General features: G+C 52.1%; 2 protein-coding genes across 3 annotated transcripts in view; both read right to left on the bottom strand.

Annotated features, from left to right (window-relative positions):
- Positions 1 to 5,632: 5,632 nt before the first annotated feature.
- Myom3 (myomesin 3) lies at positions 5,633 to 52,485 on the bottom strand. The gene is made up of 36 exons (XM_041652714.1): positions 52,325 to 52,485; positions 51,391 to 51,471; positions 50,041 to 50,200; positions 49,241 to 49,398; positions 44,398 to 44,493; positions 43,573 to 43,661; positions 41,397 to 41,441; positions 40,959 to 41,099; positions 38,413 to 38,574; positions 37,644 to 37,785; positions 36,726 to 36,925; positions 35,428 to 35,481; positions 34,914 to 35,041; positions 31,566 to 31,749; positions 31,076 to 31,250; positions 29,311 to 29,432; positions 28,746 to 28,933; positions 28,364 to 28,490; positions 26,798 to 26,976; positions 23,957 to 24,071; positions 22,086 to 22,242; positions 21,553 to 21,662; positions 21,092 to 21,136; positions 20,173 to 20,309; positions 17,404 to 17,548; positions 17,145 to 17,204; positions 16,573 to 16,640; positions 15,188 to 15,298; positions 12,369 to 12,456; positions 11,872 to 11,910; positions 11,503 to 11,611; positions 10,238 to 10,401; positions 9,589 to 9,625; positions 9,405 to 9,427; positions 7,794 to 7,849; positions 5,633 to 6,216 (listed from the first exon to the last, which is right to left on the bottom strand). The coding sequence occupies exons 1-36, from the start codon at positions 52,483 to 52,485 to the stop codon at positions 5,953 to 5,955; spliced, it is 4,320 nt and encodes a 1,439-aa protein (XP_041508648.1). The 3' UTR covers positions 5,633 to 5,952.
- Positions 52,486 to 60,739: 8,254 nt separating this feature from the next.
- The window catches only part of Il22ra1 (interleukin 22 receptor subunit alpha 1), a 22,797-nt gene continuing 13,790 nt past the window's right edge, over positions 60,740 to 69,746 (bottom strand). For both annotated transcript variants that reach the window (XM_041652930.1, XM_041652929.1), the window contains 2 exons: positions 65,925 to 66,046; positions 60,740 to 63,923 (listed from right to left, as the gene is read on the bottom strand). In XM_041652930.1, coding sequence (XP_041508864.1) covers positions 62,979 to 63,923; positions 65,925 to 66,046 — 1,067 coding nt within the window. In that variant the 3' untranslated portion in view covers positions 60,740 to 62,978. The remainder of the gene's footprint in view (positions 63,924 to 65,924; positions 66,047 to 69,746) is intronic.

Below are 69,746 nucleotides of genomic sequence, written 5' to 3' on the forward strand. Positions count from 1 at the left end.
AAAACCTGGAAGACTCATTTCCTCATTAACAATCCTTATTGGAAATGAAAGGGCTTTCGAGTTTCTTCTGTGGATCAGCTAGCACAGGGCAGACAGGTCCTCGGAACAGGTCCACTCAGAGATGGTGGATTTCTGGGAGGCCGGGGGAGGTGGGGTGCATTCCTCACAGGGCATGTAATTTGTTTTGCCCTCACCCAAGTCTTCCTTTGCTGAAATGTCTCCAGCTTCTGCAGTTACGTTTTCTCAAATGCTGAAAACCGAATAGCTGGCTTCTCTTCATTAGAGACATCTGAGGAATGTTGCTTCAGAAACTGTGTGTGTGTGTGTGTGTGTGTGTGTGTGTGTGTGTGTGTGTGTGTGTAAATGTCACTTAAAGTTATTTAGAATTTCTAAAAATTAATTAATGGGGAGGGGTAGTTACGTATTGAAAGCATCCGCCTGGAGCCTCAGCGGAGCCCTAGCGGTTATTATCACCCAGGCTTGTGGCTTCTGGTCAGGCTCCTGTACCTGGTGCTCTTCCTGGCAGGCGCTTTGGGTCAAGAATTGCTTATTCTCCCGGGGCTGGAGAGATGGCTCAGTGGTTAAGAGCATTGCCTGCTCTTCCAAAGGTCCTGAGTTCAATTCCCAGCAACCACATGGTGGCTCACAACCATCTGTAATGGGGTCTGGTGCCCTCTTCTGGCCTGCAGACATACACACAGACAGAATATTGTATACATAATAAATAAATATTAAAAAAAAAAGAATTGCTTATTCTGTGACCGGTGGCATAGCGAGGGTGGGGAAAGAGTGGCCAGAGGCATGTTAATGAGGGGACACTGTGCTTCCTCCAACCTGCACATCTGGTCTGGGCTTATATGTTGGGAGGTTCCATGTCAGGGTATTCTGGAGAATTCTTTGCTTGGGTGCTGCTAATGGGTTCTAGTAGGGTCAGAGTCAAGGTTCTTTGTGTACAGTGTTCCTCACAGGGCATCGGGAGTCAGGCTGGGTGAGCTGAGCTGTTTCCCAAGAGGAGTCAGACAAAGAGCAGTAGGAGGGGCTGATGGGAATCCTAGCGGAGGAGCAAGGTGCTCAGAGGAGCAGGAGTCAGGGGGTCTTGGGGCCGGGGGATCTTGGGGCAGGTTGGGAAAAGGGAGTGCAGGGAAGGTCGGACTTCCAGGCTGCTAGATATGAACGAGATGAAGCTGAGCGGTCTGGCTTCACGGGAACATAGCACACAAGGACCACTTAGCCCAGGCTCAAGGAATATAGAGGCTGGAGATGGAAAAGACCCACATGGAGGTTGTTGGTTGCTGTCTCTCCCCTCACCAGGGTCCTGACCCTGTGGAACTGGTAATGACCCTTAGGACTAAGTGCAAGAGGTCAGAGCGACAGTGGGAGGTCCTGGGGGCCTTGCGATGGCTAGTGTTCATTCTCAGCTTGATGAGCTCTAAAATGACCTGGAAGTTGGGCCTCCAAGAATGTCTGTAAGGGATTATCTGAGCTGGGAAGGCCCGCCCACTGTGGGTGGCACCATTTCCCTAGGCAGGAGATGCAGAGCTATGTAAAAATGGGTCCTGCTGAGCCCTGACATACACGCACATTCATTCATTCATCACTCACACGTGCACACATTCATTCATTCATCGCTCACGCACACATTCATTCATTCATTGCTCACACGTGCACACGTTCATTCATTCATAGCTCACGCACACATTCATTCATTCATTGCTCACACGTGCACACATTCATTCATTCATCGCTCACGCACACATTCATTCATTCATCGCCCACACACGCACACTTTCATTCATTGTGCTCTGCTCCTGACCACAGATGAAAAGTGACCAAGTTCATGCAGCCTTTCCTTCCCTGCCCTGATGGACTAGTCCCCCGAGATGTGAGCTGGCGCTAGATATGAATGAGATGAAGCTGGGCAGTGGAATTGCTTCTGTCAGGATATTGTATTACAACAACCAGAAAAGAGCCTCGGACAGCTCCCCACCTCCACGGGAGGCCGCACCCAGAGAACTGCCTGCATCCCTCAGAGCTGGGGCCTCTGCTTTGCGGTCTGATCTATAAGGTTAAAAGTTGTCACCCCCATTCTAACAAGTACCAAACCACTCTTCTTAGACCCAGCTGTCCGAGAAGTTGAGGTCACAAGGCATATTGCCGTTCCTAATGGCGGAGAGACAGACAGGTGAACACGGGGACCTCACAGGGGCATGGGAACCAGTGCTGGGGTCCAGACACAAGTTTCAGCTGATGGCTCACTGGAGACTCCGTCTGAGGGAGGATTTGAGGGGATCCAGCCCTCTGGGAGTTCCCTCACTTTGGTGAGTTTTACCTGTAGGATCCAGACCATGTCCTTACAGTGAAGAGCTGACAAAAATCCCCTCTGACGTCCAACAGGAGAAGGACAAATCAACCAGTTTTTAATATGCCAGACCATTCTAGTCCCACTAGAACTTGACCTTAGGACCATCATTTTACCAGGTCCTGATCAACCAAGGGAAGGGAAAACACCTAGTGCCAGCTGTGGAGTTTTCCTGTCCCACCTTGGGGAGGAAAGAAAAGCCTGAGGGCTGGGTGTGGAGTCCAGGGACCGGGCACAAGTTCACCCAAGCCTGAGATTCAGGATCTGGGAGGTGGTTCAGCTGGTAGAGGGCTTATCCAGTGTGCACAAGGTCCTGGGGTTCAATCCACAGCACTCCATAAATTGGGTATGCTTGTAATCCCAGTGGAGTTCAAGGTCATCCTTGACTTCACAGCCAGCTCAAGGCCAACCTGGGCTACAGAAGACTGCCCTTCCCCCCAACCTGGAGTGTAGTGCTGGCACTACAGGAAGGCTCGACGGCTCGCGAGTCCAGCAAGGGGCTGGAGATTGAAACACATACACACACAGAGACACGGGTCATCCTTGAAACAAGAATGCCAAGAATGCCCCCTTGAATCAAGAATGCCAACTTCATGGTGTGCCAGGGCAACTTATATAGGATCTCCTTGACTAATGGCCACGCCCTAACTCTCAGCTGCAAGCTCACCAGAAACCACTCCCTTGCCATCAGGAACTCCTGGGGGGTCTCGTGCTTAGAGCAGCTGCAAACACAGGAAAACAAGTTGTTTGCTCAGAGCAGCTGTAAGCATAGGAAAATAAGTTGTTTACAGGAAATTCAGGATGGGGCCCCACAGTCCCCAACACTGGAGACCCAGTCACACACCAGACAATACTTTTTTCTCCTCTCACACTTCACACCTCCCCTCGGCATTAAAAGCCATTGCTTTCCCCTTTTACTTATGTCCGTTTATTATTTATATAATCAATTTAATAATTAAAATTAGATTTAAATAATAATTAAAAGCCTGTGCCTTTCCCTTTGCTGTAAAAATGTGGTGTTTAATCTTTTATGACAGCTATTTCTACTTGGTTATTTTTATCTGGTCTGTCTTTCCACAGGAAAATACAAGGGCAGGCTAGAAGGCAGACCACACAGATATCAGAGCCAGGCTCAGGAATGCTCAGGGTACTGGAATTATCAGTTCAGGGGTTAAAAAACCTCACCTATGATTAATGTGCTACAGAGGCTCTAAAGATGCAACAGGCGTCAGTTTCTGTTCCCAAAAGGGCTCGACACCTAAATAAAACGCTCCCACTTTCCCCAAGACAGGCTTTTCTGTTCGAGCTTCCTAGGGTGCAATATAAACTTTGCCAATAGGGGGCGCTCATACCATGCTCCTTTATGGTTAATAGGTTTTTCTTTTTCTTTTCTTCTCTTTCCTTCCCTCCTTCTTTCTTTCCTTCCTTCCTTCCTTCCTTCTTTCCTTCCTTCCCTCTCTCCCTCTCTCCCTCCCTTTCTTCCTCCCTCCCTCCCTCCCTCCTTTCCTCCTTCCTTCCTTTCTTTTCTTTTTTTTTTTTTTTTTTTGATACAGTGTTTTTCTGTAGCTTTGGAGCCTGTTCTGGAACTCTCTCTGTAGACCAGGCTGGCCTCAAACTCCTACCTCCACCTCTGAGGTTCTGGGACTACAGGCATGTGTCACCTTACCTGACAGTCTTGTTTTATAGATAGGAAACCGAGGCTCAGAAAAAGGAAGAGAACTTGTAAGACCCATGGCTAGTGGACAGAAAGTCTCTGAAGCCCAGAGGTGTTTGTGGGTGAGAAGGAGCAGGAGATAAAGGCCTCTGCCCTGCAGCCCAATGACCTGGGTCTGGTTTCTGGAACTCACACGATAGAAGGAGAGAACCAGCCCCCATAAGTCATCCCCTGGCCTTTACACGTGTGCCGTGGTGTGCACATGTGCACACACACACACACACAAATTAAACATTAGTAATAGAAGAAAGACCTGCATGAATTCCCAAACTTTTAAGACCTCCCACCCCATGCCCACCTCTCCTCAGCAGAGATCTCATTAATCACCACACAGCCCAGAACATGAGTCTCTGGGGGCTGCAGGTACCCACACATCCTGCTGGGTGACCAGCTGCTGGGCAGAGGACTGGTTCATTTTGTTCCTCAGTTACAAGGTCCTTTCAGAAACCACAGGCAGGCACTGCCTCTTGATGTTGAAAATAGAGTTTTTTAAAATTTTTTTATTTCCTCCTTTATAATTTCCAAAGTTATCCAAGACTGGGCAACAAACATCTATAATTTTATAAACCTTCCCACATCTCGTTTTTAGTAGGGGAAACTAGAAGGCAGAGAATGTCCAGCTATGTACTGAGATCCACTGAGTAAAGCCAGCCAAAGTGTCTGTCACGGGCCGTTACAGGCTCCATGTGGGAAGAAGGCCCGAAGGTCATCACCGGCGATCATTATCGGGGTGCCTGGCCTCCCAGGTCACCTAGGCTGGGACAGACTCTCTTCTATGCTCATCTTTGCTTCTTCCACATCTGCTCCTGAAATGTCCTTCTCCCATCTCCACACCCAAACTGGATTCACCTTTCAGGACCCAACACTGTCCCACCCAGTCTGGAAGGGTGCTATAAAGCCCTGCATCTCCCAGCTGGATTGGCCATTGCCCACTTCCTTTGATCAATGAAGATTCCTTACGTGGATGCATTTAGTCATCTGTTATTATCTCTTGCCTCGCCTCGGAGTCACCTGTACCCAAGTCTGTTTCTGGGTGGGGCCTGAGTGATGTTTACCTTTGTAGCTCCAGGGCCATCCTCAACTTTGAGTATACTTCCAGTGTGTGGGGATACACAGAACTTTGACAGTCCTGTCCTAAAGATATATTCCGTGCCATGGGAGCGGAAGTGTTCCCCACCACGTGTGGTCTCAACCTACTCAATGCCAGCCAATACTTCCAGTTGTGACAACCAAACTCTGTGAGCTTTGTCAACTGTCCCCTGCAGAGTAGAGGTGCCTCCTGCCTGCTGTGACCCACTGATACAGATTGATAAGGGATTTTCATAAAGCCCTTCTGATGGTTGAGAAAGGCAAGGCTTGTCAAGAGCTTTGTGGAAACTGAGTCCTATACCTCCAGCTTCGGATTCCTTCTTTTCTTCTTCTTCCTCTTCCTCTTCCTCTTCCTCTTCCTCCTCCTCCTCCTCCTCCTCCTCCTCTTCTTCTTCTTCTTCTTCTTCTTCTTCTTCTCTCTCTCTCTCTCCCTCTCTCTTGAGACAGTGTTCCTCTGTGTAGCTCTGGCTGTCCTGGAACTTGCTTTGTAGACCAGGCTAGCCTCAAACTCACAGAGATCTGCCTAACTCTGCCTCCCGAGTGCTGGGATTAAAGGCATGTGCCACCACTGCCTGACTCAGCTTCTGATTTCTAAGGCCAGTGCCTACCCCGCATCCTGGAGTCCTCTGAGGACCCCAACAAAAGCTTTGCTCCTCTTCTTTTGGATCCAGCTCTGTTATGTCCTTGTCCCTTCCCCTGTCCCATCCCATAGCCTGTGCTAAGTTATGACCCACTGGCTGGCTTGCTGGTCCATGGCAGGTGGATCTCAGACTGGGCCTGGTTACTCCCATTACATCTTCTTCAGCTCCTTGGGCTCTTCCCCGTGTTTGAACACGCTGATGGTGACCTGGCCTGTTTCTGAGCCATACTTGTTCTTGACAAAGATTCCATAGCGCCCGCTGTCTTCACTGGTGACCTTTTCAATGGTGATAGTGACCTCAGTGCCCTTCACCTCCATGTGGTACCGGTCAAGGAAGGAGACAGGCTGGTCATTCTTTAGCCAAGAGATTTCAGGGGATGGGTCTCCTGAGATGACGCAGGTCAGGCACAGGGTCTGTTTTGATTGACAGGAAGAGAGCAATTTTACTTCCCTGTAACTTGAACTCAGCATTCACCTTTACCCAGCACACAGAGAGCTACCAGTACAGGCAGCTGCAATGAGCAAAGGTTATGCGTGCGTGCCTGCGTGTGTGCACAAGTGTGTTTGCCTGCGTGTTCTAAAAACAAGGTCTCAGTATCCTAGACAGGCCCTGAACTTGCTAGGGAGCTGAGTTTGACCTCGAACTTCTCTCTTCCTGACTCTACATCCTAAGTGCTGAGATACAGGCATGCATGTTTATGTAGTGCTGGAGGTGGAAACCAGGGCTTTGTGCATGGTAGGCAAACACTACCAATGGAGCTACACTCCCAGCTCTTCCGTGTGCTCTGTTGTAACCCATAAAGGGAGACATGTTCTATTCCAACCCCACTTTCTCCAAGCCTCAATCTTCTATAGGGAAAATTCTTAGGTAGACTCTTAGACAGTTCTCTAGCAGTGACCAACCCGGAATGGCCTGCACTCTGCAGTTTTGCTTTTGGTAAGATACATGTCATTGTGACATTACCTCGCAAGTAAGAGTATATTGGTTTTTGTTTGTTTGTTTGTTGTTTTTTTGAGACAGGCTTTCTCTGTAGCTTTGGAGCCTTTTCTGAAACTAGCTCTTATAGACCCGACTGGCCTCAAACTCACAAAGATCCACCTGCCTCTGCCTCCCAAGTGCTGGGATTAAAGGTGTGCGCCGCCACCTGACAGATGATAGTGCCTTTAAAATTTGTGTATGAATGTTTGCATGTATGTATGTCTGTATGCACAGCACATATGTGCAGAGCCTCAGGAGTCAGAAGAGGGCATTGGATCCCCTCAAACTGGAATTACAGATGCTTGTGAGCCACCATGTGGGTGCTGGGGATTGAATTTAGTTCCTCTGGAAGGGCAGCCAGAGCTCTTAGCTGCTGAGCCATCTCTCATCCCTGAAGATGGTATTGCTTTAACACAAAGCTTTGTGAATTGAGTTTGGAAGTTCTTGAGTGAGGTCTAAGGCAGAATACTACAACATAATAATGAAACTTGCAGGCTCTGGAACCGGGCTGCTGGGGTATGAACCTCAGCTCTATCCCTCAGGCTGTGTGACCTTCATCAGTCCCTTATCCACGCTAGGTCTCAGTTTCCCTGGCTGTCAAGAGCGACCAGAATCAATACTCCTTTTTTCAGTGGTTGCCTCGGAGGCAAACTCAGCGGAGATATGTACTAACATATAGTAGTAGCCAGCAGAAAGCAAACACAAGACTTGAAAACACTATGGCTTTCGGGGGTTACTTAGTTGAACTCTTGTGGAAGCCAGAATCATAGGCTCCCGTCAAGACTATGTAAAGATGGGGCAAGGCGGGTGGAGCACAGGGAGCTGACATCAGGCTCCAATACACATATGCTCATGGAGCCACTTGACCAGCTGTGGCAGGCCCAACCTTTCTGGTCAGCCTGTCACCTTTGGCTCTCGAATCCACAGCACTCCACTCTACTGTGTCCCAGGAGGGATGCTCAAGGGAATATAGGCAAGGGCCTGGCTGGCTGTGGGTTGGGAGGAACGATACCTTATCTTCCATGATGGTGGCCACATCTGGCAGGCCCCTCACCACCTTGGCCCGATCTGGAATGGAAAGAGCTGAGTAGTAAATCTGGTAGCTTCTATCCTGCCCAGCAGCTCCCCGCAGAGTGGAGGGCTAGTATCAGGGTGAGTTCCTCCCAGTTCCTTCCTCAACATCCCATCCTGTGCTCCTTGTCCTCACAGGTAGGAGATACGCTATATGAGCGGCTTCTACCATGAGGTCGAGGTCACTACGATTAGTGGTACCCAGGCGTGACAGTGACTTGCCTCTGTCCTCAAGAGAAAGAGGGTGAATGGGATTGCTCTTGGCTGGAACTAACAGAATCTACCCAACAAACTTTGTCTCTGACCACGGGGAAGAGTGTGTGTGTGGGAGACCAAAAGGGGGCCAGGGAAAGCAGCAGCTTTTTGGGTGCCCTGACTCTGGTCCAAGGAGGGGCCTAGTGGTCACAGGAAGACAGTGTGGCTATAAATTACTAAGTAGAGAGTCAAATGTATCCCTTAGACTGCACCAGATGTCATGGGGAGACCTAGACCCTGTGTCCCGGAGGTGCAAAATGTTTGCCACGTATGCCTGCTGTCTACTGGGCCTAAGGGAGAAGGATCGGGAATCAGACAGAGAAGGCCCCAGGGATGGACACTGCCGTGGGCAGGAATTTGCACCAGCTTTCCACAGCTGAAGGTGCGGACCCAGCAACCACATGTGGTCAAGTTTAAATTCCTTCTATGGGAGTCCTGGATGGGAGGGGACATTTGTGTCAAGCATATAACTAGGTGGTGGGGTGAGGATCCCCACTTTCCTGGACACATGGGAGGCTGGCTTTTGGATATGCTATCTCCCCCAAGGTTGGCTGACACTATGAGGTCACTTGGAACCTTGGATTGTCAGGGTTGCCGTTATACATCCAATGCCTGTCCTACCTGTCACTTGGGGACAGTGGGGAACAATGGCATCATGCAGGGAGGGGCACCAACATCTCTGTGTTGATGGTCCTGCAGTGTCCTTGATGCTCATAGCCCTCTAGGTCCCTTCCTTGTCAGGCTGGCAAGGCTGTGGGATTCTGCTGCCCCCATCGTCTGTCACTGAAATCCCTATTTCCCATCTTTGGGCCAGGGATACCTACGTGCTATACTCTTAACCCTGGGCTGTTCGAAGCTGGCTGGGGTGGGGGCACCTCATAAGTGAGGCAGATTTGAACATGGATTAGTGGGTTTTTTTTGGGTAGCTCAGAAGCTGTGTCACACCCCTGGACCTGGGGCTGCTTCTGGGTTAGATTCACCATCGCCTCACCCCTGCCCCAAGCCTCATATTCAGGCTCCAGACCACCCCCTTCCATGGCTGACTTGGAAAAGCCCAGGCTCATTCCTCTCAGTTCTCTGACTTTGGGCTCCCATCAAGGTTTGTGTGCTCCCGGTGGTCAGCACCAGACCCACACCGGGCCTGTCTAACCCATGACGTTCTTATCTGTCTTTTGACAGCTAGCTCCCAGGGGTCCCCAGGAGCAGAGCGAGGGCCCAGAACTCCACAGAGCCTGCTGGGAGCTGGGACTTCCACAGTCTGCCAGGAACACAAAGAAGGAGACCACTGGGGACTCACTCTTCTCAATGACAGCCAAGGCCCTGAAAGACAGAAATGGGAACAAGGTGTGTCTCAGGTGTCTGCTCTCACCGGGTGAGACAGGAGGGTGGAACTACATAGGGCTCCCAGCGGGGGCCTGCAAGCAGTCCCTCCAACCCTGATGGGACCCCTGATTCACAAGGAGAGTGTGGGGGACACTCACTTCAGTCTCTGGTGCTCTGCCAAGGCGTCGTCAAAAGCTGTGGGACAAAGAAGGTAGGGCAGGGCTGAGGGGACTGTCATCGTCCCTCCCCTTCCAGGATTCTCCCAGGGCAGTGCCAGGTTTGGAGGAGGAGAGAGCTTCCCCAAACACCTGGGACCTTCTTTTCTCTTTCTCTTTTTGAGACAAGTTCCCACTGCAGAGCCAAGGATCTGACTCTGAACTTGGCTATCCTCCTGCTTCTACCTCCTCAGGGTCAAGATTGCAGGCATGTGTCTCCCTGCCTGAACTCATCATGGAATTTTCTTTAAAAAGTTAAAAATTGTTATTATTGTACACGGATGTGAAGGCAGAGGAAAACTTCATGCAGTCGGTCCTTGTCTTCCATTCCTACCTGGGTTCTGGAATGTGGAATCAGGACTGCAGGTTCAGGTAACAAAGTGTTTTTAACTCCTGAGCCATCTTGTCCCCACTCCCTCCTCTGCTGTGAGACAAGTATGGGCTGGTCTCAAACTCACTATGTAGCTGAGGATGGCTTTGAACTCTGGATTCTTCTGCCCTAGTGTGGGGGCTTTGGATGTGTGCCACGGTGCCTGATCCCATGTGATTTTCTAGAAAGGTCTCTCAGCAGACAGACAGGAGGATGGCTTACCTTGCCCAGACAGATCTGCTGAGAGCTGCCGAGCTTCCTTCCCGGCAGTTATCTCCAGGGTGTATTTGCCCTTGTCTGAGTCCTTGGGGTCCAGGATGTGGAGCCAGATCTCATCCAGGGTGGTGCCCGCCCGCACCCGGTCACCACTCTCCAGACGCTTGTCTCTGTGTTTGAAGGCAGAGGATGGCTAAGGCTGACTGTGGGCTGACTGTCCACAGCCCCACTTTGGACTGTTGTTTTCAGATGGAGGGGATGAGAAGCGTGACACCCACCAGACGGTTGCTATAGATCCACCCATCCATTGTTCAGTGTTTCATTCATCAGACGACCCCGTATTCATTCAGCATTCAACCACCCCTTCTTTCTTTCCTTCCTTCCTTCCTTCCTTCCTTCTTTCCTTCATCAAATCCCACGATAGATCAATTTCATACCAAAGCTGGGTCTCTATATGTCATATGTAGGCTGGGACAATGAGCAAACGGCTTTCTTTGGGCAGTGACTTCCCTGTCCTTGGGAGCCACTCCCCCACCTCGTCATTCCTCCGAGCATCTCTGCCCAGTTGCTTTGAACTTAGAAACCATCAAAGTTTCAACTCTTTCCCTTTTCCATTTAAATTTCCTCCCTGAAGACCTAGTCCATGTTCCCAATGTTCCGTTGCCCAAGCCTATTGTCACAGGGCTCAGAAACTCTGGCTGAAAAGGGGCCCCTATCACCCTGAAGCTTCCCGTGGCCCTCACCCTCTCTCATTGCAGATTTGCCCAAGTCAGTCCAGGCGTCAATACAGAATGAGTGCAGTCACGTCTGCTCCACAAGGCTGAGGCATACACATGACAAGACGCTCTCAGGAGATCCTACTCTCAAATTATCTGGGGGAAACCTTCCCGAGTTCCTGTCCAGACCGTTCCACAGCTCTCTCTGCCTGTACCTGCCTCCTGAGACTGGCTACCCGGGTTTGCAGAGTGCACCATCATTCCTGTGACTGGCTTGTCCTGATTCCCGCATCCTTTCCTCCTATGGTTTCCAGACACTGCTCTGGGACCATAATCCTTCTGTTGTCATGGAGACCTCAGATCCAGATCCAGCATTCCCATCTTCCCTGGGGGAAACTCTTCTATTCCTCTCATCTCTGTGTGAGAGCATCCCCTCTGCTGATCCCTAGGGTCTGAGACCTGTGGGAGGACTAGGAAGGGGGAGCAGGAGACTCCTAACAGGGCAGGTGCTGGGACCTTTCAGCTTGTACAGGCTCTGGGGCAAGGCCAACCTACTTGTGGAACCAAGCAGTCTTCATGTACTCCATATGGTAGAATTTGACCTTGCTGAAGAGCCGGATCCCCTCTTCAGTCCCCTGGATTTTCAGTGGGGTTGCCGAGAGAGCTGAGGATACAGGGGCCAAAGGTCAATCTCCCCCCTACCCCCCGCCCCCAAACCTGTGAGTGGTGTGTTTTGGGACCAGCCTGCTTGCTGCAGCTCTGGACAGTAAGGTAGGAACACAGGACTGTGTGAGGGCAGGGGCTTTCGTCCCCTTCACCGAGGGCAGACACTAGACCCATGCCCGCAGCTGAGGCTGTTGGGGGGCATCCTTGGAGGCTCTTTAGCATCAGGACAAGGCAAAGAGGAGAGGCATGCTCACTTACCACCAATCCTGCCCAGCTCAGTGAGGACAGCGCCCAGGCCTGGGGAAGACAGAGCTTGTTTAGCTGGGTGGATTCCTTTGGGGATGTCCAGGGGTGGTGGTGGGGGCTTTGGAGAAGGACGAGGGAATTCAGAGCCTCCCTGAGGGTGGGGGCTCTGGAGAATGACTTGGGGAAGGGAAGAGTTCTTGGGAGGTGAGTGACAGATCAGGCATAATACTGCTGTCTGATAATTTTCTCATCCTATGCGTCAGCCGGCCTCAAGGACAGCAAGGACCCTCTGTGGGTGCAGGGTCTTCAAACCCAAGCTGACTGTGGCAAAACAAGGCGACACCCATACCGGGTTTCTGCCATTGGCTACTGTGTAACCTTGAGCAACTCACTTAACTTCTCCGTGCCAGTTTCCCCAAGTGACATGGAGACCCCATAAATCTTAGTTGCTGGCTCCAGGGTGACTCTCCACAGCCTCGTGTCCCATCTCCGACATCATTGGCTCCTACCTTCACCCGTGAGGTCCAGGATGGTGTCATCTTCCCCTCTGTCATCAGACACCACTGCTCTGTAGAGTCCCTGGTCTTCTTTGGAAAACTACAGAAGAGGATGACAGGGTGTGCAGGGGTTCCAGAAGGAGAGGTGACAGCAAGTCAGGAGGTCCCCGGTCCTAACCCCGTGTGGCTTCTGTTCTGGCGTTGGTGGGTGTAGGGAGCATGTGCATGTGTGTCTGTGTGTGAGTATATGTGAATCTGTGAGGGTGTGAGTGTGTGTGAGAGCTTGTATGGGAGGACGTGTGTGTGTCTGTGTGTGTGTGTGCACACGCACAAGTGTGTATGTGCACTGAAGGTAGAAATGGACACCCTATCTGGAATCCTAGGGATTCCTTGGAGCCCAGCCCAGCTCATCATGTCCAGCCTGGGCAGAGTTTGTCTGCAGAAGACACAAACTCTCCACCATGCTTTGCGATCTCCCTGAGGCCCTGATGCAAGTCCCCTGCAAGTTCCCCAGAAGGAAGCATGTTTTCTTTGGATCAGAACATGGGGTCCTTCTGGCATGTATTGGCAGTCTCAAATCTGAAGCAATGACCACCGAAGCGAGAACCTGGTTGCACTTTTGAGAACGTTTGCTGAGGATGGAACCTTGGCCATCTCACACGCTGGGCAAGGCATCTAAGGCAGTCTGGGCCCAGGGGCATGTTTTGGAGCAAGAAGCAGAGGTCAGAAGTGACATCTTATCAGAAGGCAACTCCTTCAGGGCTCCTCAAAGGTTCTTTCCACCCAGGCCACCTCCACATAAAGACTTTGGGGCAGGATCCAAGGCAGAGGTAGGTCTGTCCCTAAAACACAATTCTCCCACACTGTTTCTTCTTTACCCAGTCCTACTGGGGTGGCCCTGGAAAGAGCAAAGTTTCCTAGAGTGGGCACCGGGGTGGACAGAAAACCAGGGATGCCTCGGTTTTGTGGAGCAGACATGGCTGCACCCATTGGGGAGCCTCCTGTCCTTCCACTTCACCAGTCAGAGCCTCAGTTTACTGTGAAGCAGCTGGGGTGTCTTTGCTATGTGTCCCAGGTTCCACAAGGGACCCAGAGATTGACACTGGGCGAAAGCCAGAAAGCCCTGCAGGGCAGGTGATTATATCAAGAATCCATGAGTATTAGGTACCCACTGAGTGACACACCCCTTTCGAGGCGCATGCCGACAAAGGCTGACATGGCGTTGTCCCGGTCAAGGTGTGGGAGAAGGCCCTGGACTTTACCATTTTCATCCTGGTTCGAACCCGTGATCAATTGTCCAATGCCCCCAGCACCCAATCAGAAGGTTCTGGAAGTCAGCAGCAGACAGAGAAACCTGCTGGGTGGGGAATCAGCCCTGCACGTCTCTCCCAACCTGCCTTAGTGGTCTGGGGGCTATGTGGAGGGACCTAGGGAAGAATCTAGCTCCAAGCTTGCTTTTCCCTGGACCTGCCACCCTGGGGGACATCATTCCCTTCCTCAACCCTAGAGTGGGGCAGGGAGCTCACAGAGAACAAATAACTGTAAGGCTGGAGTAAGCCAGTGGCGAGCCCAAGGCTAAGGCTACAAATGTTGGCCCAGAACCAGGCCTGGGTCCCAAAACAGAAAAAAAAAAAATTCAGTAACAAGTAATACTGGGCTTGTCATTTGAAACACTTATGTCCCGGTTTTTAATGTTAATTTTGAGTTGAAAAATTTTATAAATAATTTTTTGTGTTTTAGACTCGTGTAACCAAGTCTGGCCTCAAACACCTTATTTAGTCGACAATGACCTGATCCTCCTGTCTCCACCTCCCCAGTTTTGGGATTGTAGGCAGGTACTTTTGCACGAGGTTTAGGTGGTGCTGGGGATCAGAAACAAGGTTTTGTGCATACCAAGCACTCTCTTTACCAGCTGAGCTACATTCCCAGGTTCTGGGATTTATCTTCTAAAAAACATTCTCTTTAAAAAATTGTATGTGTATCGTGTTTGCTTGTACCCCTGTGCACCATGTTAGTGTAAAGAGGGGGCCGTGGAGGCCAGAAGAGGGCGTCAGATCCCCAGGGACTGGAGTCACATACAGCTGTGGGTGCTAAGAACTGGAATCTGGGTCTGCTGTAAGGGCAATGAGAGCCCAGAGCCCTGAGCCAGCTCTCCAGCCCTGAGCCAGCTCTCTCTCCAGCCCTGAGCCAGCTCTTTCTCCAGCCCTGAGCCAGCTCTCTCTCCAGCCCCAGCCCCGAGCCAGCTCTCTCTCCAGCCCCAGCCCCGAGCCAGCTCTCTCTCCAGCCCCAGCCCCGAGCCAGCTCTCTCTCCAGCCCTGAGCCAGCTCTCTCTCCAGCCCTGAGCCAGCTCTCTCTCCAGCCCTGAGCCAGTTCTCCAGCCTGAGCCAGCTCTCCAGCCTGAGCCAGCTCTCTCTCCAGCCCTGAGCCAGCTCTCTCTCCAGCCCTGAGCCAGCTCTCTCTCCAGCCCTGAGCCAGTTCTCCAGCTCTGAGCCAGCTCTCTCTCCAGCCCTGAGCCAGTTCTCCAGCCTGAGCCAGCTCTCTCTCCAGCCCTGAGCCAGTTCTCCAGCCTGAGCCAGCTCTCTCTCCAGCCCTGAGCCAGCTCTCTCTCCAGCCCTGAGCCAGCTCTCTCTCCAGCCCTGAGCCAGCTCTCTCTCCAGGCCTGAGCCAGCTCTCTTTCCAGCCCTGAGCCAGCTCTCTCTCCAGGCCTGAGCCAGTTCTCCAGCCCCTCGCATATATCTTGACTGGGTTCTGGGTCCCTGTATGACCAGCTCTGCTCAGGTTCCACTCAGTGCAGCTGATGAGGGTGAACCCGGAGCTCCCGCTGCTCTTACTGCTTCAATGCAGAGAAGTCCGGCTCCTGTCTGCGGGTCATACTGCCCACTGGGGGCCTCTTTTTTCTGGAAGAACCACTGAAAACGAGTCTCCTTCTTGGTGTTGGTCACCTGAGGACAGGGCATGAGGGATCTCCATCAGTCCATCAGACTTTCCAGTTCAAAAATAAAAACCCAACTCAGATAACTTTTTTACAAACACAACTCCTCCCACCGAGACCCACACACTAGTCCTCTGGTCCCTTCCTCTTGCCTCATGTCTCATCTGCTGGCCTCTGGATCCTGACTTTTGCTAGTTACTTCCTGCCTCTTGGTCCCTTCTGCTCTGTTTTCCCAGTAAGTAGCTAGGCTTCTTAATGAGTCAGATGTCACCTCCTCCAGGCAGTCCTCCTGGAAGGACCCCAGAGAGTGCCTCTCCTGCCCTAGAACTAATACTGTCTTGAATGTGTCTGGTCATCCATAAGGCGTGCTAATTTCAGTAATTTTGCCTTGTGTTGAGGGCTCCCCGAGGCCTAAGGGAACGACGTATGCCCAGGACCTTGCTGAGCACTGGTGGTTTCTCTTCAGGAATGCTGGTGTGGGGCCCCCCTGCATGTTATCAAAGGAGCTGCAAGATGCTGAAAGGACCCGGGCTTTGGGGTTAGGGTGACTTGTTGGGACCTGGCCTCTGGAACCTATGTGTGTCCAGCTATTTTCCTGCTTGTTTTCTCATCTGTGAGGTGGGGTAGTACAGTACAGATGACCGTGAGGCAGGAGACATTAAATCATCCCTGAGTGCACTGAGCAGTGTCTGGCGAGGGTTATAATGAGCAGGAAGCCCCGTCAACCCCCTGGGCCCGGGAGCTGCTGGGAGATCTCGCTTAAGGCTGTCTCAACACACACTAATCCTGCTGCCCCCCATTGTGTGTGTGTGTGTGTCTGTTTGTGTGTGTATGTGTGTCTGTCTGTATGTGTGTGTGTTAGTCTGTATGTGTGTGTATGTTTGTGTGTGTATGTGTCTGTCTGTATGTGCGTGTATGTTTGTGTGTATATGAATATGTGAATGTGTATATATGTGTATGTGTGTTTGGATGTGTCTATGTATGTGTGTACGTGCATAAGTATGTACATGTGTATTTATGTGTATGGGTGTATGTACGTGTGTGCAAGTGTGTATGTATGTGTGTATATGTGTATGTATGTGTGTGTATATATTTATGTGTGTGTGCATGTGTCCATGAACGTGTGTGTGTGTGTGTGTGCCACTTGCTAGTTGTGGGATCAGCCAGGCACAGGAGATAAATTCCAGGATGGAGAAAGCAGGGAGAGCCACTGGGCTTGGGGATGAGTCACAGGTCATGCCTCACGGGGCTGATGGCAGAGCTGGAGGTGGGGTGGAAACTTGCCTTGCATGTCAGAAGCACTTGGCAGTCCTCGGTGACTTTCCACTTCAAAGGCTCCTGGAAATAGGGACCTGCAGGGGAAGAGAGGGCATGCTCTGGAGTCATAAGCTTTAGACTGAGCCGGGGCGCCACCTGGTGGTCAGATCGGGGAAACCAGCCGGGCAGGAGACCGCTAAAGACCCTTGTCTCCAAGATGAGGACAAGGACGGGGTGAAGCAAGGGGTCTGGGGTCTCTTTAGATGAAAATAACTTTGAGCCGGGCGGTGGTGGCGCACGCCTTTAATCCCAGCACTTGGGAGGCAGAGGCAGGCGGATCTCTGTGAGTTCGAGACCAGCCTGGTCTACAAGAGCTAGTTTCAGGACAGGCTCCAAAACCACAGAGAAACCCTGTTTCGAAAAACCAAAAAAAAAAAAAAAGAAAAAAAAAAAAGAAAATAACTTTGAGGAGACACTGGCTCTTGGGCTGGGAAAATGAAGTTTTTTTCTGTTACTAGGACACGGCTTGACCAGATCAAGATCATGGTAAACTTCCCTGGCTGGGTTGGTATTTTTCAGAGCGGATCAACCGCTCTTACCCTGCTTTCGCTTCCAGTCTCTTCTCGTTGCGTCTGCCTTCCTTAGCAGCTTGTCAAACTCTGTGAATACATCGGGAGGAAGCGGCATGAGCGGAGAGAGAGCAAAGGTCCCGAGAGTGGGCACTGGGGTGGACGGGAGAGCAGGGATGCGCTCAGCAGACCCCAGAGCTGGGAGCCCAGATACTCCGGAGGGTGAACAGGGAAGGATGGGGTCAAGCCCATGGGGCCGGTGCTTCAGGGAGGGGCGGGGCCAGCTGACCGTCATCCACCAGGGCGAGCGTGATCTGGTTCTTGGCTTTTCCATCTTGGAGCTGGGCGGTGTATGACCCCTTGTCATCCTCCGACAGTTGCTGGATGATCACCTCCACTAGGCCCTTCTCTCGGACAAAATTGATCTTGCGGTTCTGAGGGAACAAATCTCTGAGTCTTTTTTGGGCGTTTGCTGTTCTTGGGCACACTTCAGGATGCAATCAAGATTGGGGTGCTATCTGGGCGGTGGTGGCCCACGCCTTTAATCCCAGCACTTGGGAAGCAGAGGCAGGCGGATCTCCGTGAGTTCGAGGCCAGCCTGGTCTACAAGAGCTAGTTTCAGGACAGGCACCAAAACCTACAGAGAAACCCTGTCTTGAAAAAAAAAATGGGGTGCTATGTGCAGAACTGTCAATATCCATGAACTGGGGAGGGGTTTTTGATAGCCTTTTCCTGCTTGAGTAGACTGGGGTCCCCAGCACCCCATGCTTGAATTAATTATAATAATAAACTCTGGACCTTTACTGTGTCTCATTGTTGGTTATTTTCAACTTCTTTTACAATTTAAATTTAATGAAAAATTATTACATTTAAACTTGATGTGTGTGTGTGCATTGCACATGTGCGTGTGTGTGTTGTAGGGGGTGGGGAATGCATGCATGGGCCACAGCACTCGTGTGGAAGTCAGAGAACAACTTGAAGAAGTCAGGTCTGCTTTCTCCTTCTACTCTGTGAACCCTGGGGATTGAACTGAGGCTGCCAGGCTTGGCAGCAAATGCCTTTATCTACTGGACTATCTCTTTCTCAACCCCATTTTTTTCACTTAAAAGATTTATTTATTTCTGTTTTATGTGTATGGGTGTTTTGCTTGTCTGTCTGTGCCCCATGCTCATGCAATGCCACGGAGGCCAGAAGAGGGTATCAGATCCTTTAGAACTAGAGTTACAGACAGTTGTGAGCTGTCATCTGGATGCTGGGAACCAAACCTGGGCATCTTTTGCATGAACAATCTCTCCAGCCTCCGGACCCCATATTTTTTCTGAAGCAGGGTCTCACGTAGCCCAGGCTGGCCTCAAACTTGCCCTGTAGCTGAGGATGACCTTGAACTTCTGATCCTTCAGCCTGGACCTCCTCCGTGACGAGCTCACAGGCTAGCACTACCTACACCCGGTATTCCCCTTACAATGAAATATTCCCACTCTAGAGATACCAGTTATTTACCGCTTGCTGCACACTAACAGTTTGAAGGTTTTATTCTCTGAATTTAGGTCTTTATGACTCCCTGGCTTTATCTGCATGTGTGACTGACAGGAATGGCCTATTGTATTTTTCTGTAAGGATGGCCGATTGTCCAAACAGTGTACATTGAAGCCTCCACACCAGTGTTTCTCCACCTTCCTGAGGCTGCGACCCTTTAATACTGTTCCTCATGCTGCGGCGATCCCCAACCATAAAATTAGTTTGTTGCAGTTATGAAATATGAGAACTGTAATTTTGCTAGTGCTATGAACCATAATGTCAATATCCATGTTTTCTGATAGTCTTAGGTGACCTCTGCAAAAGGCTTGTCCGAGCCCCAAAGGGTCGAGATCCACAGGCTGGAAACCACTTCTCTAGACCTTATAGTGCCTCTGATAGCATGTGGCGACCTCAATATATACTCTTTTTTTTTTTTTTTTTTTAAATATTTATTTATTTATTTATTTATTTATTATGTATACAATATTCTGTCTGTGTGTATGCCTGCAGGCCAGAAGAGGGCACCAGACCCCATTACAGGTGGTTATGAGCCACCATGTGGTTGCTGGGAATTGAACTCAGGACCTTTGGAAGAACAGGCAATGCTCTTAACCTCTGAGCCATCTCTCCAGCCCCCTCAATATATACTCTTTACACATAGCTTTCAAAACACTCCCTGGCCTATTCTTTTTTGATCCCTCCCTCCCTCCCTCCCTCCCTCCCTTCCTCCTTCCCTCCCTCCTTCTTTCCTCCCATGGTTCTACACTCAGGGTCTTGCCCACGCTAGGCACATGCTCTCCCACTGACTTGCATCCCTGCTCTAGTCCGTGTTTTCCAGATAGCAGCTTTGCCATGTGGCGGTGAAACCCACATGTGACAGGACACTGTCATGAGACTCTATTTCAGGTAAAAACAATTGGAGTCCGCAGTCCATTCTAGCAAACCTCTGTACCTTCCCTATGCATTAAAATGTAAACAATGTGATACTCGTGTATAAAAAGCATTTAAAATTAAACCCCATATATTTTGGCGTGTAGACTCTTGGATACAATGCACTACCACTGACCTGCAGCCACAGCCCCTTGCCCTGATTTGTAATGGGTGGGGGGAAGCATGGGAGCAGAACAGGAAGATGGACAAGCACGAATAAAGCAACTGGGAGAAGAGCAGCTCTTCCCCGGATGTCTGTTAAGCCTGCATGAAGTGCTTCAGATTTCTATCTAATGCAGAGGTTTAGGCTTGGGAAACCGTGAGCCCCAACATGGGCTTTCCGTCTTAGGGGTGCTGGGGAGGAGTTTGAAAGAGGTGGTGTGTGTGTGTGTGGAAAGTGCTTTGTGGAAATGTCCCCTGAACTGGTGAGTAACCAGTACCACTGTGCTCTCTTCCTGTCCCCGCCCACATACGCTGAAAGCCAGGACTCCCCTGGCTAGGGCGGCCAAAGTGACAGCTATTTCTGAAATGACAGCTAGCCCCAGGCACTGGCTCACAGGTGAGGCCTTGGGGCAGGGGAGCCTCTCCAGGGACTGGGGGCACCATTTACCGGTGAGCTGAAGATCTCCTTCTCATTGAAGATGAGGTGCAACTCCGCGGCCGGTGACAGCTTCTCCACCTCCAGCCAGAGCCGCACCTCGCCTTGCTCGAGGATGTCTACATTCCAGCCAGAGATCAGCTTGATGACTGGGAGACACAGGAAGGGTGTGGGTGGGAGCCTTCTCCTCTGCGCACTCCCCAGCCCCACCCAGCCCCACCCTTGGCAGGGAATATGGGAAACACTTGCAGAGCCTGCAGGAATCAGACCTGGCTGGAAGCCTGGAGGCTCTCATAGACTAACGTGATATCAGGAAAGCATCTTCAAGGCACCTTAAACACTGGAGTCTGGACCTCACCCCTGGCTGTTCTGACTTGGCTGGGACATGGCCTGGGAGCGAGATTTGGAAAAGTTCCCAAGCTGGTTCCAGCACGTGATCAAGTGTTTGACTGGGTTTAAGGATTCCACCATCGAGAGACAGTGGAAGGAAGTGAAGGTTTAGATGATCTAATGTTCAGATGTCTCAAGAGCTCATAAAGATGTTGATGGTCGAGGCGATGCTGATGATGAAGGGTGGAGATGATGGTGATGATGATGGTTGTGATGATACTAGTGATGGTGATGATGGTGATGGTGGTGGTGGTGGTGATGATGATGGTAGTGCTAGTGATGGTGGTGGTGGTGATGATGATAATGATGATGGTGATGCTTATGCTGATAAGAGACTGCCTTGTTTTCCTCCTTTGCACATCTCGGGCTCCCTGCTGGCTATCCTTTTCCCATCAATATGCCTCTGGTCTCTGGTCTTCCAGTCTATGGTTCCCCTACCTCTTGCTCCCAGGTTATCCCCGGTGCTTTGCGCGACTCAGTTCTGATCAGCACATGTTCACAGACCTTTAGGAACCACAGGAAGCGGCACCTCAGTGTTTACCTGGGTTTCTGATCTCATGACTCAACTTCTTCAGCTTGTTCAACTCTGGGACAGTGAGGGACAAGGAAGAAAACAGATGCAACATTAGGACACAGGGCTCTATTAGAGCCATCCCGTGCTGAGTGGTTCCAGGAGAGCTGGTTCCACATTGCCATCAACTTGGGGTTACATACTCCATGGAGCCCAGTGATGAGAACTGTGGGCTTCGGTCCTGGGGCACTGTGGGAGATACTGTAGCTACTCTTGGCGACCCCATGGCTGCATATGCTCCCCACCTCCTCAGAAAAGCACCTCTTAGATGCCAGGCTCTGTAGGATGACCACATTAGTACCCAGCGCTGGTCAGGCTGAGCCTCAATGTCCACCTGGCCTGAGCCTCAATGTCCACCATAGGGCACTGGTGCTTGGGTTCTGGATCGGGATTTGTTCCCCTGAGGAGGTGGCAGGGAGTGAAGCCATTACCTTCTTCTGTCAGTGTGTGGCTTGCAGAGATATCTTCATCAGCATCGGGGACCACCACTGAGTAGATACCTAAGTCTTGAAGGTCAGGTTCTTTCAAGATGACCTTGGACCTGGCAGAGAGAGGCAAGCTGATGCCCTGAGATGGGGCTTGAGGCTCATGCACTGAGTGGCAGAAGCTGGAGAATCTTGGCTCTCTTGGCCTATACCCTGCCCAGGCCTTGGCTAAGCTTGACAGCAGGGACAGCTGCCCTCTTGCGCCCCCTTGATATCTCCTGTGGACCAGCAAAAGCTCTAGAGTTGGGTGGGCAGTGTGGTACACGGTCTACAGACAAGCAGCCAGGGACTTGGCGAAGGCATGAGGATTTTAGGTGGTGGCACTCAAGGCTCCCCACCAAAAGACAATCCCCAAAGAAGGTCTCCTTTTGACTGCAGCTGGCATTGCCAAGGCAGGCGGGGCAGCCCTGGCCAACCTGTGTGTCTGCCTTCCAGGTCTGCCACCCTTGGATGCTGCCCCCCAACCCCTCCCCACTCACTTGTTCATTTCGTCCTCCACCTCCACCCTCTGTGGATCAGGTGGACCCTTGTAATCCTTTGACCACTGAAACTCAGAGAAGTCAGGAGCTTCGGGGGCTTCGAAAGCCAAGTAGATACGGCCCTCTTCATCCACACCAACTTCGATCTCCCGTGCATCTGGAGGTGAGATCCAGGAAGAGACAGCAAGGGGGCAGTTTCAACATTGTAACTGGGGTTGTGTGGCTTCCCTGATTGGAGCAACAGATCTCTTGTGATCTCCAAGGTCTTTCGTGACCCTCAAATGTCACCTCCTCAAGTCCTTCTGGCTGACTTTTCCTCTTCCTCCTCCCTTTCCTCTTTCTCCTTCTTTTCCTTCTCTTCTCCCCTACACCTCTTAATTCTTCTCTTTAACATAAAATTTTGGCACATTAGCCCAGATTGGTATTGAATTCACTATGGAGTCCAGGCTATCCACGATTCTACAACCCTAGGCTCTGTGGGACAATAGTCTTTTATCCTGTCACCTGTATTATTTTTAATAAAATGCTGATTGGCCAGTAGCCAGGCAAGAAGTATAGGCTGGGCGATGGCGACCAGGCAGGAAGTAGAGGCGGGGAAATGAGATTCTGGGAAGAGGGAAGTTTTAGTCTGCAGTCGTCACCCAGCCTCAGCGGAAGCCAGACACAGAGCAAGCAAGATGTGACTGCCTCGCTGAAAAAAGTACCAAGTCACGTGGCTAACACAGACATGTAAGATGTAAGAAAGAATTAATAAGAAGCCTGAGCTACTAGGCCAACCAGTTTATGATTGATGTAGACTTCTGTGTATTTCTTTGGGACTGAACGACTGCAGGACCAGGTGGGACAGAAACCTCTGTCAACAGGAGTGCTAGGGTTATAGGTGTGTACCTATAACCTGGCTCCTATCTCTAAAAATCCTTGTTCTCTTTTCTTTCTTTTCATCTCTGCTGTGCTGTGACAAAATCCAGAGCTAGGCAAGCCCTCCACCAGTGAGCTGCATCCCTACCTTACTCCTGGCTATCCTAAAATTTCCTCGTTGACTAGTTTGACATCTGCTTTTACGGTCTGTCAACTCCCTGCTCCCATCTCTCCTATTATAACAGCAGAGATCTGCTTCCTCTGCATCTGTGTCCCCAGTGCATGCAAACCTAGATCTGCTTTCTTCACATCTGTACCTCTGTGCATGCAAACCTAGATCTGCTTCCTCCACATCTGTGTCCCCGGTGCATGTAGACCTAGATCTGCTTCCTCCACATCTGTGTCCCCTGTGCATGCAAACCTAGATCTGCTTCCTCACCCATGTCTGTGTCCCTGGTGCATGCAGACCAAGATCTGCTTTTTCTTCCACAGCTATGCCCGGCGCATGTGGACCTCACTAAGTACTTGTGAACTGAATACTTAACAAAATGCTTTATAGTTAGCCATATGGGTGAGTTTGTCATCTGCTAGCTGTGGGCCTTGGTGGTTTAATTGTTTTGCACTGAGACAAGTGAGTTCCTCTGCACGAGGACCTAGGAGCAAGTCTTGACATGCATAACAATAGTGACTACAGGCCCTGTGAACTCGAGAGAGACAAAGCTACATGAAGTGACTGAGATGGAGCTGGGTATCAGTTCAAGTTGTTGCATAACTTCATGTTTATGGCATCGAAAGCATGAAAGACACTCTCACAACCAGTGGAAAAGGGTGGTGATGGAGACAAATCAGAAGGGAAAATTGAGCTGCCAGTGGGTAGAGTGGTGGGTGGGAAAGAACCCAGTGGGTCCAGGCCTCCAGCCACATCCTCATGCGTCTCCCATCTTCCCTCTGAGCATCTCCTGCACCCAGACCCCAGTCCCTCAGAGCAGTCTGGCACTCCCTGGTCATCCTACCTGGCTTGTCTTCCAGGAGCACAGGGTCAGTGGGGACCGATGGTTGTCCTAGACCAGCTGAGTTCATAGCCTGGATCCGGAACATGTATTGCTTTCCTGGCTGCAAGTCAGACACCTGGTGGTGGGAGAGCAAAACCTGAGGACAGGGAGGACAGACCTGCCCAGATTCTGTCCAGAGCTGCTGGGACCCCTCCTGGGCTGGGGCAGGCCAAGAGTATGCCCTTTTCCTGGGATCCAAAGCGGGTTTTGCTTTTGTTTTGAGATAGGGCCTCTCTTTACTGCCCAGGCTGGCCTGGGTCTCTCTCTCTCTCTCTCTCTCTCTTTTTGTCTACTGACGTTAAAGGCCTCTGTCCTCTGTTGCAGAATATCATCTTAAGGTGTGTTACATTTGTTTATGCTCTGGAACATTTGCTTAGCGATGCAAAGATGTGTTGCCTTCTTCTATATTGCATTGTTTAACTCTGTGAAGCTGTGATTCTTTGCCTATCTAAACCACCTGCCTGGTCTAATAAAGAGCTGAACTGGCAATAGATAGGCAGGAGCAGGGATAGGCGGGGCTGGCAGGCAGAGAGGATAAAGAGAAGGAGAACTCTGGAAGGGAGAAAAGAGCAAGAGAGAACAGGAAGAGAGGACACTAGGGGCCAGCCACCCACCTAGCTACCTGGTCACCCAGCTGGCCATGGAGTAAGACATACAGAAGTAAGAAAAGGAAAAAGTCCAGAGGCAAAAGATAGATGGGATAATTGAAGAAGAGCTGGAAAGAAAAAAATAAGCCAAGCTAAGACTGGACACTTATAAGAAAGAATAAGTCTTCGTGTGTGATTTATTTGGGAGCTGGGTGGCAAGCCCCCAAAAGATCCAAAGAGAAAAAAGCCAAAAGAGAAAAAAGAGTAAAAAGCAACATTTCAGTGTTCCAAGATAGGGCTAGAGTTAAAGAAAACCCACGACCAATCCTCATTCTTGGCTTTCAAGTCCTAATTTTTGTTTTGTTTTAAGACAGGGTCTCTTGCAGCTTACGCCAGTCTTTAACTTGCTTATGTCTCGGTGACTGGCCTGGAACTCCAAGCCTCTTGTCTGTATTTTCCAAGTACTGGGTGGGATTACAGGCACGCCCCACCATGCCTGTCCGTAAGTTCCATTTTCTATTGGCCTCTCTGTCTGACTTTATCCTCTGGGCACTGATGCCTGGAACCTGACTGGACATAACTCACTGTCCTCCCATCTAGAAAGCCCTCTTCCTTCCTGCGTTTCTTATCTCTCATGGATATGGCCTTCTCCTCAGAGACTCTGAGACAGACCTGAGGTCACCTTGCATGCTCTTTTCTTAGCCCTAAACAAGTTATTTTTCCTTCTTCTCCTTAAAGGCACTGGGGATTGCACCAAAACCCTCATGCATGCTAAACAAATACTCTACCATTGAGTTACATTCCTTACATTAAAAAAAAATTAGCTAGGTGTGATGGTGTATCCCAGTACAGAGGCATAGATCTCTAGGAGTTTGAAGCTACCTTGGTCTACATATAAGGTCCAGGCCAGCTAGGCTGCACAGAGAGACCCCTGTCTCAAAATCAATAAGTTAATTAATTTATGGAAACAGTCTTATGTAGGTCAGACCTATAGTCAAGGATGACCTTGAACTTCTGATCCTTCTGCCTCTTCCTCCTGGGCGAGATTTCAAGCCACCCTGCCTGGTTTACATGATGCTGGGGACCAAATGCAGGGCCTTGCGCATCCTAGGCAGGCAGTCTGCTACCTGAGCCACATCCTCAGCTCTACTATTTTATTTTGAAACGGCCTCAATTAAGTTGCCCAGGTTGGCCTTGAACTTTGGAGCCCAGGCAGGTCTTGAACTTCTTACCCTCCTGCCTTTGCCTTCAGAGTAGCTGGGATTACAGACAGTACCACCAAGTGTGGCTCCTTAACACGTCTAGAAGGAGGCTCTCCTGTGCATGTCCCAGCTGTGCCTGGATGGAAACTCTGTTTCTGCTTCTTTGGATTAGCCCCACAGTTCCCTCAGAGGTATCTCTGCCCCCTGGACCTCCCTCCAGTCTGCCTTTACCTCTGCCGATCTGACTAAGCTTAACTTTTCTAGTGGTCTTCAGGCCAGTTTCCAGTTCTGATGTTTATGACCTAACAATTCCCAAAGTGCCTAAGCCTCTGCCCTCTTACTCCTATGTAAGTGACCTTCACTCTAGTGCTCCCCCAGGGTCCCTGGCCTTGGCCCTTGCCGAGGTCTCGGCCTGAACACCTAGCCCCACATCCTTCTTGGTCTAACTGATTCCAATCCACGCTTCCTTGTTCAGCTGTGACCTATGCAAGGATGCCAGGGAGTGTCTCTGACTTCCCTTCCTGGAGCTCCCAGAAACCTCCTGTCACCATTGCCCATGGCATGTTTAGCTTAAAATGTTTGGGACCTGGGCCAGATCTGGCAGTAAGTAGGTGTCAAGAAGTGGTTAGAGAGTTACTGAGTAGTAGCCAACTCTCCAAGGCGGAAACTATCCCAAGTCACTGAGGCCATCTGCCCTGGCCTGGGCCAACACACGGGAAAGGGCAAGGAGACCATCCACCATGCATCGGCTGACTCTGCCGTGGGAGACTGACCCAGAATCTGTCAGACTTCTACCTTTTCATTGGTTTCACCTAGTATCAATGTTCCTGTGTCTAGAAGACCTAATATCATCTAAACATCCCAGCCACTGTTTGATAGGGACATTTGTTGCTATAAAGACTTTCCTTGTCTGTCTTCTTTTGTTCATGAGGATCTTGTTATCTTGGTATTTGTTATTATAACCGACTTCCGGCAAATGCAGTGGCTGGGAGGACCGAGAGGCAGAAACTCACCCTGAGATTGGTGCCGGAGGTGACGTCTGGGGTGACAGGCCTCCACTCCTCAGAGCCTTTCTCCTGGAAGCTGACTCGGTAGCCTGTGACTGGCCCGGCTCCTATATACAGTGGGGGTTCCCACTGCAGCATCACGGAGGTGGCCTTCACCTCAGACACCCTCACATCATATGGCGGGCCTATGGGGAAGGAGATGTGGCCTGAGATGTGGGGTTGTTCAGCCAGGTGGCAGCTACCCCACAGCCTTCAAGCCAGACAGGTGGACAGCGAGTTGTGCAAGTCAGTGTGTAAACTGTGGGCAGTGTGCAAGCTGGGCGGCTCATCAGTCATCACTGAGTCTGGAAGTGCCTCCTTTGGGCTAGCCTTGGTTACACAACACTTGACCTTAGACCTGAAGCTTGGCTAACTGTTTAAACTGTGCTCAGCGTTGCCTCCTTCCAGAGCCTCCCTGACCTTCCCCACCCCCATCTGAAACAGCAGGACCCCTACGGGATTTTTGCCACTTTGATGGCAAGGATGCAGGGTAGACTGGTGATGACCTCCAGAGCCAGCCTGCCAGGGTCCACCTTTCCCAGCTCTGCCCTTTCCAGTGATGGGGACTTGGAGTTTTTTAGCCTTGACGGTCCTGTCTCCTCACCTCTAAAGGGAGGCAACAATGCTTCTTATTAGATGGAGCCGTAGAGAGCAGAAGGAGGCCATTCATAGAAATCTCCCCCCCCCCCCCCAGCAAACATCCAGTTGACATTAGCTGCTTGTAATCGCATCCCAACTTGTGATACCCATGGCATCCCACATGCTAGCAAAGTGCTCCGCTATTGAGCTATTCCCAGCCTCCGGGGAAGGGTTTATGTGGAACACAGAACTGAGACACACAGGGTGATTTGGCAGGGACTGTTTCTTCCCAGGAGAGCTAAGAGCCTCCTTGGTGAGACAACCATGAAGGTTGCAGGAGCAGTGTTCAGGGCGGCTGACTATTTGTGTCTGTCTAGGATTGGGTTTGGGGGTACTGGGTTGGAAGTTCTGGGTGAGCCTGGCTGTCCTAGGAGTGTGGCTTTGGGGCTAATGGAAGGTCTGTGGCCAGAAAGAGGTCAGATGGTGTTGAGGTGGGTGACAGTTTGGCTGGAACTGGTGGTGGTCTGGTTAGGGATCCCCCCAGGCGGGCTTAAGATAGTCTGTGTCAGGGTTTAATCAGCGGTTCTCAACTTGTGGGTCATGACTCCTTTGGATGGGCTATTGTACGACCCTTTCACGGGGTCACATATCAGATATCCTGCAGATTAGCTACTTACATTATGATTCATAACAGTAGCAAAATTACAGTTAAGAAAAAGAAATGAAAATAATTTTATGGTTGGGGGTCACCACATCGTGAGGAACTGTATTAAAGGGGCGCAGCATTAGGAAGGTTGAGAAGCTCTGGTTTACAGGATCAGCGTGTGAAGAATGTGGGGTCTGGACCAACAGAGCAAGGCGGGATGCCCAGGGTTGGTGGGGGCATTTGTGTTGTGGGTTGGTGTGATCAGGAGGAATGTGAACAAGTCTGGGTATTGGCTCTCAGGCTCTCACCTGGCTCAGGCATCGTCCACTCTTTGCATGCAAACAGGCTGCTGGGGGCCGACAGCTCACCAATACCTGCCCAGTTCACTGCCCGGGCTCGGAACTCATAGAAATGGCCTTCGTGAAGGTTGGTGACCTGCAGGGGTGAAAAGTCAGACTGTGGAAGCTGAGGCTGGGGCAGAGAAGTGGGAGGCACCAGGGTAGTGGGACAGCTAGAGCAGAAGACTCGTGAGGACTTCTAATATGGCTGTTCTAGGGGCTATTGGGTGGCAGAGCCTGGGGAAGTCCGAGGCATTTCGTCTAGCTTCCTGCACCTTGCACAGCAGTAGCGATGGAGGCTGCAGTTATGTTCTAGACCCAGCTTGGGATGGGATGGCGTTTGAAGCCTCACCTTGCACACCCGGCTTGGGATGGGCTGATGGTTGACTGGGTGCCAGTCTGACTCCTCCGAATCATGCTGGTCCACGAAGTAGCCCAGGATCTTGCCACCTCCCCGCCGTTTGGGGGGTTTCCAGCCAATGACCATTTCATTCTTTCCGCAGGAGAGGAGTGCAAAGTCATATGGGGCCGATGGGGTAGCTGTGGGAGGCAAGGACTGAGCAGAGGGCTCTTTGGGATGACTCACTGGGTAGTGAGGCTCCAGGGAGCTGGTCAGCCTCCCTGGTGGGTTCCCACCGTGATCTGGGAGTCCTCTCTGAGTCAGGAGTGTCTGCTCCCTTCGAGGGTGTCTTGGAGTCTGATCTCTGAACCAGGGAGCTTTCCCACTCCTTGGGATCAGTTCTCACTGTGGTCCCAGGCCACTGCCACTTCCTCCCGGAAGGAAAGAGTGAGCGAAAAGCTCCAGATCCCTTGAGGGAGTTCTGGGATCAGGGATCAGACCTTCCGAGACATGGCCTTGGCTCCTGCCCAGGTCAGGCTTCCCTGAGGATTGCAGGCTGGGCCTGCCCAGCACTCACCCAGAGCCTGCTTGACCCTGATGGGTTGTGTCACAGCTGAACTCTCACCAACCCCAGCCTCGCTGACCGACCTGATGCAAAATTCATACTCCTTTCCGGTCCGCAGCCCCGGAACCGAGAACCTGGGAGAGAGAAGTTTGGCTCGCAGGGGTGTCTACACCGCTGACTCTATCTGAACCACCTTAGGGGATAAACAGTCACCAACAAGAGACGAGTAGAAGGTTGTAGTCTAAAATATCACCCCAGTCTCACAATGATAAATGAAATGGCACATGGAGGATGTTGGTTGTAAAGAATATCGGTTTTTCTAGACTCCATCATCCGCATGCGAAGATGAGGGGCTGGGGAAAGTGTGTACCACGCGTGCCTGAAGAAACGAGTTTGGTCTCTAGCACCACCGCAAAATTGGTGTGTGGTGGTGGTGGTGGTGGTGGTGTGTGTGTGTGTGTGTGTGTGTAACTTCTGCTCAGGGTGTATGCGCTGGGTAGAGACAGGATCCCTATAGATCACTCACCGACCAGCCTAGTCTATTAGTGAACTCCAGGCTCATTGAGAGACACTGTCTCAAAAAATAAGATGAGGTGTTGGACAGGTGACTCGACTGGACACCCTGAGTTTGATTTCCGGGACCCATATGATGGAAAGAGAGGAGTAATTCCCTCAGGCTGTCCTCTGACTTCCACGTACACCCGGATTAATGAACAAACAAGATTAAAATTTTTTTAAAAGGTGGGGGTCTGGGGAGTTAGTTCAGTGGGTAAAGAGAGTCCTTGCAGAGCAAGCCTGAGAACTGGAGTTTGATGCCTCAGCAACCACAAAAAATCAGACATGGTAGTCTGTAATCCCAGCTCTTCTATACAGGGCGGGAGGCAGATAGGAGGACGACTGTGACTCTCAGACCAGCTAGCCTAGCATACACAGTGGTGAACGAGAGACCCTGACTCAGTCGGGTTGGAAGAGGAGGGCTGACACTAATGGTTGTTCTCTGGCCTTCAAATGTGCACTGTCATGTGCACACCCACATTCACACCCACACGCATACACTCATATTTTATAAAGAGAAGGGGGAACTGAGGAAGACATCTAATGTCAGCCTCTGGTCTCCACACTCATTTGCACGTATGCACACATTCACCACATCAAACATACAAAGAGGGAAAAGATGCCTGAAAGGGGGCTGGGTCAAGGCCAAGGAGGCCTACCTGTGGCCCAGGGCTGCTGAATGCCTGCTCAGGACGCTGGCCTCAGCCTTGGAAGAGAACAATGTCTGTTCTGATTTACACTGAGGCCGTCTGTGATTCAGCCCCTGAGAACCCTGTTACAGACCCTCCAGACAACTATCATCGCAGGCCCTTGGAAGAAAACCTGGCATGCAGGAAGCTGCCTTCCTTATCCTGTTTCCTCTGGATGAAACTGGAACCGTGGGCCTCCCTTTCCCTGACCCACATTTCCTGTGCTCTATGGGATGCCTGTCCGACAGAGGTTACCTCCACCCTCAGACTCCTGCAGACAGCACGCTCAGTGAATGAATGTGTTAAAACAGACCCTCTGGGGCCAGGTCCCCCCTCCCCACCTTCACTTTTATAGGAGCATTGGCTAGGTCCTTAACTCTCCATGCCTCAGTTTCTCCTTCTTTAAACAACAGTACAAACTACGATGTTAAAAGCAGGATTGCAGCGAGCTAGGAGAACCCAGCACATGGAAGAGCTTAGGGCCAGTGCCCAGCCTGTGATGTCCCGGCCAGGAGCCGGTGAGACAGACTTACTTGGTGTCCAGGATGGGCTTGTTGTTCACTGTTTGCCACTCTGATGCCCCTGCTTCCCGGGAGTAGATGTAATAACCCAGGAGTTCCGTGCCGCCCTCCACAGGCTCCCAGGTAAGGGAGACAGAGGTCTGCGTGTCTCTGAAAGCTTGGACTTGAGCTGGAGGAGGGAGGGTCGCTAAAAACCAGAGAGGTGGAGAGAGGACACTGAGTGATGGTTCTGATAGGTGAGGAGGGGCAAAGGGAGGAGCATAGGAGATTTGGGAAGACTTCCACAGCAGTCAAGACTGTGGGTAGACTCCAGACCTGCTACAGGGCTTCTGGGCAGCCTAAGCTGAGTGTGCCTGACCCTCATTCTCCTGTCCTACAGGCCAGCTTGCTTCTCACTCAAGCAAGGGCCTTCTACATCAATCTCAGTCAGTTCCTCCCTCCCTGCAACCCCAGTCTGAGAAGCTTGCCTTTTCCCTCCATGGAGCAGCATCACACTTGGTACCTGGCTTGCCCTTCAGGGCAATGGGCTCGCTGGGTTCTGAGGGATCGCTCATGCCATACTGGTTCAAGGCTCGCACTCTGAAGACATACGATTTCCCCTTCTCCAAGTCCAGGAGGGCGAATCTCGGGGACTTGATGGGTGTCTCTGAGCTGATGGCCTCCCAGGTTCCACTGCCTATGATGGACTGGAGAGCAAGAGGGCTTGGGGATGGTTCAGTGGCTGCCGGAGCCTGACTACAGACTGGATGCTGCCCTGAAGGCTCCTAGAGCAGCTTGTGTGCAGCTTGGATGACTCCAGAGCACCTGATCTCTCCGCCATCTGCTTCCTCAACCTCCTCTCTCTGATGTCTGCTGAGCCTCTCATGGGAGGCGTGGCCAGCACTGGGTTCCCGTGTGGTTCACACGGCATTAATGGCATTAATACCTGCAGTCACTTGGGTCCAAACCATTGGCACAATAGGCCCAGACCTGTGCTTTAGCCACAAAGCCAGTTGACTCCACCTTCAAAACACATCCAGAGTCCAGTTTTAACTCCCCACTGCTCCCTTGATCCAGGCCAACATCACCTGCTGCTTGAATTGCTTAACTAGTCTCACTGAGTCCTTTCATTCAAACTTAAGCTTTTTTCTTTTCTTCCCTTCCTTTTCCCTCTCTCTTTTCCTCTCTCCTTATTGCTATCTTTTTTCCCTCCATTAAAAAAAAATTATTTTGTGTGTGAGAGTACCCAGCGGCCAGCAGGGGGCATCCAATCCCTTGGAACTGGAGTTTCAGGTGTTTGAAGAGCTCTGGTTTTCTGATGGAGCCGTCTGGACTCTTTAACTGTTGAGCCATCTTTCCAACCCCTTTTTGATTTATTTGTTTGTTTGTTTTCAAGACAGAGTTTCTCTGTGTAACAGTCCTGGTTGTCCTGGAACTCACATTGTAGATAAGGCTGGCCTTGAACTCAAAGAGATCTGTGTGCTTCTGCCTCCCAAATGTTGGGATTAAAGGTGTGTGCCACCAAAGCCGGCCCCTGCCCTGTGGTTTTTGAGACAGGGTCTCATGTAGTCCAGGCTGGCCTAAAACTCATTCAGGGGTGGCCTTGAGCTCTTGAACCCTCCTGCTGCTAGCTTCTAAGTGCTGAAATTACAGGCATGTACCACCATGTCTCATTCTGGTCTTTTCTTCAGTGCCTGTCAATGGGATCCTTTATAGCAACAGGTCCCTGTCTGCACAGAATCCTTTCAAGCTCCCGTGTTCTTCTGACTTGTTACACTTTCCTGTGACTTGCTACCTATCTGGCTACCACTCACTTGCCTTTCTCTGCTACCTTATACCTAAGACATCCTGTTACTCTCCAGGTCCTGTCTCTGGGCCTTTGTACTTGCTGGAGCCTGTACCAGGAACGTTCTGGAATGTTCTTGGCTTCTTACTTCCTATAGACTCTTACAAAGAACTCACCTTCTGGGGAGGCCTCCAGTCATGTCTAGGACTTCAGAAGTCTCTCCTGCTTCCTGTTTCATGCTTTAGCAACTCCCACTAGACAATGGACCCTTGTCCTTAATGTTACAGCCTTGTCTTGTCTCTCAGACCTCCTCACCTCAGCGTGTCCCTGGGACCAGGATCAGTCCCAGCTCATGGGAGAATGGATGACTAAGCCAGTGAATTCCCAGGAAGTTCCTGAAAGGTGGACGTTAATTTCCACACCAGGGAGGGAGCGTGGGTGTTGAGGCCTTTTGATACTGTGTCTGAAGTCATCCATCAAGCGAGATACCAACAGGACATGTAAATTCAGGGGTGGGTTAACCCGTGCGGCTCACTCTGCTGCACCAGGGACTCAGGAGGCAGCCACTGCTCCTGAGCTTCTGGGAAGATGGTGGTAGAGAGTCACAGTGAGGACCTGCTGACCTGCCTCCCTGGCTCTTCTTCTCCAAGGCCCACATGACTGTCAGGGCCTCCAACCCACCAAAGAATCTCCATAGGCATCAGTGGGCCCACCGTGCACATCATGTGTGCCACCGGGCTCTACTCTCTGCACATCCGGGTGACACACACCTCAGACCTACAAGGTGTGTGGGATTTATTATGTTATAATGTATCGTTATTATGAACATTGTTCCAGACAAGAAACTGAGACACAGAAGGATTAACACCAACAGCTTGCCCAAGGTCACATTGCTACTAGTTAGCAGAGGCAGCCTTTGAGCCCAGGCAGGCCTTAGTCCACAGCCCAGGAAACAAAGTTTCTCTTTTGTGCATATGGTTGTGTGAAGGAATAGCATGCCCAGGCTTGCGAGCAAGTGTGTGTGTGTGTGTGTGTGTGTGTGTAAGCCAGACGTTGACACCGGGTGACTTTCTCACTCGTTTTCCTCCTTATTTCTTTTAGACAGTCTCTTATTGAACCTGGAGCTTACTCACTGGCTAGACTGACTAGCCAGCCCGCCCCAGGGATCCTCCTATCTGTGCTCACACCAGCACTGGGATTACAGGAGCCCATTGCTACGCCTGGCTTTTTTATGTGAACGCTGAGGGTCCTAATGCAGTAAGCACTTTAGCTATGTTCCCAGCTCCACAGACTTTCAATTATCTACAGCTTCCCTTATGCCCGACTGCTAAGGCTGTTTGTCCATTAGATGAATAGGGGACCTCTCTGGATCATCAGAGGTGGTGAGTCCTCCCTGGACATTCTAAATGCACGGTCAGGTAAGTCATTGAGTCATCTACTAACTCAGTCTCTGCCTTTAGGGAGGTGAGTGAGACACAGTCGCTAGCCCTGGCTATGTGTGGTGTTCTTCCCCATCCCCCCAGAGCAGACTGTCCTATAATATAGGGTGGAGGACACTGAGCCACAGTGAGTTTAGGAAGCTGGTCCAGACTCATACAGCAGGGCCTGGATTTTACTAGATCCCATCAATGCTGTCTTCTGCAAGAAAGAAGGCACTTTCTTCTGCAAAGGCCATCTTCTTTCTACCCCCTCCACAGTCTTCCCTCCTCCATCTCTGTCCCTAGTGAGGACTACTACCTAGTGCCCCCTCTGGTGAATATAAGCCTCATTTCTTACCCAGCATGTCTTGAGTGCTGGGCCTAGGTGTCACCTGGAGGTAGGAGGTGCCTAGGAAGCCGGTGGATCTCATAGTTACAACTGTCTGACCCTGGGGTACTGTGGCTTTCACCACAAAAAGGCCATGTAGTCCATCCTCCTGCCTCAGAGTAAGGCTTAGCTTAGGCCCTTCCAGGCAGTAAATTCCCATCTCTGAAGATCCCAAAGTTGTTCCTGGAGCTCTCCACATTCTGCACCACCTCCACCCCAGATCCACATAGCCGCCTTTGCCTTAGGCTATCCTGGGCTGTTTCCCAGTTCCGTTCGTACCTTTTCCAGAGAGTAAGTCAGTGGGGCTCTGCCGCGGGGACGTGGCTCCTCCCAGCTCAGAACTGCGTAGGCCTCTCTGATCTCGCTGGCGTGGACATTGGTTGGGGCTGAGGGAATGGTCACAGCATCTGGAATCCAAAGTCACCAAGGGAGAGATGAGTGTGCCCTCAAAGACCCCTAATCTCAGCCCTGCATTCCACAGAAAGTGCTAAGACCATGGGTCGGGGTGGGGGGCAGAAGCTTGTCCAGCAAACCCAGACAGAGACAGCACCAGACCCTGATCCCTGCCCAGGGTTCCTCTTTATAAGTAATTTATTCCACAGAGATACAGCAGGGCAGTCTACAGGGATCCCATGTTTGATTTCCTCTGGGGACCCCATGTTTGGTTTCCTCTGAGCTGATCCTTCTACACTCTGAACACAATAGCTTTCTTGTTCTGCCAGCCAGTTAACACAAGTCCTGGAGCTGTGAGGGGCTGGTTCTAGGGGCAGAGCTGGGGGAAGGTCACACATACCTTCGAAATCACTCTTGCTGATGGTGATCTTGCTGCCCAGGTCAAAGGGAATCTCTAGGAGACAGGACAGGGCACAGGGGATTGGGTTAGGAGCCAACCAGTCACCTCAGGGTCTGCGTCCTGCCTGGTTCTGCTTGGCCTGGCAGTCCTGGCCATGCAACTTCAGGACCTAGCTTTCTTTTGGGTCTAGCTTTCTTGGAGTCCAAAGCGGACCCTGTTGTTCTTGGGCAGATGGAGACAGACAGGAGTCATGTGTTTAGACATGTTCATAGAGCTGAGGCAAACCCAAGGTATGGTGACTTCTAAGGGCTGGGAAAGCTACGTCCCTAACACCCTTAGGTGGGGCTCTTGAGGGCACCTCCCTCAAACTAAGGACACCTGAAGTAGCAGCTGTCTCCTAGCGATGGGTCCGGTGCCTTCCTCCAGACTAGCTGTTTCTCTCCTCTCAGGGGAGGGGGTCCCTAAAGGCAGGCCCGAGCCTCCTCCACCAGACTAAGGGTACTTAAGAATCAAACTATGAGTTCTCATCAAACTAGGGCTGAGAAGAGCTTTCTTTCTTTCTTCCTTTCTTTCTTTCTTTCCTTCCTTCCTTCCTTCTTTCTCCCCACTTCTCTTTCTCTCCCTCTCTCTTTCTTTCTTTTCTCAGGCTAGGACTTCCTGGAGGTTGGGCTGTGTGTCCCGGTGATGGTTGGTATTAGATTGTCAACTTGACAGGACTTACAATCACCATGGAAACAAACCTCTAAGCATGCCTGTGAGGGAGAGTCAAAAGAGGTGGAAAGACCCATCCTAAATGTGTGTGTGTGGGGCGCCACTTCTTTTATTTTATTTTATTTTATTTATTTACTGTATGTGCATTGGTGTTTTGCCTGCATGTATGTTTGTGGAGGGTGTCAAGTCCCCTGGAACTGGAGTTACAAACAGTTGTGAGCTGTCATGTGAGGGTGTCAGGTCCCCTGGAACTGGAGTTACAGACAGCCCATGTGGCAGCATTCTATGGGCTGGGGTTCTGGACTTAGTAAAAAGAAGAAACTGAGATAGTCAGTGGTCTCTCCCTGCTTCCTGACCATGGATAGCATGTGACCTGCTGCTTTGTGCTCCTAGGCTCTCTTGCTGTGAGGGACCGCACCCTAAAACTGGGAGCCCAAACAAGCCCTCCCTTTCTTACATTATAGTTATTGTGGTTTTGCCACAGCAGTGACGACGGAACCAGACCACCTCTTTCCTAGTAAGGTAGTCTATTCTGAGTGCCCTGACTGGGTCCCTCCAGTGTTCCCCCCAGGACCTCCGGTACTCACCTGTCTTCCTCTGGATTGCATCATGGTCACCCATGACAACTGCTTCTGAAGCCTTGGAAGGGAGACTGCTGCCGGCCTTGCTGATGGCGCGCACACGGAATCGATAGCTCTGTCCTTCAGTGAGGCCTTGGATTGGGCACCGACAGGTTCCCCCAGGGGCCTTATGGCAGGGCACCCACTCCTCTGAATCACCCTTGCACCTATAGACATAGACCCTGGCTTTCAGCCCTTTCCAGTCTGAGCCCTACAGGGCCTGATTTCTGCACACACGCCGCAGCTGCCTTTTGCCTATGCATGTCCCCTCCCCCCACTTAGAAGCCTTGCTCCAGACTGGGCCTAGAGGACTTCCACCTTCTACCACCGTGCTGATCGGAACATCCAGTGCTTCTGGAGAGCTGGCAGTGTCCCGACACCATGATGGGACCTTCACTTCCACTTCTATTTTGTCTTCCCCCGTCCCTGCATACTTAAAGGACTAGAAAACCAAATACAGGCTCAGACACACATAGCGGTCACTGGCTCCTCTTCTCCTAGGCCTGGTTTTCTCCCTAGCTCTGGCTTCAGCATCTAAAGCACGTGAAGGATGTAGGGAGTTCTGTGTCTCCACACATCCTTCCCTATCTCAGTGTGCCCCTCTCTGCGGCCTGACCTAGCCACCAAATTCACAGGTACTCAGGCTTCAAAGTACTTAATGGTTTTGTTCCAGAACTCTAGCATCAGTGTGAAAGAGATCTGGAAATCTGCACACCCTTGAATTATCTCTGTTATCTGCTTGCCCTGTTCTGAGAATCAGGGATGAGAGACCTAGCGCGGACTTTGTTTTCCCCCCACCTCTTCTTCTTCTGCCTACCAACACGTACACAAACTGTTTCTCAGTATTCTGCCCAATGGGCTTTGCCACACCAGAGTGCAACTCACAGCTCGATGGAGTAGCCAGTGATGATGCTACCCCGGGTGTCACTGGGTGGGGCCCAGGTCAGGGTCAGGCAGTCTCTATGCACATTCAGGCACCGGACATTTAGCGGGGAGCCTGGTGCTCCTGGCTTCTCAGCTGCAGCATCTGAACCCCAGGAGGAGGAAAACAAAGGGACTCATTCTCAGCCTGAAAACACTGGGCAGCCAGACCTTCCCCCAGCCCCTGTCTGACCTCCTTTTCCCTTGAGTTCTCTAGGGCCTCAGTTCTGTCCTGGAGGACCAGTGACAGGGGGCTAACCTGGCCCCCACTGGACAGCAGCATTGGAAGAGGGCGATGTATCATGTATTAGGTGCCATTTTATACCAGGTGCCGGAACAGTTGACACAATTAATCTGGGAACTCCAGAGCAACCTCTGTTTTGGAGGTGAGGAGCTGAGTCTCCCAGAGGTAGAGCAATGTATTCAAGGACGCCCTGTTCACAGAGTGACCAAGCCAGGGGCTGAATACAGACAGGGTTAAGGCACCAGAAGCAGAACTCAAACCGTGACCAGAACTCCCAACACTGTACAGAGCCCCCCCCCCCCCATCCCTACCACATCTCCTACTAGAGACTGTGGAGACTTGGCCGAGCCTCTCAGATTCCACAAGATGCTACTGCAGGGACCCATAGAAACCAACCCAACATCCTCCTCTTACAGCAGAGGGACCCAGGCTCCGAGAGCTGTAAGTCTCCCCTGCAGAGCTGGGGTCTCTGGTTCCACCACCCCTTACCTCTTATAAAGACATAAGCACTCTGCTCCTGCGGCCCAAAGGGGGAGGAGACTCGGACCGTGTAGAGCCCCTCATCCTCCTTGTAGGCGCAGGACACCTTCACGAATGCCTGGCGGTCTGTGTAGAGTATCTGCCTGCGTGTTGAAGATCTCAGGAGCCTGCCTGTGGAGGGGAAGATGGTCCAGCGTGAGCTCAGAAGGGGTCCTGGCCTCACCCAGGAGCTCACAGAAGCTCAGGGCTCTGGGGGTTCTGGTCGGATGCAAGAGAGGGAGAGAGAGAGAGAGAGAGAGAGAGAGAGAGCTGGTGTGGCCACAGGCTGAGGCTCAGGTTGGCGGTGGAGGTGAACATTGAGGATTTTCAGGGCTCTGTCAGTGTGGGCTCTGAGCTCTCCTCTAAGAGATCTAGAGGATGGGACCGGGGCTCAGGAAGGGTGGGGTTCAAGAAGAGGGTAAAGGTTTAGCAGGTGAGGAACTAGTTCTGTGGGAAAATTGCTGAACCCTGCACGCAGCCTGGCGGTTTAGCAGGAGTGGCTCGGTGGATGAAAGTAGCGGTTTTCTTTCTCTTAGATACGGTCTCCTGTAGCCCGTGACTTGCGATCCTCCTGCCTCTGCCTCCTGAGTGCTGAATGACAGGCATATGCTTTCATGCCCTATTTATGTGGTCCTGGGAATGAAAGCAGGGCTTCAGGCTCAACAGGCAAGACTACCTTAATGTAGGAAGTGGACTGACTGAGAGATGGGAGCTCAGAAAAGGCCAGGGTCTCACACAGTGAGGAGGGCGGAGGACTGGTCGAGGGACCGAGGTCAGTAGAGAGACTGAGGTCAGTAGAGAGACTTGGGGCATCTGTAAGGAGGCCCTTGAGTGGGGTTGTGGGAGTGGCCTTGCCCGGAGCTGCCTTGGAGAAAGGTCCTTTCTTTTTGCCAAGACTCCTCCCCCTGTCGGCACTCTATTTTGAGTGATGGACACGTTTGGGAAAACACATCAGTCTTGTTATTGCAGCTGTCCCTCAGGGTTCCTCCACTCCACCCCGCCCCCAGCAGGTGCCTCCTTCCTGGGCTCCAGGCAGGGGTGTGGAGATGGGAGGGAGGCTGTGCTCCTTGTCCTTAGGCTGCTGGCTGGTCACAGTCAGGACCAGAGAGCCAGCTGGCCTCTGTCCTCAGAGTAGCCAGCTCTAGCCCTTCACTGAGCCACTCTGGAGCTCTCTCATCCTTGAATGCACACACTCTCTCTCTCTTTCAATACATACTCACAATGCATACACATACATTCACAAACACCCACATACATACTCACACAATACACACTTACACGCATTCTCACCCACACCCACATCCTCTCTCTCTCTCTCTCTCTCTCTCTCACACACACACACACACACACACACTTACACTCACACACACTCTCACACACACTCACATACACACTCTCTCACACACATACGCACACATACATGCACATACATTCACAAACACACATACTCATATACATACTTACAAGTGCATGCATATGTACACATGTATGCACACATGCACACATGTTCCCACGCTGTCTTCAGAAAGCCTGGGGGAAGCAACACAGCCTGCCCTGCTTCCCCTGACCTTGGCCTCTGGTCCTTTTGTCTTAAACCTCGTTGCTCACTCCAGGGTGGAGGTGACACGTGAAGCCAGTGCCTGATGGCAGCCACCTGGGTAGACCTCACTAACAGTGGCTGTAGTGGCTTCGCTGACACACAGCTCCCTAAGCTGATGCAGTCTCTACCCGCTCCCGGACCTGAATTCAGAGTGGAGTCTTGGAGGGCCAAGTGGGCCCTTTTGCTCCTGGGGCAGATCGAGACAGACAGGGGTTGGGGCAAGTCTGAGGCCAAACCCCCAGATAGGATGCTCTTCAGGGCAGAAGGATTGCCTTCCTCAGACTGAGGGCACCCCAAGATGCAGCCATGATCCTCCCCTGGACAGCTGTCTCCTAGGGATGGGTCTGGTGCCTTCCATCAGACTGGGCATTTCTTCCCCTCAGAGTAGGAGTTCCTCAGGACAGGACTGAGCCTCTTCCATCAGACAAGGGATGCTTAAGAAGAAGCCTGTGAGTTCAGGGTATGCCTCTGGGGGATAGACTGCATTCTTTGAGGTGGAAAGACCCATCCACAGGGGCGGCGCCTTTCCCTGACTGGATCCTGGACTAAGTCAGAAAGGGTGCTCGCTGAGCAGCAGTTGGCGTGCTTTGTTCACTCCTGGCTCTCTGCTTCCCTAGCTGTGGATGGGATGCGAACAGCTGCTTGGTGCTCCTGCTGTCTTGACTTCCCCGCCATGGTAGACTGCACCCTTGAACTGTGAGCAGAAGTAAGCACTTTCCCCCTTAAGCTGCCACAGTCAGGGTGTTGTATCTCCGCAACAGGAAAAGAAACAAAGAAGACTCCTAACTCCACCCGGTTGTGCCCATCCCTCCTCTGGCACTGCCTGGAGGAGCGGCATGGATGACTCCCATAGGTGGGGAGGTTGTCCCTAGGTTGGGAGGGAGTGGGGCTCTGCCTTGGAAGGCCATGGCCTCACCGTCTCTGAACCACTGGATTCTCTGCTCGGCTTCTAACACATCATCCGAGAACAAACAGGTCAGGGAGAAGGGCTCTTTCTCTCGGGCAAAGATGGGCTTCAACACCGATGTAAACTCCACGCTGGGGCCGAACATAGATCCTGGGTGGGGACAGAAACATGAGGTCAAAGTCTTTTGAGACACTGGCCCGTCCTGGGGCCTAAATGTGAGCTAGGGCTCTTCTGGGCTGTTCCCTGTTCCTCTGGTTCTCAGAGGCACATCAGCTGGGAAAGACATCGTGGGGTGGGAGGAAGGAACCACGTAAGTTAGCATGTCTGTCAGGGATCAGTGCATGTGATAGCCTTCCGTGGATAGCCTTTGCGGGCCATAGTGATTGTTCTGAGGAGGACCACGGGGATCCCAGATGCCCTGCCCCCATCCATCCCCAGCCCACTTACGTTTAAAGATCTCTGAATCGAAGCCGGCGTCTTTCTCAAGGTAAGCTGCAGAAATAAGGCAAACACAGCTGGAGAGGGCTCAGGCACCCAATCCTATACATCTGGGGGCATGGTCTTGGGTGTGGGTTTGAGTTCCTACTTGTCAGTGATCCCTGAAGCCCCTCTGGGGGAAAAGTCACTTTGGTTCCTGGGCCCCAGTTTTCTCATCAGTAAAAGGGGAGCTGTGGTTGTTCCATGATGGCATGGGTTATGAACAAACTGGTTTCCAGGAATAAAGCCCCAAGTCAGCGCCCTGCACATACTAGGTGCTTCGTAAATGCTGGTTTTCCTCCTCTGTCTGGAGTTTCTGACAGGATCCTACACTGTCCTCAAAGGGGACAATCGTGGCCAGAGACTCTGGGCTTTCGGGAGGTATCATCCCAGACAGAGACTGGAGGTCCACAGTGAGATGGACATGACTCCCCAGAGCCAGCTAAGGGCACTGGCCCCTAGTGCTCAACTGCCGATCCTCACAGATGGAGAAAATGAGGCAGAGTCACCTGGCTAGCCCCAGCAGCCTGAGCCATGATGTGACCCTTGTCCCCAGAGTGAGGTCTGGAAAGGGTAGGGGGAGGTTCCTGGTGGTACACAGAACTGGTAGGAGACTCAGTATTAGACCCTGGGGTCCTGTCTCCTAGCACAGGAACATGCATAGACACCACCCTTCCCGACGTCACCATGGAGGGCAGTATCTGTGAGCTGAGGCCTTGGACGGGAATCCTTGAATTGCTGCTGGCCTTGATGGAGAGGGAGGGCTAGATAGTGGTGTGTGACCAGTGTGTGACCTTGGCCTTCACTCTGGGCACAGCCTATGGGGCAGCTCAAATGTCTACATAGAGAATCAGGATTGGTGACGGGAACAGCTGCCTCTCAAGAGCTATCTCAGGAATGTACAGAGGATAGAGGACTGCAGAGGACAGTTTAACAAGGATTGTGACAGGCAAGGAGGACAGGGCTGGACAGCTAGCTGCCTTGGCGGGTGGGGGAGACACACACACACACATATACATATACACACACACACACACGAGAGAGAGAGAGAGGAGAGAGAGAGAAATTCAGGGGTAGAGGAAGACAGAGAGACACACAGAGACACACAGAGATAGACAGAGAGATATGCAGAGGTGGAGACAGAGAGAATACACCAGCTGGGGGCCTCTCACTCCAGAGCTCTGAGGGCCAGGTGTGGCATCCTCAGAGGGACAGAGGACAGCATTCTCTCCCAGGAGCAGTGTGTCAAACTTATCTGCATCATTTCACTGAATATCACGAGCATCTGAGGCAGAAAGCAGGACCTCATTGTATAGGCAAGTAAACCACACCTCAGAGAGGTTAGGTGGCTTGTCTGGGCCCACATGGCTAGCTAGGCGGAGCCAGGATGGGAACTCAGATCTGGCTGACATCTGGGTGTCTGATCTGCTGTGAGCTGTGATTTTTGAATGTTCATGGGGCAACATCTGGGAGGGGATGAGTCCAATAGGAAAATACACACAAGAAAGCCAAGAGGGGCAGTGGGGCAGAGTGTAGGGAGGGCTTAGACATCGCCTGTGATCCTGGACCACCTGTTGCAGGCTCTCATCTGGGTAGGCTCCAACATGCTTATGGATTTGGGTAGACAAGGCACAGCTTCTCCAGGGAGGTCTGTCAAGAAGCACTGGGGTCTGAAACCTAGTCGGTTTTGTCCTCCAAGTTGGAGGGCAGTCCCTTGTTTCTAGTCCATCTGCCTAGTTCATTATACAAAGTTTATTGACTGACCCATAGCTGCTATGACCCTGTAGACAGAGCTAAGTTCAAGGCCAGCACAGGATAGAGAAAGAGTGTGTGTGTGTGTGTGTGTGTGTGTGTGTGTGTGTCTGCTGGATACATAATGAGTGCTCAGGAGAAGACAGTGTCTTCCTTCTCCTCTAGGTGGTGTTCACATCAGTTTCCAGGGACAGAGGTTCCTGCCTTGTCATGCTTAGGCCATTAATTTACCTAGCTGTCCTTGCTAGTCTGAAGAAGGATCTCTCAGTCCAAACCACTCCCACCCCCATTCCCAATCTTAGCCAACATGACCCTTTTCTTCCGTGTGACCATAGGTCCATGGCTCTCTGCTGGTCTTGAGCTCACAGGACCTGACCTGCTGGGGTTGACTTACATCGGATGAGGACTTTGGCGAAGGAAGAGGCCTGACCGTAGGCATTCTTCACCAGCACAGTGTAGGTGCCTGAGTCTTCAACCACACATCTGGAAAGGAGGACGGGAGAAGTTCCGTAGGAGTTCATGCCCCTCTGCAGTTGAGAAAGGCTGGGTGGGAAGGGGACTTGAGGGGGAAGACCTGGGACCATGTATCTTTGGGCTGGTCACTGGGTCTTGTTGGCAGAGGCTGCTCGTTCCGATTGTCCAGAACCAAAATAACCATGTAGAAACCGTATTATTTGCAAAACTGTTTGACCAATAGCTCAAGCGTATTTCTAGCTAGCTCTTACATCCTCAATTAACCCATTTCTATTAATCTGTGTATCACCACGTGGCTGTGATTTACGTGGCTGTGATTTACCGGGTAAAGTGTGGTCCGACCTACTTTCCCACAGGGTAGAAGATTTTCTTAGGCCTAGTGCCAGTCCATGCCAGAACCAGGCACAATGCCTGAATCTTCTGTCTCAGGTGTGGGTCTCATCACCAGCCAGACCAGCCCCATATGTGCTCACCCCCCCCCCCAAAAAAAAAAAAAGCATGACTGGTTCCTGTCCAAAATACCTTAATGACAGGATAGGCAGTAGGATGGGTCCATCTGTTCCCCGACACTCAGGGCAAGATTTCTCTTGCTTCAAAGGCCAGTCTTACTGGACCCCCAAATTTCCTCCTGCTCTTTCAAGCCTTCTGAGCACGAGGAAACCCGGGCGCCAGAGTCCAGCTTTGGACTCAGTGGTGTTGGAGCCTGAGTCACGGAGGATGGGCCACACTGGGTCTGTGCTTTTACCTCCTGATTTCCAGGGTCAGCAGCCCGTAGTTGTTGGTGATTCGGTACTTTCCGGGTGGAAAGAGGCGGGGATCGATCCGGATGTCATTCTTGTACCTGTAGAGACATAGTAGTTGTGGTGAGCTGGCGGGACACTGAGCTTCTCGGGGATGGAGTCCAGCCTCAGTAATGTGCTGCTCACCGGCTGACAACACCCCTTCACTGCCCGCCTCAGCATCCTCTCCTGAGAAATGGGAAGGCACGGGCGGGCCCTGCACATGGGGCTGACCCTGCAGGACTGCTGTGACCCTGAGGTGGGATAACACTTGCTCATTTTTCAGAGATCCATTCCAGTCTGGGGTTGCTGTCAGAGGCACTCCCAGGGCACACCGGGAGCAGGCCTTGTACTTTTGCTCCTCTGTGAGGGGCTTGTATCAACGAAAGTGCCACAACCTTCCTCTATAGCTCCTCAGGGCAGAGATTATAATTACAGTTATTATTTACTAAAGTTTTGAAATTAGGTCTCAGGTAGCCTGGGCTAGCCTTGATTTTGAAATGTAGCTAAGGATGGCCATGAATTGTTTATAATCCTGCCTCCATCTTTCCAGTGCTGGGCGCACAAGTGTACAGCCATCACACCTAGCTGTTGCTGCTTGTCTTTCTCTCCTCTTCCCCTTCCCCACGCCTCCATCTCTTTGCTTCTCCTCGCTCTCTTCCTCTTTCCCCTCCTCTTCCCCCTCCCTATTTCTCTTCTCTCTCCTCCTCTTCCCCTTCATCTTCCATTTCCCTGTTTCTTCTCTCTCTCCTCCTCTTTTCCCCTTCCTCCTCCTTCTCCATTTCCCCCTCCTCCTCCATTTTCCCCTCCTTCTCCTCTTCTTCTTCCTCTCTTTCTCTCCATCTCCCCACCCTCTTCCTCCCTCTCCTTTTCTCCCTTTTCCCCCTCCTCTCTCTTCTTCCCCACCTCCTCTTCCATCTTCTTTGGGAGACAGGGTCTCACTAGGTAGCTCCCATGAGCCTGGAATTTGAGATCCACAGGACTCAGCCTTCTGAGTGTTGGGGTTACATGCACCTCCACATCTGGCTTTTTGTTTTTAATTTTAGCTCCCAATTAAATCAGCCAAGGAACTTTAAACATCATTGCAAGGAGCTGGAGTGCAGGCTCAGTGTGGAGCGTTTGCCTAGCACATACGAGGCCGGGGTTTGTCACAACAGCACCGAAGGCTCTTTACTATGTGTGGTGTTTGGAACAAGCCTTGTGGGGTCTGCCTCAGAGACCACCCATTGTTCTCCCATAGCAGTTTCCTCTACTCCTAAAGAAACAGGGTTTACTGTAGAGTCTCCCAGCATACTGCCTGTCTCCTTGCCCTTCTTGCTGGGAGGTGTGGTCATGTGACAATGGTCAACAGCAAGTAAGGACAGGTGCCACAGGGCTGCTGATGACACACTCTGCCTCACATTGACCTCCTCTGTGTTCTGGGGCTGGAAAAAAGCTGGGGTGCTGTGCTGTGGGCAGAATTGCCGGTGGCCAGTGCTGTGTTCAGACACCAGGGAGAAGAACAAATTCCTACCTTTCTTAAGCTTCTGAAGGACAAAACAAAGCAACTCCATACTCAGGAGTCAGGCTGTGTCCCAGATAAAATGAGGACTTCTGGATACAGGACCCGGACACTGGTGTGTGTGTGTGTGTTGTCCTGCTGGGGCTTGACTCCTAGGTCCATACATGCTAGGCAAGGGCTAAACTCTGAACACACATCCAATATTTTTGCTGTTGTTGTTGTTATTGTGGTGGTGCTGGTGGTGGTGGTGGTGGTGTGTATGTGTGTGTGTATGTGTCTCAAGGGTGAATGCAGAGATGCCTCTTCCTGCTCAAGTAAAGGCAGTTGAAGTTAAAGAGGAGGGCATCCTTGTTGCAGACAGAGGGCGCCCCAGGCTGAGGACAAAACCTTCCTTGGATCTGGCCTGTTTGTCAGAGGTGCTTTGTCTCCATGGTTACAGAACAGAGGCACCCACTTTGTCCCCAGGCTGTACCCATTTCCGAAAGGGGCCCAGCTAAGTCCCCTATGGGGAGGGCAGTGCCTAATCCGGGCACACATCTCTCCAGGCTCTGAGGGCCAGGCCCCTAGCCCACACCTGTCAGGAACATTCCAGACACTTCAGGCTGTCCAGGCTCTGCTTTCCTCTCAAGACACAGCTGCAGCTCCGGGCGTGGCCTGCATTGCCAGGCCCTCAGCCTCATTCTTCCCTTCCAGCGAGAGAGGTCTCATGAAAGAGATGTTTACTATTTGCCTAAATTGCATTGTTCTCTGAGCCAGTGTCTGACTGGGTAGCCTAGGCCAGTCTCAGATTTGTGAACTTCCTGCCTCATTCAGTTTCGTGAAAGCCGGGATCACAGATCTGGGCTTCTAAGCTTAGCTCTCCCAGTGTATTTTGATGTTAGATTATGTTTTATCTTTATTTTGTATTTATTTATTTTTTTGAAACAGGGTCTCATTATGTAGCTCTGGCTATCCTGGAACCACAACCCAGCCTTTTTTTGTTGTTGTTTATTTGCTTTTTAAATTAAAAAAATAATTCTGTGCAGGAGGTGTGTGCGATTGTGCGTGTGAGCCAGAGTGGGCCTCCCTTCACCTGGTCAGCTCTTGCCTAGATCCCTAGCTGTCTGGAGCTTCTAAGGCACCGTCTGCATTTTCCTGTGTCTCTCCCTTACCATGTCTCATCTTGTCCCTGACAATGAAGCTGAGGACACGACACTACCACCCTTCAGGACTCCCCATTATCTTCCGTGTACCTGGGCTGGTCAGTCACAGCATCTTGTCTGGCTCCAGCCTGCTTTCCAGCAGTTTCTGTCCCCTCCCTTTGCCTGTCCCTAGCACCCTTCTGAGCTCTGAGCTCCTCCAAATACCCAGGTTTGGGTTTCTCTCTCCTGTTCACATGTAGTCCCAAGTAGAGCAACCAGCTTCCACTGGGCACCACCCCAGGACAGAGCCCTTCCCCTGTCTGCCCTACTCAGCAAGTCCATCCTCAGCCATGCCAGCTCCCGTCTGTCTAACCAAGCGCTCAGCATGTTTGCCTCTCTAGGGAAAGTGTACGTTTGAGTCCTCTTAACGTTTTTGCATCTGGGAAATGCTCAGCGGTAGCTGAATGGACTCTTGATAAACCTGGATCTCGAGCAGGGACCAGTCACATGGTTCCGCTCCAGATTATGATCAGGAGCCCCAGGGGCCCCAGAGTCAGTGGGGCTGGACAGCCTGGCCTTGGCTTCTTCCTTTTCAGAAATGCTTGGCTTCTCCTTGTTGACTGGAGCAGAAAGCAATCCCCCTCCTAGAGGTTCCCAGGGCCTGCCTTAGCTGTGGCTGTGGGAGCCGAGGTGGGTGGGGCTTGGCTGCGTAAGACCAGCTGAGACTCTGAATCCCAACTTAGCCCAGATCTGAGTTGAAAGCAGACCTCCTACTGGAGCCAACCACTTGTGCATAGGATTGCCTTGGTCTCCATGGCACCTCAGTGCCCAGCACGCTGTCCTATGCACGACTTTGAAGGTGTGCCAGCTGGAACTGGCCAGCCTGGAGGCCAGCTCCCTGTCACTCGGCAGATGTCTCTCTTAGTTGTGTCCCACCTACTTGCTTTCCACAGCTTCCCAGCAGTGTGTGCTTTAATGACCTATTGATCTCTTGCTCTGTGGTTTCTGGAAGGATTCCCGAATTTGAATCCTGGTCCACTTTGGTTGCGTGACCTTAGCTTTGGCTCAAACGGGAATGAGTGCTGGATCTTTTCTTCTGTTTTTGGGTCATGGGCTGTTCCCCCTCCAGCTCCCACACTATCTCTTCTAGAAGAGGACATTTAGGTCCTGGACAGTCATTTCTCCCCTTCTCCCTCCTGTTTGATCTGAGCAGGACCATGCTTCTCTGTGGCTGGTTCTCCCTAGGCCGAGCATTCCCTGAGGGCGAGACCCTGAGAGGTACAGTGATACTGATGGGGTATTGTTGAGTCACCTTCCTTGTCCTGCAGCATGCCTGACAATTGGCCCAAGACCCAGTGAACAGAGACTCTGCTCTGTGGACAACGTGCCTCCTTCTAGGAAGTGGCCACTATTACCCCCATCTCCGCCACCTTGTTCAGGGGAACCGTCACAGTTGGGAGGCTTCTGGGGTTCTGGTATGCTTCTGGAAATGTCTCCTCTTTTCCTAGCTCTTTCCATTTTTTGTTCTTTTAAAGACATGATCCTCCTGCCTCAGTCTCCTGAGTGCTGGGATCGCAGGCAGGCACACCACACCAGTCACTTTTCCAGCTCTTGTCTAGGTCTAGGATTTTCTCTGTGGAACTTTGCATAAATCAGCAGGATAAGGGGTCTTCAGCCCATTGTACGAGCAGGAGCCACAGGCAAAGCCGGAAGCAGATCCGGGAAGGTTAGGTTACACACCTGAGGGCACACACCGAGGCAGCAGAAAGAATGCTAGGCCTGACTTTAGGCTCACACTCTAGATCTGAGCCTGTTCTCCCAGCAGGGTGGTCCTGGCCTCCCCACCTCCTCCCTACCTGCTTGGCTGTGTCCTGACTCCCGGACAGTCTCTCATGCTGAAGATGTCCAGCTCAGAGCAGCTGCCTTCTCCTGCCATCAGAATCATATTTTTACAAGGGCTGACGCTCCAGGGGTCCAGTCTTCCAGGCCCAGGCTGGCAGGGAGGTGACTAAGAATAACCGAGACCTGAGGTGGCCTGAGGCTCCCAGGCAGCTGTCATTGCTGTGTGTGGGGTGGGCCGAGCTCAGAGTCTGTGGGCTGAGGCCTTGCTGAGACAGAGGAACCTTGGGTGAAGACAGTGGGCCACAAAGCACTCCTAGCAGGATGCCTCCGGGCCCCGGGGCTTACCAGGTGACTTGGAACGGAGGTGAACCCTGGACGGTGCAGGTCAGCAGTACAGTGGTGTGTTCCCAGACGGCATGCGAACGAAGCGGGATCCAGAACCAAGGGCCCCGGCCAGAGCACAGTTCAATCAGCTCCTTGGCCTCCCGGACCTTCTCCTCTGTCTGGAGGTGAAGGGGTGTGTGACTCCTAGGGGCCAGGGATGGCTTCCCCACCATGTTGGCCCCTCTCCCCCAGGCCCAGCATTCAGACTCTGGCTGAGCTCTCAACCACTCCCCCTTGAGGCAGTGTTGCCCAGTGGGCAGGGGATGTGCTCTAGGACCAGCTATGGGATCGTAGGCAGAGCCTCATTCTCCTTGCCTGTGAAATGAGGGTGATGAAGGTATTTATTTGCTCACACCCCTAAAGGGGGATTGTAAAGGGGCAGTAAGTGTCAATCTATGAAAAACACAGGGGTTATGTAAAGAAGCCACCTGAAGTGTGACCTGGGCAGTGGGTAGGGAAGTGGCATCGGACCCTGCACAATTGTGAAGGTCTTCTAGATCTGAGGTGTCACTCTACAAATCTAAGCTCATTTAATTTTTACATCAGCACAGGGCTGTTACAGCCACACCCGAGTCACAGACTGGAAACTGAGCCTCAAGTCTGACTGACCCTTTCCCAGGTTACACAGCCAAGCGTAGGGGCAGTGGGATTGGAATCCAGGGCCCGAGCCCTTTCCTGGATGCCTCTTGAGAAGGGGGTGGGAGTGAGGACGGGCCTGTGGTGGGTATTAGAGTCAAGGTGGGGGCACCCCAGCACCTCACCCGCTGACGCAGAGCCTTCCAGTCGCGTCTCTGGCGCAGCAGCCTCTGGGTCCGGAGGAAGGCCATCTCCATCCGCTCCAAGTCATTGCCAAAGCCCACCCGCTTCTGTCCACGCTCCTCCAGCTCCACTGTGGTGGTCTGGCGCCTCAGCTTAGCTTCCCTGCAGGGTCAGGACTCTGACATGGCCCGCTGAGGCTGGAGCAGTCCTACCCACCCCCACACATGCTAGTGGTTCTGGGGAATGTGCTTTAGGGACAAGCACAGCCTTGAATGCTGAGAACTCAGGAGGTGGGAGGACCAAAAGTTTAAGGCTACATAGCAAGTTTGAGACCAGCCTAGGCTACATGAAACCCTGTCTCAAGAAAGTGTGTAGGTGTGTGTGTGTGTGTGTGTGTGTGTGTGTGTGTGTGTGTGTGGCAGCAGGGCAGAGGGAAGACACCTGCTTACAGCCAGGGTTTAATGAGTATGTAGTCATGAATAGAGAGTGTGAGGTTCCTCAACAAACCATTGGCTGGTTTTCTTTTCCCCTGAGACAGGGTTTCTCTGTGTAATAGCCCTGGCTGTCCTGGAACTCGCTCTGGCTGGCCTCGAACTCACAGAGATCTTCCTGCTTCTGCCTCCTGAGTGCTGGGATTAAAGGTGTGTGCCACTAGCAGGCCCAGCTTCTTTGGCTGACTTTTGCTGTGTCCAGGTGGACAGGTGTTCCCTCCCCATTTTATAAGAGCAGGAAAATGAAGTCTAGTGACTTGATTGGGGACAGCAGGACAGTGTCCCAGCTGTGGCACCTCTGGAGAGGCACTCAGGGACAGCCAGCCCTGCCCTTACAGCACGACAGTGTCCCAGCTGTGGCACCTCTGGAGAGGCACTCAGGGACAGCCAGCCCTGCCCTTACAGCACGACAGTGTCCCAGCTGTGGCACCTCTGGAGAGGCACTCAGGGACAGCCAGCCCTGCCCTTACAGCACGACAGTGTCCCAGCTGTGGCACCTCTGGAGAGGCACTCAGGGACAGCCAGCCCTGCCCTTACAGCAGGACAGTGTCCCAGCTGTGGCACCTCTGGAGAGGCACTCAGGGACAGCCAGCCCTTCCCTTACTCGTGCTGCTTTTCAGTCATGGGGATAACTGCGTGAGGGATAGTCCTTTCCTGCCGTGGGAACACTTCTAGGGGACAGGGTGAAGTCTGGAGTGGAGAAAGTGGCTGGTTTGTACTCTGCCTAGCCCTTCTCCTCCAAAAGGAACTTCAGACAGGTCCATTGTGTGTCAAAAGGAGCCCAGTGGTGAGGTAGAGGACCTGGGATCAGGGTCAAGACAAGACAGCCCTTCCTCATCCAGGGTCAGCCATGTGACCTACCAGGATAACTCCGAGGAGGCTGTCAGGGCCAGGGCAGCAGCTAGGGCATAGTCTTCGGAGCTGAACTGCTGTTCCTCCTCACTGCCAGGAGAAAGAGAGGTCACTGTTCTTGGGGGACTACCTGGGGTTCCGGAGATCATGGCTGGACATTAGGGTATTAGCAGACACCCCCTGAGCTCCCTTCTCACACTGAACCTCCCTCTTCATGCCGGCGTCTCAGAGAGCAGAGGCGTCTGCTCACCCCGGACAGGCTCCAGAGGACACACTGTGCCTCCTGTTAGGATCTGGATATGAGGCGCCCCCCGAAGGACTTGTGTTGAAAGCTTAGTCCTCAACTGTCAGATCTACTCATTGAGAAGTGACTGGACCACAGGGCTGTGTGCTCATCAGTCACCGCATTTGGTGATGGACTCAGTTCGAGGCTTTAGTGGGTCAGAAGAAACATCCGGAGGCAAACCTTAGCTGAGGAAGTAGGTTTTGGGGCTTTGTCATGTCCCGGGTTCCTCCATTTCTTCTTTGTTCCTGGCCACCCTTCTGCTATGATGATGCTCTGCCTCACCTCAGGCTCAAAGCAGGGAGCCAAGACTGGAATGAATCCCGAAAGGGCCATCCAAAAAAACACATAAAACCCCCAAAACCAAAACCACCCACTTCTAATGTATTTTTCTCGGGTGCTTCGACACGGTAGCAAAAAGTCCCCAACACATTCCCCCATCAGCCTGTGTGTCCTCTCAGACAGACAGACAGATAGTCCTCTTAGACAGGGCCTCTAGAGAACGGCCCCTTCTTTCTTTCACTCAGATGGGGCTGAGGGTAGCTCAGAAGGGGGCCTATGCTTCCTAGATAGGAGTCTCCGGACAGCTGGTCTATGCTTCCCCTTCAAACTCGGGTCCTGGGATGGGGAGGGCCCCCCGGCCAGGGATGGGTACCCCACCTGCTGCGGTAGGTCCGCCTCTGCACAGAAGAACCCATGTGCAGGCTGTGCTGCCGCTCCTCTCTCTGTTCCTCCTCCTGCCTGTGTTCCAGTCTGTGGACCTGCACGGCCTGCGAGGCTTGAGGTTCCCCGGCATTTCCAGGACTGTGGGGCAGAGTCATGGCTGCGAGCCGACAACCTGTCAAGGCCAAGGTGTGTGGTCATCCCACCGGGCACCTCCCCTCCCTTCCCAAGTGCTCTGGGAACATTCCGGAGATTTCCTAATACTGTGACGCTTTAATACAGTTCCTCATGCGGTGGTGACCCTCAACCAAAAATTAATTTCATAACTAAGTTTGTTACTGCTTTATGAATTGTAATGTAAATATCTGATATGCGACCCCCAAAGGGGTCCCGACCCACAGGTTGAGAATCGCTGCTTTAGAGGCACACAGGAACGGAGGTCTGAGAAGGTGAAGGACCATAGTGACCAAGGCAGACACAGGGAGAGCCTGGCTTCTCTCCTGTCCCATGTGCCTTGGCAGTGCGTGAGCAGAATCCCATTGAGGAGCAGAGCCCTGGCTGCCAGCTGCAATCCTGTCCCATCCATCCCCTTCTCCAGGGCGTGGCTTTCCAGCACTACCCTTCCTGAGGCTGGGTGTGGTCTCAGAGTCGGCAGGCATCTCCTCTTTCCCTCTCGTCTTCCCCTTGTACCTGTGCAGTACTGGGTTCCTCACCCAGCCACCCTCCCAAGCCCAGCCTGAAGATGATCTGGTGTCGAGACTGTGGGTCAGTGACCAACTGGGTGCAATCCTGCGTCCCTAGTTCCTCATTCCTGCTTCCAAGTGCGTGCCCTTGGGCTGTATAACTTGACTTCCTTATCTGTAAAATGTACTCATCACACTCCTGGGACAGGGGAATAAAAAGGGTCATTGAAAATCTGGGAGAAGTAGGTCCCATCCCAGTGTGGGACACTGCCACCATCTTCCTTGAAGCCTGGTGAAAACAGAGGCCTCCTAGAACTTCCTCTCCTTTAATCCTTTTGGTGTTTTAGATCTGCACCCCAACGTTTATCCTCATTCAGAAAGTGCCCCCTCTGACTACTTCCTGTCTGTTGTAGGCTGTATGGGACTTGGTGGTGGTGGGGCTCAGGCTGCTGAGGGTCAGTCAGCAGGGCATGCATTTCTCCCTCTTCCTTAAGATCTGGTTTCCTGCCCACAGCTGTGACATTCGGGGAGGACAGTGGCTTGCGTAGCCTGTAACCATTAAGGGCTGCTCCAGAAGGTTCCTGACAAGTGGCTCGGCAGAGCTAAATGACAGTTGCCCACTTAGGCTGGCTGGCTCTGGCCCTCCTGGGTAGAAAGCGTCTCTGCATCCAGAGAACTAGCTAGACCTGTTCATCCCACACTTCTTCCTCAGCCACACGGGTTGATCTGGGGAGCAAGGCTCCCTGCCGCCTGGGACACTGGCCACAGCCCCAATGGCAAGGGTTCATGTGTTCTGGCTTCAGCGCTGGCTCTCGCCCTGATACGCTGTCCTAATGAACACACTGGCCCGCGTCTCCAGACTCCCTCCTCTGCGGTGAGCCATGGATGCTTTTTAAAGCGCTGACTGAAGTGTGGGATTAAGCAGGGTCAGGTTTGTGGCCTCCATTGCCCTTTAGGAAGAGCTGTATTGGCCGGGCAGGAGTGAACGTATCCTGCCCAGTGGGTCGGCACAGGCTGGGACATGCAGTGGCTCCCTGGAGGCTGTGATGATCTGGCCCTGGTTAGTGGGTTCCTTTCCCAGCAGAGTCCCACAGCCCCATACCTGGTTCCTTTCCCAGCAGAGTCCCACAGCCCCATACCCTGTGCTGAACGAACCTGGCAGACCTAGGATTTGGGATTGCAGGACTTGGGCTTTTTCTCTGCCTGTGGGGTTGAACAGTTGAACTCATGCCCTGATGGACCTGCCAGCCCTGGGCTCCCTGACTGGCTGCCCCGTGCAGCCAAGGCTCCAGTTCCAAGTGTACCCCCAAGGGTCTTCTCTTTTCTTTATATTTAGCTTTAATATCAAGGAGGACTTGGAGCAGATCACTCAGAAGACCTGGGTCTACAAAAGTGAAATGAGGCCTGGAGGTCTGGCTCGCCTGTCTTCATCTGGGGTGCTCCAAGCCCCTTTCCAACAAATTTACATATATAGACATGATAAACACACACACAATAGACATACACATCATACACATTTAAGACACTGTGTTATAGACACACACACCATAGTCACAAAATACTACCACTCACTACACATACACACACACAGCATGAAGACATTCACACATCATAGACATATATGTAAATCTATACATAGACCACCCCACACCATATACTCATACCCAATCCCACGTGTCATAGATACACATACACCACAGACATATAAACTCCACATACACCACATACACCACCCCCATAGGTTGTTCCCTGTGGAAAGCTGGGGTCCCTCTCGGACCCTGATCCCTGTATGTGACTCACAGAAACAGCAGTGTCCACTCAGATGTCTCCAGGACAGTAAGAAGGTCCCTGGTCTCTTCCTGCCCTCAACTCTGAGAGGACGAGTGAAGAATGTGATCTTGGAGCCTTGCACCGTCTTAAATATAGCTGCGCTGAGACAGAGTGATGACAATGGATGGGAGTTATGGTGAGGGTGGAGGCAGAGGGGAGGGCTGTGTCTCCCTGCCAGCACTGCTGGGCAGCAGCAACAGGTGGGCTGGCCCCCACTACTCACGCAGCTCCTCCCCCACCTCTAGGCTTTCCACCCTACTCTGTTCCCTGCCTAGAGGGACGAGTAATGCCTAGGGCTCCAGCCTGGTTTGGAGACGGTGGATGCACACGATAGAAGTTTGCTCTCAGCCGGGAGGTGGTGGTGCACACCTTTAATCCTAGCACTCGGGAGGCAGAAGCAGGCGAATCTCTGTGAGTTCGAGGTCGGCCTGGTCTATAAAGCGAGTTCCAAGACAGTCAGGACTGTTATACAGAGAAACCCTGTCTTGAAAAACAAAAACAAAAACAAAACAAAACAAAAGTTTGCTCTCAATTCTCCTCCTAGTTGCAGGGTCCCTTGGGAAGGGTTTTCAGCTTCCCTGATCTGATTTCCTTCCTGAAAGACAGAGATAGTGTGTCAGGATACCTGGCTCCATGCAGATTTGTGACCCAAATGTGGAAGCGAAGGCAGAGGTGTGTGGCTTCTTCCTGTCCGTCATTCCAGCAGTTACTGGCCCTGCTCCCCGTCTGCCCATGGTCGTATGTGGTGAGGCAGGCCCAGGAGAGGAGTTGGGGGGCTGTGAGGAAGGGATATGACCCAGAGCATAAACAGGTCTGGGGAGACTGCGCCAGCTTCAGGCTGGAGAACATGGCTTCTCTGCTGCCTCTTCATGGGACCCCAGGCACCAGGGTTAATGTCACCGGCTGCTCTTCCGAGAACTTCAGAGGCTGCTCCCTAGGGAGAGGGCATGAGGGCACTGAGCTCTTCAGTCCTAATCTTAATCTCCTGCCCCACTTGCAAAGCCCTTCATAAGCTTCCTTGATTGCGTCTCTTCCCCAGACCTGTGCCATAGCAGCTCCCGGGGAGGATGCTGGAGTGTGGAGTGCCTGGCCCCAACATCCTTTTTTCAATTTTTTCTTTCTTTTTAAAAAAACTTTATGTGTATGAGTGTTTTACTTGCAAGTATGTCTATACACCACATGCATGCCTGCTAACACAGAGGCCTGAAGAGGGCATCAGCTTCCCTGGAACTGGACGATACAGATGCCTGTAGCTGCCATGTGGGGGCTGGGAACTGAACCAGGGTCCCCTGGAGCCAGTGTTCTAACGACTGAGAAATAGCTCCAGCCCTCGACCATCTTTTTTTTTTTTTTGGTTGTTATTTTGAGACAAGGTTTGCTATGTAGCCCAGGCTAGACCGCCACTGACAATCTTCTTGCCTCGGTCTCCTAAGCGCCATGGTTTAAAGTGTGCACCATTCTGCCCTCCCCACCTCCTATTATCCCATCTAGAGAGAGCGTCTTTGGCTCACACACTTGCTGTGCTGGCTAAGCGAGAGGTGCCTCTGTTCAGCAGAACACAGCCCCTTAAATAGGTCCTGCTGTCCCTGCCCTCTGAGGCAGCCTGCAGGGATGAACTCACACACATATGCCTGAGTCAGGGGCACCTCAGAGTGACTGCTCAGGATCCCGATGGCCCCCTGACTTTATAATTTAGCAAGTCACCCTTTTCTGGTTTATCTATATTCCAGGAGACAGGAATGACTGCCTCAGAGTCTGCCTGCAGGGCATGGTGGTGCAGACCTGTAATCCCAGCATTCAGGAGGCTGAGGCAGACGGACTCAGGCATCCAGACCCAGCTTGGCCTATGCGGTGAGACCTTGTCTCCAACTGGACTTTCTAAAAGCAAGGATCCCGGTAGAGTCCTCGGCTTCCTCCACAGCACAAAGATGTGCCTGCCATAGATGGTTAATAAATGAGGCTTCCACCAGTCTCTCCTGAACTCTGGGGACATCGAAGGCCTTGTTACACCCCATCCGTCTGGATGGGGGGGGAGGGGGGCATTCCCCTGCCTCTTTCAGCTGATAACGCACGATGATGCGGCCCCTATCACGTGGTTCTTTTAAGTAGAGACAAACCCGAGGTGGGAAACTGAGGCAAAGGAAGATGGCTTGAGTTACAGAGCTCCCGGCTCTGATGCCAGCCATAGACACCTCTTTTCAATAATGAGGGAGACCTTGGTTTCCAAAGGGCTTTGGCCTTCTCTCTTAGTTTTTAGTTTATTTTTTTAAATTTTGAGACAAGGCTCACTGTGTAGCGGAGGCTGGCCTAGCATCTGGAGTGCTGGGATTACAAGCATTTACCACTGTGTTTGACCTTCAGCCTCCTTCCTGACTCCTCTAGACTTGCTCAGCTTGCTTTCCTGTAGAACCCAGGACCACTAACTCAATGGTGGCCCTGCCCACAATGGGCTGGACCTTCCCTATCATTCACTGATTAAGAAAATGCCCTACAGGCTTGCCTACAGCCTGATTTTATGGAGGCATTTTCTTAACTTAGGCTCCCTCCTCTCAGACGACTTTAGCTTGTGCCAAGTTGATATAAAACCAGCCAGCGTACCATGTATGGGACTCTTGCTGTGTCTTCGTGTGACAGAAAAGCTGAAGGGGCTAGGACACGCCCACCAACCCCTTCATCAGGGTCTAATCCAGTTGTAAAGTTCCCAGCTCTTGACTCAGTTGCTTTAGGGGTTAAGTGTCAGCATGTGCGGGCTCTGGAGACATCAGTGGGTAAATTGCGTGATGAGTGAACAGGAGGCCCTGAGCGGGGCACGTGCCTCTAATTCCAGCCTGGGGAGGCAGACACAGGAGAAACCTGAGGTCTCGCTGGCCAGCCAGTCTAGCCAATCAGCGAGCTCCAGGTTCAATGAGCTGCTCCAAGAAATTTAGGTAAGGAGTGATTGAAGAAGACACCCCATGCTGACTTCTGGGCTTTTCCACGTTTGCATGTGCCCACTTACACATGTATGCACTCACACACACCACACACACACACACCACACACACCACACATGCATACACACACGCACAGACACACGCACTCACACATACCACACATGCATGCACACACGTGACACACACACATTTTGGGGGGGGGGCACCAACATTCAGACTACAGCCAGCTGTCTTGCAGAATGGTTGCGAGACAAAATTGTGATCAAAATGTAAGAAATGAATAACTCCGAATCTCACTTCAATTTCCATCTTTTTCCTCTTTCTTTTCCCCCTTTTATTTGTCCTTTATTTTCTTGGATTTATGACCAAACCAAGGGCTACTGACACCTCTATCAACAGCTCAATCTTTTTTATTTTCACTTTTCCAGAGAGCAACCGTCCATGCCGATGGCACCAGTCTGGCGCCTAGTTGCCTCCTCCCTCCTGGTCCACGGAGATTCAGAATCTACAGAAGTCTCTTTCTGGGCTCTGTGGCTCTCCCAGTCTGGTTAATTCCGGCTGCTGCCCTCCCTTGTGCACACCAGTCAAAGTTTCCTGGGCTTTTCCCTCCTTACGGGGGAAAGAAAAGTGGACGATGCAGCAGAGTGGCTGAGTGTGTGGGCTGGGGCCTCCGAGTTCTGATTTTCAACACAGCCAGGATTGGAAGGAAACAGGACTCTGTCTCTCTGGTCATGGCTGTCTCCGTTTCTGCTCCACTCTCTGGAAGGTGGAGGAAGGAGTGGTGGCATCAGGTTGACCCTGACCCAGGAGGAACACAGAAGGACCTGGCCGTTCAGAAACTTGCTGCAAGTTAGCCTTATTTCGGGCAGAAACCCAGGCAAGCCCTGTCTGTTCTCAGAGCTAAGCGCTTGGAGGCTGAAGGTTTTAGTCACCCCAGCCTTGCCATCTTGTCATGGGGTGGGTGGTGGAGGGTGGTAAGTTGAGGCTGTGAAAGGAGACACTGTTACTTCAGTTTGCTTGAGGGGAAATCTCACAAGAGTTTGTTACAAATAAATATAAATGCTTGGGCCTGCAAGATGGTTCAGCTGGATCAAAGCTTTTGCTGCTATGCCCGACGACCTGAGTTTGATCCCCAGAACCACATGGTTGAAGGTGAGGACTGACTCCCACATGGCACACACACATGCACTCTGGGCCTCTTGACTCAGCAAGGTCTGGGGAGCTCTCGCCAACCTTGCTCTCACTCGGAGCGGGGAGCTGCTGTTCCCTCCCACACATTCCCCGCCATGCAGAGCATTTCCTCTGAATCCATGAATCTGAAATCCCCCCTCCCCCACCCTCTCTCTTGTTTTTTGTTTTTCAAGACAGGGATTTTCTGTGGCTTTGGAGCCTGTCCTGGAACTAGCTCTTGTAGACCAGGCTGGCTTCGAACTCACAGAGGTCCGCCTGCCTCTGCCTCCTGAGTGCTGGGATTAAAGAGCCACCACACCCAATTAAATTGAACTTCTGATCCTCCTGCCTCTTCTACACGCAGGGATCACAGGTGTGCGCCACCGTGCTCTGTTTGTGGGTGCTAGGGGCTCATGGGTGTTAAGTAAGCAGGCTATCAACTTAGCTGTATCCCCAAGTTTTGATGTGGTTGGTAGGGTGTGTGTGTTGAATGTGCACGCGTGCGTGAGCGTGCCCCACCCACGTGTGTACAGAACACAGAGGATGACATCAACCTTCCTGCTCTGTCACTGTCACTCCCTTGAGATAGAGTCCGTCATTGAACCTGGAGCTCGGCTAGCAGCCTGAAAGTCCCAGGGATCCTTTTGTGTTTCCCTTGCCTGAGGCTGGGTTATAGGTGCACTGTTTTTTTCCCAGTGGGTGTGGGGATTTGAACTCAGGTTTTCAGGTTTGTGCAGCAAATACTCTCACCTGCTGAGCTGTCTGGATCGCTAACTCCCAGAGTCCAAGTTTTGAGAGGAGGGAAACTCACTTCTCTGAGCCACGTTTTCCTCCTTGAGAAAGAAGGGCACCACTACGTATAGCGGAAGGGTAAGCGACCTAGGAATCCACTAAGTGGCACAGTTGGAGTCTAACCTTTCTCTTTCTCACAGCTGCTGCCACAGTGCATCCTCCTCATCCACGGTTTTGCCTTTTCTGGTTTCATTCAGTTACTTTTAGTCAACATCACACGGAAATTTCCAGAAATAACTCATAAGTTTAAAACCTTTCCCCCTTTCTTTCATTTTTTTTTTTTTTTTTGATTTTTCGAGACAGGGTTTCTCCGTAGCTTTTGGTTCCTGTCCTGGAACTAGCTCTTGTAGACCAGGCTGGCCTCGAACTCACAGAGATCCGCCTGCCTCTGCCTCCCGAGTGCTGGGATTAAAGGCGTGCGCCACCACCGCCCGGCCTTTCTTTCATTTTTATTTTACGTGTATGGATGCTTCGCCTGCATGCTGGTCTGTGCTCCACCTGCATGCAGTACCCACCGAGTTCAGGGGAGGGCGCTAGATCCCTGGAGACAGGAGTTATAGACGGCTTTGAGCCACCTTGTGGGTGCTGGGAATCGGACCTGGGTCCTCTGAAAGAGCACCCAGTGCTCTTAGCCACCGAGCCACGACGCCAACCCCATAATCTATAAGTTTTATGTTACTCTGTATCCCAGTTGACGTAAGATGTCAAGCCAGAGACGTGCATCGTCGTGTGGTCCGGTGTATCCACTCTCTGTGGTACCCACCCACTGTGCTCCAGTCCCCTTCACTGTGCTTCCTATTGCTCTAGTGTAGTTGCTGTGGTTGTGAGTCTCTCCGTGAGCCTGCTTTACAAATTAAGCTTTATCACAAGTGTGTAGCACACCAGAGCGTCTGATAGCACCTGAGGTTTCAGGCATCTTCTGGATACGACACCGTCAACTTCACACTTGCAAAAGCAAGCAACTGCATTCCGAAGAGAAAAAATAGAAAGACAGAAGCATCTCATGATGTTTTAAGCAGGTTTACTATTTCATGTTGGGACGCAGTCCCAGCTTTCCTTGGCTGCACCCAGCTCGTGGGTTCCAGCTGGATAGGGGTCTGGGGTCTTGGACCCCCTCCCCGGAGGATAAGGTTGGGGAAATGCTGCGGTCACTTTTCTTTGTCTTTGCTTGTGAAGCAGGTGACTTGGGGACTCACCTTTCTCTAGGTGGGACAGGGCACAGCAGGCAGAGCTGGAGGCTTTCCAGGTTATAGGGCAGGGGAGGGTTCCCAGGAAAGCCAAGCTCACTCGAGACATGGAAGAACTTTGACATCCTGCCTTCTAGCAGGACCCAACCCAGCCATAGGCCTGGGATGCCAGGGGAGGAGTGTGTGTGGTGATCCCAGAGGGGCCCCCAGATCGGGGTACCACAGGCTCCTCCTTAGACACTCCTGCTTCTCCCTTGTTTTTTTGTTATGGTTGCCACATGCATAGCTCTGGGAGATGGCAGCCAGTTTATGGCCTTCCATAAAAGCATCTCCACACCTCTGGGTGCACTGACCAAGTCAGAACAGGCCCGCCGTTCTTTTTACTCATAAACAAAGGAGAGGCAGTTAACCTTTGGTCAGAGATACTGGGTCAGTGACCTCGGAGGGAGGTTAAATATTAATGATGTACAGATAAGAGCCCCACCTGTCACCCTGTGCCATTAAGGGAGTGAGGTGGGGAAGAGAAGGGGAAACAGGTGAGGACAGTGGAAGGCCACTGTGACGCAGATGGAGTTTGGTGTTGTGTCTCAGAAATTTGGGGCAAGAAGGTGATAGGGAGGGCACTTATCTCTCAGGAACGCTTTAAGGGGCCCTTTCTTCTCTGTGTTCGGTCAGGCTCAGCCCCCAAGAATTTCAACAGGGTAGAGAGCACCTGCTCGACACAAAAGGCCCTGTGTTTGAGGGCCAACTCCACGGCAGAGCCTTGGGTAGGCCCGGGTCTTGGGTTCCTCCTGGTAAGGCCTGTCTGAGATGGGAGTGGTCTAATGGGCATGGCTTCCTGTCAGCAGGGAGTAAAAGATGCTTCCTGTTCTTGGGTACAGGCACGGGATTAGGGGGCCAGGGTGGTGTTGTACCGCCATGGTATCGTGAGATGGGGCAGACAGGCCTGGGGCTCCCTCCATGCCAAGGAGGCCCTGTGATGGCCTCTGTCCAGACTGCTTCCACCTCCAACCTCAAAGAGAAGGCTCTGTGCCATCTGTTGCCTCTGGGCCTGTTTCCAGAAAGCCCTGTAGAGACTCCTCCTGTCTGCCCTAGATAGCCCAGTCCCTGCCTACGACAGGCTCTTTCCCACGAGAAGACGCCCATGAGCCGACACGAACGGGAGGAGGCCCTCCCTTGTGTTTTCAGATTAAAAAAAAAAAATCCTAGCAGAAGACAATGACTGTGTTTTGGGCCCTGCTACAAAGCACCTCCCAGACATTAATGCCATCCTCGGAAGGAGGACGTGATGATCCCTGTTTCATCGATGAGGAAGCTAAAATCTGAGCTAGCTAACCCACTTGTCATATAGTGGAGAGGCCGGAGTGTGAGCCCAGGCGTGCTGAGATTCTAAAGCCTCTGGGTTTCATGGTCCCATGTCCCGTTCAAATGCTTTTCTCTGGACCGCTACTTGCAGAAGAGTTTTGTGCGGCACCCCCTTCATCTTATGATGGACGATGGACTGACGGGCCATTCCAGAGTGAAGCCTCCCACAGAAGAGCAAAGAAGGGATCGGCGGCAGGGAGTGAGCCCTTAGCCACACTCTGCCCGGAAGTCTTGCCACAGTGCTGCCTCTGGCCTTGGTGGAAGTGCGGGCGTGCTGGGCCCCCTGGCTTCCAACCCAAGCTCTTTCAGAGAAGGTGGCTGTCTCACCCTTGGCTAAATTAGATTAGGGAGCTGGTCAGAAAGTAAGTGAAGATAGGCAGCCTCTGGCCCAATGGCCTAGGAGCTGAGGGACGGGGTGGCACGGGTCTCTAGGAAGGTCTCCTGCATTACAGCTCCCTCTGTCTTACCTGCTGGGCTCGGTGGCACAGGCCATTTGAATATGCTGCCCGCCTGTCGTCTCTCCCTTAGAGCCTTCACCGTACATTCGTGTTCCCACTTGGGGCCCAAATCTTCCTTTTGCTGGCTCTCACCAGGGTACCCACCTGGGGCTAGGCCTTAGAGCCTGTGGGTGTGGGGTTGTCAGCGGGGGTCAGGCAGGAGGGTGCCCAGGCCTGCTCGCTTTGATCTCCCTTCAGGATTCCCATTGCACAGTTAGGGCCAAGCCTTTGAAAAGAGAGTCCAGCTCTGTGGGCTGCTCCAGCTCAGACGCTGCAGCACTGGGCTCAGTCTCAGCCTCCAGACCTTCGTCCTTGGGACACACGAGGGAGTCCAGCAGGCCCCAGGGACTTGGTTCCTGGTCGGAGGGGGAACATGAGAGGGAATGGGTGTGCAAAGGGAGGGAGACAGGGTGGCCCTCGATCTGGACCGAGGACAGGAGGGATAATGCCCCCTTCAGGTACCCTTGTGTCTCTGGTTCATCACTGTGCAGTGCCTTAAAGTCAGGCCCTCTGCCTGTGCAAAACCCCAGAGGTGGGGGGAGTGATTTTGGTCTTTTTGCCTCCTTGTCAGCCAAGGAGGTGACTCCCTGCAGAGAAAGGTCCCCTGGGAGACAACTTTCAGCAAGTGTGTCTCCGTGGAGCTGACCTTTGGACTTGAGGTGTTTGGGACTGGAGAGGACCTCAGGAGTGGAGTCTTGGCCAGTGTCTTCGCCACACACAGCATAGGAAGCAGCCCAGCTATCCAGAACGCCCTGCGCATTATAGGTGGAAGGTTGGGTCTTCATCAGCTGCTGTGGTGAGTAGACCAGAGTTTTGGCATCAGAAGCTATCTGAGGTGCATAGGAAGGGGTCTGGACCTCGGTGACAGCCTTTGGGGCATAGGACGGTGGGGACAATGTCTGCTGAGGTGGCACGTTGGTGGGCCGGAGGATGGAGGCATCTGACTGTCCTATGTAGGTGACCTCAGGCAGGCTGTGCCGCTGTGTAGCTCCAGGCAGCTCCCTGGGCCCGGGGATCAACACTTGAGAGTACTGGATGGGCTGAGCATGACTTCCCGGGCCACGGAGGTCCAAGACAGGGACCAGCACGTGCTCCTGGATGAATCGTAGGGGCTGAAAGGTCAGGGCACGCTGGACGTTCTGCGGGAAGACAAGAATCCACCCTTTAGCACGTGTCCTGCTTTCTTTTTTTCTTTTGACATTGTACATGACGTGTGTGCTCATGGGTGCTTGAGTGCGTGTGCACGCACATGCGTGTGGAAGCCAGAGACCGACACCCAGTATCTTTGGTCATTCTTCGTCTTCTATATCAAGGCAGGATATTGATAATGAGCCCAGAGCTCACCAATGTGGCAGGTCTAACTAACCACCTTGATCTGAGAATCCCAGATCTTTGCCTCTAGGGCACTAGATTTATGGGTGGGCTGCCACACCTTCCAAGCACGTATGTGAATTTGGGGGTCCTAATTCTGATCTTCATGTTTACATGAAGCCATTCCTCCAGTTCCATGTTCTGTTTTGTGATATGGGTACACAAGGACCTCTGTGCAGGTTGTCACGGCACTGGGGGGGAGGTTCATTCAAGATGTATGTAACTCATCCCTGCCCACAGAGTTCCCTCCAAATGCACCCAGCATCTGAGACAGCTCATGCTAGAAAGGCTGACCTACAAAGAGCTTGAGTTTGAGGTGAACCTGGGCTCCATCGTGAGACCATGTTTTGAAAAACCAAGGCCTACAAGGAAATGGATGCTGTGGTCTGTACACCTGGTAGAGTAACTTAGGATCTCCTTGCTCCAGGTGATTGACAGCCCAGGAAGTAGATGGTCCAGATTTTGGGCTTCCTCAAGGTTGTGGCTTGCATGGCTATGAGGGATTGAGGTGGAAAAGGTTGGTGATGCGGGAAGGACCAGGACTGTGACACTATGCAAAATGCCATCTGAGCCCCCCAGATCTCGGAGAGTTGGCTCCAGAGTCACACTGAGCAGCCTGAGGCTGTGATGGTGACCTTGCTGCTAGAGCAGAGGCTGGGCCTACAGCCAGGTGGGACCGCTGATGGGATGTGTTGACTTCCTAGGGACTCAGTGCTAAAACTAGGCGTGAGTATTTGAAATTAGAGAGCTCATGTTACAATCTGAAGCCTGATTCTCATGAGAAAAAAAAAAAGTGGCAGTGGGTGGCCTTGCAGGGCAGACCTGGGGCTTTTTGTTTAGTTTTGAATTTTGTTGTTGTTGTTTTGAGACAGGGTCTCTCTATGCAGCCCTGGCTGACCTGGAACTTGCTATCTAGACCAGGCTGGCCTTGAACTCACAGAGATGCTCTTGCCTCTGTCTCTTGAGTGCTGGGATTAAGGATGTGTGCCACGGTGAGTGGCTGGTTTTGTTTTCTTGAGGCAGGGCTTTATGTAGCCCAGACTAGCTTTGAACTTGATCTATAGCCAAGGATGACCTAGCGTTCCTCCTGCTTCCCCTTCTGTGAGTGCTGGGATCACAGCGCTGGGAGTCAAACCCAGGGTCTGGTGCGTGCAGAGGCAGCACTCTGCTAACTGAGCCTGCATCCCCAGCCTCTGTTCCATGTTGTGAGACAGGCTCTCACTCACTCTGTAGCTAAGGAGGAGCTTAAAATCCCAATTCCCCTGCCTCCATCCTCTGAGTGCTGGGATAATCATCCCTCTGCCTGAGTTTTTGATTTATTTCTTTGCTTTTTTTGATCTTTTTCTTGGTTGGTGGTGAGGGAAGGTTTGTCAGATAAAGCCTCACTATGCACCTCAGTCTGACCTGGACCTTGAGATTCTTCTGTATCAGCAGTACCCGTAGTCCTGGGGTTACATGACCGTACGCACACACTGAACTTTGACTTTCAGTGTTCTGCAGCCTTACAGAGTCCCATTGCTCAGCCCCTGATGTTCCCCAGGACCTGCATTCCCATCTGGCCCTGATGCTTTCAAGCCACTGGGCACCCCTTTCCAATCCCACTGCACGGACTGTACACCTTCTTCACACACCCTGAACCTGCGGAACCCTCTTTATAACCCAACCTGCTTTGAGGCAGAACTTTGCACTGCTCAGGGGCCTCCCCTGTGCTCAGGGCCTTGGAGGGTCTCCCCAAGATACCCCTCTCTAGCCCCAGGTGGGAGACTCACCAGGGAGTTAGGAGGCACGGGTGGCTTGGTGACATATTTGTAGCCTAGATAGCAGAGCAAGCCGACAAGGAAACCCATGGAGAACAGCACGGCACCGGAGAAGGAGTAGGCCCACGTCCGGTCTGCAGAAGAGGACAGAGGAAGACTGGTGAGGCTTGGAGACCTCTGGGCTCCGTCCTGAGCAAAATCGATGTGACCCTCACAGTTAGGATGAGTTCTTCACCACCTTCAAGGGCAAAATGTCTTGCTAGGGATGTAGCTTGGTTGGTGGAGGGCTTGCCCAGCTCTCCCAAAGCCCGGGACACACTAGAGCACAACGGATGCCCTGGACACACTAGAGCACAGCGGACACCCTGGACACACTAGAGCACAGCAGACGCCCTGGACACACTAGAGCACAGCGGACGCCCTGGACACACTAGAGCACAGCGGACGCCCTGGACACACTAGAGCACAGCGGACGCCCTGGACACACTAGAGCACAGCGGACGCCCTGGACACACTAGAGCACAGCGGACGCCCTGGACACACTAGAGCACAGAGGACGCCCTGGACACACTAGAGCACAGCGGACGCCCTGGACACACTAGAGCACAGCGGACGCCCTGGACACACTAGAGCACAGCGGACGCCCTGGACACACTAGAGCACAGCGGACGCCCTGGACACACTAGAGCACAGCGGACGCCCTGGACACACTAGAGCACAGAGGACGCCCTGGACACACTAGAGCACAGCGGACGCCCTGGACACACTAGAGCACAGCGGACGCCCTGGACACACTAGAGCACAGCGGACGCCCTGGACACACTAGAGCACAGCGGACGCACTAGAGCACAGCGGACGCCCTGGATGAGCACTGTGTAAGCAGGGTGCAGGCCTGAAGTCTCAGCATCCGGGAGGCAGAAGTTGACCAGATGCTCAAGGCAACCCTCGAGTACAGGGTGAGCTCAAGGCTGTTTTGGCTACGTGAGACCCTGACTTAAAAACCAAAGTGAGATGTAGGGAAGGCCTCTCTTCAGGTCTCTTTCTTCAGTGTGGTTCCAACTCATACAGCCAGGGGCCTCAACTGCCCGCTGATGTCCCAGCCCACATGGCCACCTTGTTCAGACCTGCATCTAGACTCTTTCTGGTCACTCTCTGGACCAAGCGTCTGTATGGTAGCTGATATCTTCCTTCAGCAGGTGAGCCTGGTCAGGACGCAAGCTCTGTTATAGGCATGGGGACTTCCAAGTGTCTGCTATTCGGAGTGTGCTGTAGAAGGGTCTAGAACAGGGGTTCTCAACCCAGGGGTCACAAACAGGGATCAATGAAGACCATTATTTATATGACAATTCATAACAGTAGCAAAATTAGTTATGAAATAGCAGCAGAAATAATCATGGTTGGGGGTCACCTCGACATGAGGAGCTGTAATTAAGTGTCGTAGCATTGGGAAGGTTGAGAATCACTGATGGTCCAGATGGATCTGTCGCTGTTGCTAGGGGCTTCTTCATTGCGTGTGTCAGAGGAAGAGCTTCTAGAAGGAGGGCAGTGAGCGGGCAGGGTCCCACTGGCTGGGATCTGAGGGGGTCGGAGGGTAGATTGAGGAAAACCTGTCCCCTGTCTCTGGCATTGGCGGAGGACCCTGTGGGGCACTGAGCCTCTGAGAAGGGAGAGAGGGAGAGTACTGAGACTCTCTCCCTGTGCTGTCCTGTGGTCAGGCTGAGAGGCACTTGTGAAAAGCTGGGGAGGTAGAGGCTGGTGGAAGCTCCGGAGAACAGCTGTGTACATTATCTGGGGTCCTGGCCCCCCACATCGCCTCCTTTCCTTCATGCCCCATGCCCCCTGTGGCTCCAGCTGACTTCAGTGAGGGAGTCCATTACCAGATATTGTAGAGATCTCAGAACCTTGACTTCCAGCCTCCTCCAACCTGGGGCCTTGGGGGATCTGGGCCAACCTGAAGTCATGGGCTGGCCCCTGTCACTGCTACAGTGAATGACGTGAACACCTCTACACTGTGCCCAGTGTTCGTGGGAAGCCATCACAAGATGGGAACACGGACATCCTCAGCCTGATAGCTTCCATACGTCATTTCACCCATGTGGAGGCAGGGTGAGAAAATGGCAACCTAAAGATGAGGAGCAGGGACCTTAGGGGTCCGTTTTGCTATCAATGAGCTGAGCATCTTCCCTGCTGTGCAGCCCTCTCTGCTCCAGCATCTTTGTAACAAGCTGCCTGCACACCCAGGCTCTCCCAGCAAATCACCAAGACACACAGAAGGACGGGGATGCTCTCCTCTTCTAAGGCAACAAGGATGAGGCCTAGAGAGGTTCAGTGACCTGCCCAGGGTCAGACAGCTCCCTAGCGAAAGAGTACCAACTCCAGAGCACATCCCCTCAGACAATGTACAATTGTGCCTCATTTGTAAAATAAATGAAGTGAGACAACTTTGAGACCCCTTTACCCCACCGACATGCTGGGATAATATTCTGTAGCTCCCGGGCATCCTGAGGAATTAAAGAGGGGATTCTGGAATCTGGGGAGAGGCCAAACCTAGACTAGGGTCAAGGGAGGGATGGTTCACTCTGGAATGGAGATACGTAGCAAGCCTGTGGTGGAAGGAGCTAGCTGTACGCTAGATTGTAAGGTGGTGGTTAGCATCAGGCAAAGCTAACTGGGTTCACTGATCAGCTGTGTAGCCATGGATAAGTTACTTAACCTCTCTTAGCCAGAGTTCCTCCTGTATAAAATGAGGATTATCCTATCAACATTTTTTTTGGGGGGGGGTTGTTTTAAAAATTAAGTAATATATGCAATCATGAAGATGAAAGAATGTATAAAGCGTCTGGTATGTCGGCGACAGATTGTTTGTAATTGCTGGAAGGGTTTATACTATACTTTGTTCTTTAAGGAGCAAGCATCTTAGTTCCATTGGCAAAAAACACCCAAGAAAAGCAAGCTTCAGATGAAAGCAGTGTATACCTGTTATCTCAAGAGGCTGAGGCAGAGGATCAGGAGCTGGAGGCTAGCCTGGGCTACAGAGGGAGACGCTGTCTTAAAACATAACAAGAAAGCCAAATCTAAGCAAAACCTAGTGTGGCAATGCAAGCCAGCTCACGTGAGGTCAAGCCCACAGGGTGGTGGGTGAGGAGGGGCCCATCGGCTGTCCAGAAGCAGGGTGGGGTGGGGTGCCTGGGGATACGTGAAGCATATCCAGCGAGGTTGGGGTGAAGGTCAAAGATCACATTATACACGCCCCAGCTTGGCATCCACAGAGTGGTTTCTGTTCCTGGCCTCCTGCTTGCCAGGTTCTATTCTGGTACCCGGGTCCCTCACGAAGGAAGGGCATGCCCCGTGCCTTCGGCCAGGGCTGGCTGTCCTCCAGCTATGTCTCTTGCCAGATAATGCCCTGGGATTCAGGCAGAGAAGCCAGCGTCTTGCAGGTTCTGAAGGGCTGAGTTTCCGGACAAAGCTGAGGACCGGGACCATTTTTCACCCAGTGCCAGGCCCCGTTGTCCAGTTCCCAAACTGAGTTCTGAGGGAGACTATAGTTGGCGGAAGTCACCTGAACGTGATGGGTTCGGGCGGGCCCCCAGCCTCACAGTCAACCCCGCCCACTGACGTCACCGTCCTACTCTACCTGGCAGCTCGAAGCATCACGACTCTTACGTGCGTCTAGCCAAAGAGCAGATGCTCCGCAGTTTTTGTTAGCCTGCTTCCCATTGCTGGGGATGGAACCCCAAACTTGGCCTGTGCTCTGCTACTGAGCCGTAACCCGAGTCCTGAGAATGTGCGAGAGGAAGTGGGCGTGCCTCTGTTTCCCCAAGAAGAAACATGGCG

The sequence above is a fragment of the Microtus oregoni genome, unplaced genomic scaffold, assembly GCF_018167655.1.
Source record: "Microtus oregoni isolate MIOR12 unplaced genomic scaffold, Mior012 000005F_ref0000423, whole genome shotgun sequence".
Lineage (NCBI taxonomy): Eukaryota > Metazoa > Chordata > Mammalia > Rodentia > Cricetidae > Microtus > Microtus oregoni.

Coding starts and splice junctions, on each gene's coding strand:
- Myom3 (XM_041652714.1), bottom strand. CDS start 52,485: ATGACTCTGCCCCACAGTCCTGGAAATGCCGGGGAACCTCAAGCCTCG. Junction 49,399..50,040: donor GGAAGGCTCTGCGTCAGCGG/GTGAGGTGCTGG, acceptor CTTCACCTCCAG/ACAGAGGAGAAGGTCCGGGA. Junction 21,663..22,085: donor GTGGAGGACGAAATGAACAA/GTGAGTGGGGAG, acceptor TCTCTCTGCCAG/GTCCAAGGTCATCTTGAAAG.